At 46.1% G+C, this 69209-nt stretch overlaps 2 protein-coding genes across 11 annotated transcripts; both read left to right on the forward strand.

Moving 5' to 3' along the window:
* Positions 1 to 23628: 23628 nt before the first annotated feature.
* On the forward strand, positions 23629 to 41352 carry LOC144115165 (uncharacterized). Of its 6 annotated transcripts, none has more exons than XR_013311279.1 (6): positions 23629 to 24225; positions 24894 to 24984; positions 26565 to 26822; positions 34081 to 34148; positions 36011 to 36097; positions 36934 to 37194. XR_013311279.1 is itself a non-coding variant. In XM_077649364.1 (6 exons), exons 1-5 carry the CDS (start codon positions 24156 to 24158, stop codon positions 36026 to 36028), a joined length of 438 nt encoding a protein of 145 aa, XP_077505490.1. In that variant the 5' UTR covers positions 23675 to 24155; the 3' UTR covers positions 36029 to 36097; positions 40780 to 41352. The 6 variants fall into 6 exon arrangements, 2 of the variants coding, with proteins under 2 accessions (XP_077505490.1, XP_077505491.1); XM_077649364.1 differs by lacking the exons at positions 24894 to 24984; positions 36934 to 37194 and adding exons at positions 34673 to 34696; positions 40780 to 41352 and having other exon boundaries at positions 23675 to 24225; XM_077649365.1 differs by lacking the exon at positions 24894 to 24984 and adding an exon at positions 34673 to 34696 and having other exon boundaries at positions 23675 to 24225.
* On the forward strand, positions 40805 to 60610 carry LOC144115162 (uncharacterized). 5 transcript variants are annotated; one of them, XM_077649343.1, is made up of 6 exons: positions 40805 to 40975; positions 44369 to 44565; positions 53540 to 53771; positions 55729 to 55843; positions 57271 to 57408; positions 60337 to 60607. In XM_077649343.1, the coding sequence occupies exons 3-6, from the start codon at positions 53549 to 53551 to the stop codon at positions 60404 to 60406; spliced, it is 546 nt and encodes a 181-aa protein (XP_077505469.1). In that variant the 5' UTR covers positions 40805 to 40975; positions 44369 to 44565; positions 53540 to 53548; the 3' UTR covers positions 60407 to 60607. The 5 variants fall into 5 exon arrangements, with proteins under 5 accessions (XP_077505469.1, XP_077505470.1, XP_077505471.1 ...); XM_077649344.1 differs by having other exon boundaries at positions 44372 to 44565; XM_077649345.1 differs by lacking the exon at positions 40805 to 40975 and adding an exon at positions 42583 to 42620 and having other exon boundaries at positions 43453 to 44565.
* The last annotated feature ends 8599 nt before the right edge of the window (positions 60611 to 69209 follow it).

Genomic DNA, 69209 nt, shown 5'->3' on the forward strand with positions numbered 1-69209 from the left:
TTCACCTCTTAAGTGCACTTGGCTGTGACGGTTAGGGGCCTTCTCATCTGTGCATAATTTTGACCGAGAGCTTTTGCTCATGTTGATTCGTATCTGCTGAGCTCCTGTTTTTTTTTTTGTAAATAGTCCCTGACTCCTACGTGTTTTATGGAAAAGCATCTGATCTATACGGCAGTCTTGCAATAAAGGAAGTTGGCGCTGCTTGTGTGTTGTCTATAGTCTCCACTGAAGCATGTCTCTCTACGGTGACGAAGCTATAGCACGCGAAGATAAAAATCTAGCATGTGTTCTAGAACTCTTCGAGGACAAGTGGTAATTCAGGAAGAGTTCTGTTGGGGTTCAAGTCACAGATTTAAAACTTGGACCTAAGTCTTACTTGGTTGTCTGGGCTAGTTTAGTGAACTCACAAAAAAAATTATTCGGTGATCCTAAACATCTTCCTGGAAATCAGCGTCGAAGGCGCAGCTATATGGTGTCTGCATCGGTAGAAGGGAGGCAATTTTCTAATCTTTTTTTCCATTCTAAGAAAATAAGAATGGTTGGCTGGGGCGCACGAACATGTGCATAGAACTATACTGAGAGAAGTGTTAACAACTTATAAAACCACGCTATCATGGCCGAGAGGTGAGATCCCATCTCTTTGTTTCCCTGCGCTGACTGCGTCCCCGAGCCGACTTCTCGTGGAGGCAGGAAGCGTTTGGGACGCGTGAACAACGTACCCTCGAGATTGCTGGAATTCTTGCTCTGTGAATTCCGCATAGCAAAAGAAGAAAGGCTCCATTGCATAACGCGGTACCTTTAAAAGGGAGAACAGAGGTGGTGGGGGACTGTTTCCTAACCGGCTCCGTGGAGAAAGCACTTTTGCACATTCAGTTGCAATCCCTTGACGTCGCGTTGTTTTGACCGGTGGAAGGTCTTCCTGAAAGCACATATGCACTCGGAACCACGCTGAGCAATGTTAGAACAAGGATACAGACGTGTTATCTTGTTAGGTTAGGATTTATGCAAGAAAATGCAGGGTTTTAAAAAAAAAATAAAGGAAAAGATTTCACACGTACGTGTGTGTACACAGGTTGACTCATTCTCATGTGCAGGTGTGTAAAAGAGTGGCTTCCTAGCTGGCTAACAAAATTGGAAGTGTGTCGCCGTGCATGGAAGCGTGACTTTCTTGAAGACAACCGATTCATCAAGCATAAAATGTCTCTTTTTTTTATGAGGGCATGACCTAATGTCGGATCGAGATGGTCGTGTTTCCTCGAGGTGTCGGCGTCGGAAGGAAACCGCGTCCCTGGTGGTGTTTGCGGCTGGGCGGGCAACCCAATTTAGGCCGGCCTCGGTCAATCAAACACGCTAATTCTTTTAGATAACCATGCTCGCATCTATACAGTTAGTGCAGCGGCGCCGAAATCAACTTTTGCCACTTTACCAGAAGGACCACCGTCGCTGCTTTGGCAGGCCTTCTCGCTTAGCAGTCCTTGCCCCTCGTTGATGACATTTAGCTTTAGCATTGAGCGATACCGCACATCCCTTTTTTGCTTTATGTATCTCCAGCTGAGCGTCAACGCGTCGCGGCGCTCTCAGCCCTCGCAAATTTTGTCGAAAAAAGCGTCCCAGTCTTACAGCGTCCCGATCTTTCATTGTTTTTTTAACAATGACCGTAATGAGCTTCCGAATACAAATTTAGCGCAGAAAATCATCTAGCTCCTACATTCAGCAGACTGAAGCGAAACCTTCCGAAATTCATTTGACAGTACTAAAAAAAAGTAAAATTTGCAACCAAGAGCGCAGAGAGGGATTGTGACCGACGCTGCCAAAAATAGGCATTCTTTGTTTCCGTACGCTTCATACCACTGAGCCACAGCCGTGGCATCCCGCGCTATGATAAGTGCTTGTTGGTAGGAGTTACCTATATCGTCGTCATCGTCATCTTTCATCGCTTCGTTCTCTAGTTCGCAGGGATCGTACAGTGAAAGCGTACGAGTGATTAACGATAAATTAAGACTCATTTTTGTCACCCACAGCAGCTTTTATGTAGCCGTAAAAAAAAGGCGAGAAGCAGACCGTTTCTTGTGTGACGTGCATACTTGCAGTAGATTTAAGAGCGTTAGCTCCTACTCATCGCGTTTCTCGATTTCTTGGGAATTTCTTTGGAAGTCCGAAGAATTCAAGATGTCAGCCTCCTTAGTGAATCGATTTTGCAACTCATTTCGTGATTGACTGGCAACATCATGAATATATCGAATTGGTGGTTGATTGGTTTTATCAATTATAAATGCAAGATGTCAAATTTGTATTTCCATAGGTGTCCCCTCACTTTAATCTCATTCATCTCAATTCTAGTAAACCACACAGCTAAAGCGCCAACTCCAAGCGCCCTTCCTTGGGGTACGCACTCAGCGTCGGCGCTCTTGGCGTACGCCCAAACCGGTCTGCACATGCGCACTGCAGAAGACGGCAGCGAGCCTCGGCGAGGCGCCGATATCTGTCCGTGCTAGATATCGGCATCAGCGCACGGACGCTCGCAAGAGAGGTCAGGTTTATAACAATGGGAGGATCGCGGGGACCTCGGTGACTTTTTTCTTCATGGCTTGAAGCTCTTCCAGGTTCCCCGAAGTTTTATTCGCGTTTTTAGTTGTCCTTTCATCGCCCCACAACCCCTTCTCTTCACGGCTTGAAATTCTCTCCCTGGGCTCGAAAGGGGAAGCGAGCCAGCGCCAGGAACATGGAGATGCATGCCCCTTTTCGACGCGCGTTCCCGCGTGCACCAAGAGCGCCTACGTTGGACGCGTACGCCCAGGAAGGGCCCTTGGAGTTGCCACTTAGCGCTCGTTACCTCGACGTCTTCCAGACAGTGACGGGCCGGCATCTTTTTTGACAGATGACAGCTCAACGAGCGACAAAAACGGCGCGGGTACGCCGCGTTAGCCGCGACCAGACTTTTTTCCTTTTCTTGCAACCCAGACAAGGAAATGAGTAGGGGAGCCACACAGTCTGTCTCCCTTGAACACGCTGGGTGAGACAAGAAAAAAGAAACAGAAATGCAAAGCCCCCCCCCCCCCCCCTCCCCGAGACGCTGGGCATGAGGGGAGGACACACGAAGTGGGCAGTGCGCGAAGCTTATCGGCGTCTCTCTCCCAAGCCAAGGATGGAGAATGTAAGAGATGGAGGAGGCGCTCAACTTCATGCGGCGCGTGGTGGCGGCTTTGTGAACTAGCGGAGCATGAACCAGAATCCTGGCCATGAGGGCTAAGAAATTTGAGTAAGGCAAAGGAGGAAACCCAAAAGATCCTGGAGACAGATGCGGCAAAACCAAGAGCATATGACGGTTGATCTATGGCGCCAGTAAGGTGTTTTCTCTGCGGCAAGGTGGGACACCGTGCAGCTGACTGTCAGACTAGTAGCGCTGCCCAAAAAACACAGGTTGTGTGTCAAGGGTGGAAGAGGAGGGGTCATACTCTGGATGAGTGCCGATACAGAACGCAGGACCGAGCAGCAATGCCGGTGGTGGTTGGGCAAATAGGGGACCATCCTATAATGGTGCTTAGAGAAAGCGGAGCCAACACAGTTTTGGTTCGGAGAAGCCTGGTGAAAGACAAGGATCTTACAGGGGAAGCGTCGGTCGTCACTCTTGTAGATAGCACAGTGAGGTACCTTCCTGAAATCAGGATTCTAGTTTCCACGCCATATTATACTGGGCAGGTAGTGGTAAAATGCGTAGACCAACCCGTCTACGATCTCATCTTGGGAAACATTTACGGGTGCAAGAAGTGTCGAAGACCCTGATCCCGAGTGGAGGATGCTCGACGTTGAAGAACATTCAAAGGAGGAAAGGCCCGCGACAGTTCAGACGGGGGCAGTCAGTTTCTCGTCGGCAGTGGAGACAAGAGCTCAAGCGACAGCCCGAGCAACGCAGCGTCCGCTCTCTACTCCCGTTACGATGTGCCTTACCGTAACACCGGGAGAAATTGCAATTAGGCAAAAAGGAGACCCGAGCCTGAAGGCCTGCTTCGAAAGAGTCGGGGAAAAAGTGAAAAGAAAGAAGAGTCGTACGTCATTCGAATATCAATCGGTAAATGGTATTCTGCACAGGAAGTGCATATTTAGTTCAGGAAGGCGGGTCCAACAGCTGGTGTTACCGAGAGATATGCGAGAGACCGTGCTACGCTTAGGACATGACGCCATTATGGCCGGACACCAGGGTGTCCAAAAAACGGTATCTATGATCGCCGAGGAGTTCTTTTGGCCGGGTGTTCAGAGTGACGCTAAGCGCTTTGTTCGCTCATGTGACGTATGCCAGCGCACAGTTCCGAGGGAAAGAGTTGGTCCCGTACCTCTGGGCAAGATGCCAGCCATCGACCTACCGTTTCAGCGAGTGGCTGTTGACATTGTGGGGCCAATCTCTCCAGTATCCGCCAAAGGCAATAGATACGTGCTTACTCTGGTTGACGTGGCCACTCGTTATCCTGACGCTATTCCAGTGAGAACTATTGACAGTATCCAAGTGGCGGAGGGTCTTGTGGAAATGTTTTCGCGTTATGGGTTCCCGAGGGAAGTTTTGAGTGACCGGGGCTCGAACTTCACATCGGAACTAATGAAGGAGGTTAACCGCCTTTTGTCAGTAAGGCAGTTACTGACGACACCTTACCATCCCATGTGTAATGGGCTTGTAGAGCAGTTCAACGGCACCCTAAAAATATGATAAAGAAAATGTTCCAGGAGAGACCCACTGATTGGGATAGATATCTTCCAGCTCTTTTGTTCGCTTACCGCGAAGTACCACAAACGAGTCTTGGTTTCTCGCCCTTCGAGATGTTGTATGGGAGAACCGTTAGAGGTCCACTTATAATACTCAAGGAGCTGTGGGCTAATAAGGAGGTTGCATCAGATATCAAGACAACATACGCATACGTGCTTGAGTTGCGGGACAAGTTGGAAGAAACATGCAGGCTTCCACATCAAGGCCTGGAAAGGGCGCGCGAACGCTATAAGGGCTACTATGACAAGAAAGCATGCACTCACATGAATCTGAATCCGGACGACAAGGTTCTCATCTTGCTACCCAGGATCATAATGAGTTACTGATGCAGGGGAAGGGCCCGTATCTTGTGACGCGGAAGAAAAAGGACTTGGATTGTGAGTTATTGATAGATGACACTAAGAACGTTTTCCATGCAAATATGTTGAAGAAATACGAAGAAAGAGGTACCGTACGGTACGCCCCCAAGGTAGCATGTGTGGTGGTGGCCGAGGAGACAGGTGATGCTGCCGAGGTTACTACGTGCAGTGGGAAGAAAAATGCAGGAGGGGATGAGGTACTAATGAAGCCCAATGTGAATGAAGACATACGATCACAGCTCTACTCCAAATCAAGGGGGAGACGTTTTCGGATGGGCCAGGCAAAACGGAGGTCAGGTGTTACAAATTAGACTTGTATACAGATAGTGCTAACTGAACAGGTTTATTTACATCTGGGATGTATCTTGCTGTTGCTGGTGTGCTAATGTATCTCTGGTTTTTATCTTGTTGTTGTGGTAGCGGTTGTTGGTGTTATGTGATTATACGAGGGAGTGTGTTGTGGACACCAGCATGTTTATTAAGTACTCTGTACGGACAACGGCAGTGGTGTGTTAGTGTTCTGAAAACGCAGTTTGGTGTGCTATGTTAGTGGCGTGCTCATGGTGTGTGCTGGATATCTGCGGTGTGGTGTGTGCTGGACATCTGCGGTCACGGTGTTGTGTGCTGGGTCCAGAATCGCCACAGAAGATAGTCGGTTGGCTGGAGGGCTTGAAGATGAGGATGACGTAAGCAGTTTTTCATGGAAAAATTCTTGAGAGAGGCGGCCTTTGTCACATATATTAGGGAGCCTAAATTAAATTTTAAAGGAAAGAGGTGTGAAGAAGGCGACCTGGGTTAACCGAAGAATAAAGAAGAGGAAGAAGAAGCATTCGGTGAGGTGGAGAGAGATGATTGGTGGAGAAGCATTCGGTGAGGTGGAGAAAGATGATTGGTGGAGAAGAGAAGAAGACGACGACAAGGCTTACGTGGACTAACGCCAAGGCTATAAAAGGGCGAGGGAGAGCGAGGCACGGGGAGGGACGGCAGAGAAGTGGAGGCTCTGGCGCGTCAGGGACGCATCGGCTGGAATTGAGCGACGCCGGCTACTGCTCCGGTGAGCTCGCGTTCTACGGCTTCGTATCGTGGACATCCTGCCGTGCCTGAGCCCGTTCCGGGGAGTCAACGGAGGACGCTATCACCTGCTACGGCCACGGGTGTCTCCAGAGCTGTTGCCATCCATCCGGGTGGTGCCCCCAACGTCAACAACACCGGCATCACCTCCACGCGCGCTTGGACCTGGAGCTTGTACGACGCAGCCAGCGACGCCGCCACCGACGCCAGCCCAAGCATATCGAACGCCGCCTCGACGCCGGCTACTGGATCCATACAACGCCGCAGCCGCACCGAACCAACCGCGAGCACGAACGCCGACCACTAACAGTAGAACGCTAGTAGTAGACGCTGGTAGCAGTGTTACCGGGTCGTGTGTATTTATAGTCTTTGTGTTTTGTGTTAGTGTTAGTTTTGTGTTCTAGTGTGTGTGTCACGTAGGGTGTAATTAATGTGCGTTTGTGTGGGTACACCTGTCGCCTATAGTCCATTCTTTCGGTCCGAGTGTTCTCCGGGGAGATCCGTGACACACCACTTCATCCTCATGTGCCCAGTTGCCTTGGCGTAACCTGTCAGCATAGCTCATAACACAATTGTCTACTGTGTGCCCAAAGCGTCGGCACTGGGTGCATCGAGGCGTACGTACTACACTGACGCCATAGTTGGTCCACATGGTTACAACGAAGACACAGCGGAGGCCTGCCTGGGATAACAACTAAAGCTTGTACCCCGAAAACGTTGAGCGTGCGAGGAACGGCACTTGCTGACTCTCCGTCCTTGAGCGTGAGCGAGAATCCCGGTTCGCTGTTTCCATGTGCTCCATTCCGGGGCACCGCCACTTCTCACGCTCGATAGTTTGTACAGTTCCAAAAGGCTCCAAAGCTTCCACAATTCTCCGGTGCTGCATATAGCGCGGTATCCAAAGAAGCCTATAAGCTTCACATTTTTGGTGTACGGGTCAAACACGTTACATTTTAGACTTTTGACGTGGAACTCTGCTTTGTCAATAAGTTTCTGTTTTGAGGAACTGCTCTCGCACGTCACCATCCAAACGCGACTCATTTGGTACTGGCCAATACAGAGAATCTCACGGAGGTCCACAATCTGCGCAGGCGCGTCTCGGAAGTCGGGAACACGGTATGGGCGACCCTTGAGGTGAGCATGCAGAAAGACGGTGTTGAGGACAACATTACCGGTAGGTAGTTGAGGGAGGACAACGTTATACGAGACCGTGGCAACTTCAGATGTCGGGAGACCTCGGCCAACGGCCGATGCGCTGTTTCCAGCTAGAAGGAAGGAAGGCCTCAGCTAGAAGCTAGAAGTTAGTTAGTCCTCAGACGTTGCTGGCACATACCCACTGCGGGGGAGTGGCCAAGACACAGGCGGTTAATTGCTGGAGACAGGAAAGTTTTGACGGGAAAAGGAGTGGTAATATAGTATGTAGGCTGATAGATTGGAAGATGCAAGGGCAGGGGTCCTGTTAACTTGGAGATTGAAGACGGGACAATGGCTTAATGTGCATAACATTATGCAATGCCTGTAATGTTTCAATGTCGTACTGACTGAGAGGGGGAAAAGAAATTAGAATGGGAGTCGCTGCGTTTCTTGAAGGAAATTTTGCTCAGCAGAGCGCGCACTCCTGTCGCTTCGTCCAAGCAAAGAAGCGCCAATGGAAAGAACAACCACGGAAGACACAGGCTAACCCAGTTGATGAAATGGAATTTGCAAAAGACGCTTCCTCAAATGAGATAAGCGGCGGCAGAACAGCTGGAAGTCATCTATTGTCTCAGGTTCAGCACAAAAAGGGCACAATGGGGAAGCCGTCAGGCCAGATTTGTGAAGGTAGAAATTTAGAAGGGGAACCCGGCAACGCAAACGCGTCAAAGAGACCTCTAGTCTGCGCGAGCGCCAGTCTTTGCTACTCCAAGGATGCAGAAGATGCTGATATTCTGGAGATGATGTAAGAGCCGAGGCAGCAAATTCCTGAAATATTGCGTAGCTGCGAAACCTCACCGAAGCAGTATATGCACAGGTTGACAGGACAGCAACAATTGGGCCGCAGAGAGGCTCCTGCTAAGGAATCTGAAACCTCATCTAAATGAAAGCCCAAGTGAACTGGTACCCAAAGCAACCTTACCGAATTTAGATGGAGCGGAATCAGGAACTTAAAGAGGCGTAATGCCCGAGACTCAGTTGGTGAGGATAATGAAGAGCAAATGGACAGAGTCCGTCATAACCACGACCTGGGAAACGGTAGTTTATAATTTTCGTGAGGCTAAGATTATTGCTAATAATTCAACCAGATAAATTGGAGTGAAGTCAGTATAACCTCAAAGATCCGTCTATACGCCGATGATTGTGTATTGTACCACACCATTAACTCTGTCAGTGATCACTTCCTTCTGAATGAGTCTTTTGGTATATTCTGTGATTGGTGCAATACGTGGCAGATGAAAATCAACTTCAGCAAAACAGTTGTCATGTCTTTCACCAACCGCCTATGCCCTTCTAATTACAATTATTCATGCCCTTCTAATTACGATTATTCATCCCTGCAAAGGGTACATGAATATAAATATCTTGGCGTTATTTTTTCACACAATATGTCATGGTCAAAACACATCGATCATATCACAGCTAAAGCTCTTAAAAAGGTAGGTTACTTGAGGCGCACAGTACGGGATGCTCCTAAAGAGACGAAACTGGTCATGTATAAAACTCTAATTCGCCCTATTCTTGAATACGCTTCCAATGTTTGGAATCCATATAAGCAATGTGAAATTGATCAAATAGAATCTGTACAACGAAAAGCTGTAAGATTTATTTTTCGCCGCTACGACTTTCATTTTTCACCCTCAACTGCGATATCTTCCTTAAACTTAAGTCCGCTCGCATCCCGCCGGAAAACTGAGTCCTTAAAACTTCTTCACTCAATAGTGCATTCTGCTAATTGCCTCTCAGAGAGTAAGCATATCACGTTTTCAAAACCATCTCTAACCAGGAGCCATCACGATCTTAATATCCAACCCTTTTTTGCCCGTACTAACGCTTTCAAATACAGTTTTTTCCGCGTACCGTGGAGAGTTGGAACTCTTTAAATGGAAATATACGTGCCTTTTCTGTGTCTGATTTTGCCTCCGAAATTGAGACGTAGCATTATATGATGTTGTATGCAGCGTTTGTTTCACATTTTGCCATGTACCCCTTTATGCGCGCAACTGTACCGCATGATATATGTAACCACTCCTGCTATAGCCCCTGGAATGGGGCTGCAGTATTTTCAAATAAATAAAAAGACGGAGAGAAAAAGACCAACCCAGTGAAGGCGAAAAAATACCCACACTTGCCTTTTCGCGATCCTGCGAGGTATCGGTATCAATAAGAACATGAGAGGGGAAGGACCTTAGGTGGTCCTGCAACAGACCCTGAAGAAGCGGGAAGGGCAGCAGCTTTGCATTCGATGGAAAAATGTCATCGAATTCAATTTGGAGAGAAGATGAGTTGTTATACATTTGGCGGACATCTGTGAAATGAATGTTTGTATGATCAAGGAGGGACTGCACGTAATATATCTGCGGGAAATGAAAACGAGACCAGGCGGCACTAAAAAAAGGGTGGGGGGGAAGGTTTACTAAGAAATATACTGGAGGCGTGAAGAGGCGAGTCGCAGAATTTAAAAAATTTTTGAACTGTTAAAAGGCGAAACCTAGCTGATAACGATGGGATTCGCGCCTCAATATGCACAACAGCATTGGCGACATATTTTGGAAGCCCCAGACAGAGGCGCAACGCCTCACGCTCCAAGAGCACAAGAGGGCGAAGTTTATAGGCAGGAGCTCCTGAGAATAAAACACAGCCGAACTCCAAAACTGAGCGGACGTACATTTTATAAATCATCAGAAGTGTATGCCTTCTCATGACTGACCAAGCACTACAAAGCCTGCGTAGGATGCCAATCGCCCGAACTCCTTTTGCAGAAACTTCCTCAGTGTGTGGCCGCCAGGATAGAGTAGAGTCGTATATTACTCCGAGATACTTCACCGTCTGAACTTTATGAATTATGTTATTTCTATAGACCAGGCAGATATTTACAGGAACAGAAACCGGAAATACTACCAATGCGCATTTCTTCACATTGAGGGACAGATGAATTCTTCCTAACCAGTTGTCAAGAACATTGAGGTAATTTTGCAGGGAGCGATAAAGAGTGTGAATGTCACCTGCTGATGCAAAAAATGCAATATCATCGGCGTACACATAAGTTTTCACGTATTGAATGCATGAAATTGAGCTTAGAAGAATGTTAAAAAGAAGAGGTGAGAGAACTGATCCTTGCGGTACACCTCTTGTCTTTGAAATCTCCTTGAGGAAACACCATTCTGGCAGCAATAAAATTCTCTATTTTCAAAAAGAAAACACAAATCCAGGCTACAAAATAGCTTGGGAAGTTCAGTTCCAGTAATCTGAGTAACAGAGTCGAGTGCTCAACGCTGTCGTATGATTTACTGACATCCAAGGTGACAAGCGCAGCAAACTGTTTTCTATTGCGAGCTAATTTAATACGACTCTCTAGGTCAGTATGAGCACACCAAATTGAAAAAACCGGCCTGAAACCAATTTGACACGGATTCAAGAGAGAATTTTTTGAAATGAATGACATGGCACGGCTGCAAAGGACCCTTTCCACCAATTTCACTAGGTTCGATGTTACTGAAATAGGGCGTATGTTGTCTGAAGTTAAGCCCTCCCCTTGCTTTTTAATCAATGGAACTATTTCCGCAAGACGCCACTCATGAGGAATACAAGGACATTTAATAGAATTTTTAACTAGAGCCAACAGGTCTTCAGGAGATTCATTGAACAAAATTTTGATCATAGATGAAGTGATTTTATCGGGGCCACGAGCCGCTGGGGATAAGCGCAGAACAATTTGCGACAGCTCAGGCCTAGAGACCTCAGTGAAATCACTTGAGGTGAATGTGAATATAGCAGGAGAAGGTAGAGCAGATGTAAAGCGAAGCTCTAGGCCACATGCAATATCCTATAAGGCCTTTGCGACGTCAGCAGGGGACTGAACGAGGGGTTCAGTGTTGACAGCCGGTGAAATCACCTTGTTGCGCCTCATGAAATTAAACAAAGCTCGTTTATTTCCTGATTGCGAAAGGAAATCATAATGGTTTGTATTATACTCCTCCTTTGCACGGGCGACAGTGCGCTTAAATGTTGCTGCAACATACTTATAATCCAACCAATTTTGGAGGATTGATTGAGAGAAGTTTCTTGCAATCTGCTTTCTGTCGTCTATTTGCACGCGTGCACTTAGCATTCCACCAATTGTCCACGATTGCACCCTTCGTTCTCTTAACCAAAAATTCAGACTTTTGCCTTGCATGATCCAGTACTGAACATAGATGTTTAGCCTTGCTTTCGGCATTTGTCTCAGCGCAAGGATCTGAAGTGATTTGGAGAGCTAACTTTAGCGTGTCTTTAAAGCAACTGTAATTTATTAACGTGCGCTGATGTCGCTCAGGAAGAGTTAATTTACACGCAAACTTGAAAGTAATCGGAAGATGATCACTGTTTGTTGCACAGTCAACAGGCGCCCAAGACATAACAGAGATTTCTGTGGAGGAAAAAGTTAAATCCAAGGTAGAGCGGCATTGACTCCGAACAAACGTAGGCAATCCGGAATTGTTGCAGATCAAGTTATTGTCAGAAGCCCAATCAAATAGTCTAGAACCAAAGCTGTCTGTTTTAAACCCCCATGTCACATGGTGCGTATTGAAGTCTCCAAGTAATAAAACCTGAGAACGGCTACTAGACATGAGTGAGCCAAAGGGCCGAATTTCATGCACACCAGACGGGAAATATGCATTAGCTACCGTAAAGGGCTGTTGACCTGGGACACCGAGGTCAACCGCAAGGATTTCACATTAATTGTCCGCATACTGGAAAGAAAAGCAAGCCCTGTGGCAAAACTTTGTAGAGATGAGCACTAACAACCCTCCCCCTCGTGATGACCGGTCAAGCCGGAACGGACGGTTATTATTGAGATGATAATTGAAATTTGTAGTTAACCATGTTTCCTGTAATGAAACTAAATCTGGTAGAAGCTGATTGCATAGGCAATTTAAATCTGTTGAAGCTGAGAATATAGATCGGCAATTTCACAGGAGTACACTTAAGAACCAATCTTGGCGGGAGTGCCGCAGCCGCGACTACCTTTTCTAGAATCCTGGTCTTAGGATTTTAACCTGCGTTATATTTCTTTGTCTTTGACTGTGGGCTAGATGGACCTGCAATATTCAAAGGAGACCCACTTCGTTTCTGGGCGCGGAGATCAGACTCCATATCCACACAGTCCATAGAGGATGCGTCCATAACGCTGTTCGGAGGAGAGACCTGAGAGGTATTTTGTTGCTCATATTGTTTTTGGCCATGTGGAGAGGAATTGATTACCACAGAAGGAGGAGCAGCTTCCGAAGCCAAAGAAAGCAAGAGCGGAGCGGTGGGCATCTGCAGCATATTGGTCATCTGCATAACTATTACCTGCGAAATGCACGTGGAAACGGTTTTCATAATGCGATCCATTGCATTTGCCACAGCTTTCTCAACTGCCGCTGTAATACCCTGGGACAAACTGGCATCCATTATTCGTGGGCATTTGGCGGCCACACTAGAGTAGCCTGAAACTCTCTCCTTGACTGTGGCAAAAGCCTCTCTCCGCGTGCATCTGCTCTTGTCTATAAGCTCGAGCACCTGAACTTCTTGTGCTCGTGCAGGACAGTCAGGCGAATCAACAGGGTGAGCACCACTACACAAAAAAATTTCTGTTGCTGGTCGGGACATTCCTTTCTGCAATGACGTTCCCCACAAGCACAGCAGCGTAAGGCCAATTTGCAGGCTTTGCCGCTGTGGCCAAATCGCCAGCAGTTTTGACACTGAATGGGCCGAGAGTTGAAGGCATCTACACGAAATATCAATGGCCACACCTTAATCTCTGACGGCCAGAATGTTCCTGCAAATGTGGCAATGACGGACACCGTAGAAATTTTTACTCCGTCAATCATCCTGCTGCATCGATGGACAGCAATCACTCCTGCAGGCGAGAGGTTCTCAAGTGTTTCCAGAGGTCTCAAACGAGAGTCGACCCCTCGGACCATGCCCTTGGAACACGCAAGATGAGGCGGAATGAATGCGCTCACCGGGTGGTTGGCGAAGGACGTACACTTCAGCAGGTCTTCAATACAGTCCTTATCCGGTGACCTGCACAAAATACCACCTCTTCCGAACTGCCGGACATCGGTAATGCGCATGAAGTGCTTCGATGTGGACTGAAGAGCCGCCTGTACTGCCTCCGGGTTGTTCAGTCGGATCGCGCCTCCATCAGAAGGCACTGAAGCGACCGGAATGCTCTAAACTCCACTGCGGAAAAACAGATCAATTGGGAGCTGGTCTTGATGAAGAGATGCCGATCAAGGGGAAAACCCCTGGCCGGGAGAAGTAGACATTAAGCTCTCGTTCCGCGCCCAATCACCCTAGAACAGGAGCAAGTAGGCACAGACAAAAAGTAGAAATTTAGCAAGCCAGCGCAACCCCGCCAGGTACTTAGCCGCTACCCCGCAGCCTGGCCTGCTTCCAGAGATGTTGTTGTTGTTAGCCTATCAAAAGATGGCACATACCCACACTGTGGGATCGGCCAAGAGTCGGGTGGCTATTCACCTGAACGCAGTTAATAAAAAGGAAAAGCACGTGGGAGCGCAACACCGTTGAATTCTTCCTCATGAACAGTAAAGGGATGAGAGTTTTGATTTCAAAATTATATGAATAATAATAAAGAGAGGGATTAAATAATAATGATTAAGTCAAAATGTAATAATTGATAGAAAAGAAAAATTTTGGAACACTTAGCAAGGCAGTCGGTGAGATTCTATCAGGAAATTTAGAACAGCGGTACAAACAGATCTGTGGCTGAACCCAGATATGGTGGCGCCAAATGATAGCAAGAGTGGGCTGCTCAAACTAAGGCCAAGATGCTGCAAGGGCTCCTCCAGCAACGTTTTTCTCAGAGAGTTGAATCGGCGACAATACAGCCAAAAATGTTCTATAGATTCAGGGTCACGGCAAGATGCACAAAGGGGAGAGAGCGCCAAACCCGACTTGTGTAAATAGAAATTTAGAGGGGGGATGCGGCAGAGCAGCCTACTTCTTCTTCTTAGTAAGCATGACGCCTTTCTGCGTCTTCTTCTTCTTCTTCTCCTTTGTAAGCATGGCACGTACATGCCCACGCGAGGGATTGGCCAAGGTTCAGTGGATAAACCCAATGAGGTATTTGCGCGGGGGAAAATAGGAGTGAGAATATTGAATCAAGATAAAAATGTGAAAAGTCGAATGAATTAAAGAAATATGAATTACCAGGAATATAATCGAGCATTTTTGCACATGCGACAAAATTTTGTATACAGCTAACAAGGTAATCGATCAGTTGCACTTATGTAATCATGAAGGTAGCCGCAAACACTGCTTAACGGAAATCCCTTTGCGCTCGCATCGAACGAAAGAACTGGGAGATACAGAGGGAGTCCTAACCTCGAAAAAAGGACCTCCAAATACTGTTTTCTCTGAACGGCGAACCGCCGGCAAGAGAGGAGAAAATTGTCTATTGTTTAAACTTGCCCACATCATACACAAAGTTTGTCGCAGCGAACCCACATCTGAATGAGTGCAAATTTGAGGGATTCTGCATCGCAGAAGCGTCATTGACACCTCACAAAGCCTTGATTTACACCACCGGATATTCCATGGGTACTTTAAGTGGTGAAAATCCACGGTATTGAGCAATGGATCACTCAAGTTGGCTGAAATATGTTGGAAGCGCTGGAAACGTGAAGTTGCTAACAGAATGAGGTGATGGACGGGATAGATTACAGGAGCGCTGAGAGCATACCTTGCCAATAAATCAGCCACCTCGTTAAAATAGACGCCCGAATGTCCAGGTGCCCAGACAAAGCGGATCTCACGCACTGTGCGCGGAACAAAAAACCCAAGCGGACGATTCAATAAAGATTTTCGCGAATTTTGGAGAGAGACCAGAACTGAAAGGCAGTCTGCAAGAATAAGAACCCGTGCTACATGCCTCGGAAGTTTGAGAAGAGCCAAACCAATGGCAAGAAACTCTGCGAACAATATAGGAGTATAATCTGGGATACGAACGGAATAGCTCCAAGCCAACTCCTGTGAATATATTCCAATCGCCGCCTTCTCACAGCTGCCGGAGGCATCAGTGGAGATAACAGTATGAAGAGGAAAATTCTGTAGGTGTTCAGAAAGGAGACCATTCAGGATATTTGCGAGCATATGTTTCGCATGGGACGGGAAAATACGGTCGTAATAGAAGACGGGGTCAGCCTGCGTATCTGCAACTTGTTGGAAGGAGATCAGATCAACCTGAAGCGGGGCTAACACATTCTGCGTGAACCTAACTTGCGGAAACTGATAGCGTGGCCAATGATTAGTGACAAACATGTGTGGTTGGGATAGAAAAATGGGACTAATAATGCCGGGGGCCGGGTCAAAGTACCTGAGTAAAGTACGCACTGTTAGAAGTTTGAAGCGGGAAAAGAGATCGGGGATACGGGCTTCCAGATAAAGGACAGCGCTTGAAGCTGAATTTGGGAGGCCGAGGCATAGCCGTAGGGCACGCCTTTCCAGAAAAGCTAATGGCTGCAGCTTCTAGTTGGCGCTACCAGAGAATAAGACGCAACCTAATTCCAGAATCGGTCTCATATAAGCCTTATACAGCAACAGTAACGTGTCACGACGCATGCCAAACTTTTTATTACCAACTCGTGTCAACCGGCTTAGATCACGTTTCCCTTTAATAACATTGTTCTTAATATGGTGTAACCAGTCCAAACTTTCATCATAAGTAACGCCTAGGTATTTAACCGACTCCACCTGCGGAATTGGAGTGGAGCGGTAGACTAGCGAGATGTACAAAGGAGTGGCGAGCGGAAATACCAGCGCGCCACATTTGCTGACATTAAGTGATAAATTAATTTGGTTCAACCAGAATTCAATAGCATTCAGGTATGCCTGCAAACATTCGTAGAGTGCATGAATATCCTTTGCTGATGCGAAAAAACTATATCACCTGCGCATACATAAACTGTAATGTTTGGATTAATGGGTATGTCCCGAACCAATATGTTGAAAAGCAGTGGAGACAAAATAGAACTTTGCGGCACACCTCTTGATTGAACATAGGTATTAGAACAGAAAGATCCGTCTGTACAGAAGAAATATTTCTTTCTTTTAAAAATTTACAAATCCAAGCATAGATGTAGTGCGGCGGATGTAGCCGAGCAAGGTTGTTAATAAGGACCGTGTGCTCAACGCTGTCATATATGCCTTAGCAACATCGTGTCACCAAGGCCGCAACTTCTCTCTTGCGCATTGAGAGTCGCATTCGGCTCTCGAGATCCGCATGCGCGGACCATATGGAACAACCGCGACGAAAGCCAATCTCTGCGGAGCTGAGGCCGTTAACGTGATGAACATGCTCTGTGAGTCGACTGTGTACTACTCTTTCTATTAGCTTTACTAAATTTGAGGTTTAAAGCAATCGGCCGAATATTGTCTAAAGGAAATCCATTCTCTGCAGTTTTCAAAAGTAAATTTATTTTCGCAATTTTCCAACTGTAAGGAATCCAAGAGTTTTCCAATGACGCATTTACAATATCCAGAAGGTGAGTTGGAAAGTCTTGCGCTAAAATGTTTAACATGCCCACAGTAACCACATCAGATCCCGGAGCAGCAGACTGCATCGAGGAAACAACTGGGAGGAGTTCCGACACGTCCACCTCAGGATAGTCCGAGCTGGGGGCGAGAGTGTGCAAAGGTTTCGTTTTCTGCACATGGAAACGCTAAGCCAGCCCCTGAGCTATACGTTCAAGGTGTTGCTTAGCTTCCTGCGGAGACAATACCATTGACATTATGCGGTCGGAGGCCGGAGAGTTGTTAATTCTGCGCCATGAATCTATATAGAACCTTCTTATTCTGGGTTTAGAGAGATAATTGTTTAAATTTTGATTATAATACAGATTACAGCCGTTCAGATCGGCTTCCTCTTCCTCTTCACGCTACATAGCACGCGGACTCTGCCGCCTCTAAAGGCACCTACGGAAGGATAACGTTCGCAGCACTCCAAGCGGAAATTGCCCTTTTTTGCCTCAATTTTGACACACGCAGCTCCGCTCGGGTGTATATTACCTCTCCTATCCTCTCTCCCTGTCCCTCACCTCTTTCATTTCATTTCTCCATCCTGCCTGCTATCCTTTGCTTCCGCTGACCCAACTCAGGTGCTTCAGTATCGATGGCAGATTCCGGGGATAGCAAAAAGCTTTTCCTTCCTTTTTATTATTATTTAATAAAACAACTACTAGCTCCGCTCGCTCCCGGCAAGGTGGCTCAGGGGTTAGGGCGCTCGGCCTATCGATGGCTCGCTGTTGCGACATAAAATTTCGGTGCAACTACTCGCAATACATGACCGATGACAGCTGCTGCTGCTCAGTACACTGGAATGAAGGACAGCGTCATCGAGATTTTTCCCTGGTCGTTGCATATGTAGAAAAATGCAAAGGTTCTTGAACGACAAACATTCATTAAAATCTTTGTCCTCTACTTGCTACTTTCATGGCCTTTACGTTTTTCATATCAGCGGCATACACTGATTTGCTGGTCCCGGACCGATATAGTTCTAGACTTCGTGTGATATTTTCTTTACTTAATAAATACGCAAAAACATGGAAGCATTGATATCAATTATGGCTGCCACGAGTGAACGATAAGGGGATAGTTGGTATGACATGATTACAAGAAATAAAACTGAGCATGGAACCAGACACACAAGATAAGCAAACAGAGCTCGTCCTGTTTCCTTCTATGCTGTGTCTTGTCCCCTGCCCAGTTCTATGTTTTCTAATCATGTCTGCCACGATTTTTAAGACATACGAATACATTCCTTTATTTAAAAAAATACATATTTCACTTGTCTAGACAGTGCTTAGCGTTATCTAATACACATTGGCATTGTCAATGGCAATGCAGTTATTATTGATCCTTCCACAAATTTTATGAGGAGGCCGGGCTGCGACAAAAGCCCCCCCCCCCCCCCCCCGCAAAAAAATTTCTGGCTATGCCACTGCTTACGCCACCTCGATAATCTGATTGTTTCTTTTTTCTCTCAAGTTGCTTCGGTTTAGTTTCAACAGCCGAACAAGCAGACGACTTGAGGTCACGTGGGTCATGCAAAAGCTGCGATATAATCGCTGCTTATTCATTTTGTGGGATTCCAACTCTTGAGCAGGCTTGCGTAAAAGTTTATGTGAATTAATAGACGAAGGTAACAACCAATGTGCAGTTTTTCTTTGTCTGGACCTCAACGCGTCGGTTTCGTCACAGCCGCCATTCGGCTGTTGAAGACGAAAGCCGAAACCAACGTTTCTAGATTACAAAGGTAAATCTAGTAACGTTGGCCGAAACAGCATCTCTGCTGCGCAATTCATGCGGCTATCCATGTTTTCTAATGTGCAGCATATGCAGCGCATCATACCAAACAAGTAAACTCACGAATAAAATTTGGTGTCACTGCTCTTTTAAATTAATGAGATGAAAATCTGTATGTGCGACTTATTTCTTCAGCTATACTTCCAGGCTGGAGGCTATAACATTGACTTCAGTCACTATCAATTGCTCTTCGAGACGGAGAGGAATAAACACCTAAAGGTCTTCTCTAAACTGGCGGCAGCTCATGTGCAAAGGACGAACCTGCAGAGAATGAACATGTGGCTTGCTGTGTAGGTACACTATTTCTTCTCAAGGGTTTGACTCAGTAATCATTGTATTCTTCGGGCAGGTCATCAAGGACTTCCTCCATCTACTTGATGAAGCAGAGCACAACCACCAACATCGAAACATGCTCCTATTTGCTTCAGAGCAAACGACAGAATCTGTACGAGTCCTTTTGCTGTCGGCTTTAGACATAACTGATGAGCTGCACAAAGCAGGTGTGCCTTATTGCTGATGGCCAAGCTGAACCAAGATCCGTTGGAGGTAACACGTGTGCATAATGATGGTGAACATAGCTCAATTTTCTTGAAGTAACAGAGTATAACCCAATGGGCACTGGAACTCCCTTCGACATTCTGCGGATGATCTGAACGTCCGTAAGACGTCCATAGGAGTGTTAATGTTCACTGGGTAAGCGTCAGCCTGTTGTAAAGAGCGCAATTTTCTTGAAGTAGCTGCGTATAAGTGGCAGCCTGTTCTAAAGAAATAAATTTGGTTATAAACGGGTGCTATTACTAAGAAATTTTTCGCCTGCTTTCTTCTTTTTTTTCAGAGATTCTTCGGAATTGTCCGCTCTTTTCACGTCGATGATGACCATCCCACGATTATACAGTTCAGCCAGATTTATAGGCTTTTGTCCCTGTTCCCCCCCCCCCCCCCCCCCGTGAATAATGCAGTTGAAGGGAACTGTTCTGGAGCCGCTGAAAGTGTCCTCGTGTCGCTGCATGACAGCCTCGAAGAAAAGGCAAAGGCTGCTGCGAAGCTCAGGAATGCTCTGTAAGAAAAGCTGTGCAAGAAGCTTCTTAGCATCAGCTATCTTTCGGGTGAAAGTGTTGACCTGGGCGACCATGGATATGAAAGAGCCGGCCCAAAAGAAATGGTTGCCTATTACTTAGCAGGATATGTGCATAAGAAGATAACTAAGGCAGTGCATTGTAGGATTGCCAGGTCACGCTGGCGGCTGCTCCTGAACACGCCAGCCCAAGTGTTGTTGTCCAGGATCATTTGACTGACCTGAAGTCGTTCAAGCCAGGATGCCTTCGCGAGCCACCGCTATGCTGTACACAGTCATTAATAAGATGGACAGCATTGTTCACAAAGCCCTTGAGAAACGCGTTGTATTTGGTGACCTGCTCAAGGAGGTACTAGATAGGCTAGAGGAGTCCTCTGTGCCTGCAGTCGGTTGTGATGTTCACTGCAGAGAAGTCACTGCTAAGAAGCGTAAAGGATTGGGCAAGTTGGTCAGACATGCTTAACGGAATAATGGCGCAGATTAAGTGACAGGACAGCAGGAGAGTACAAACACGCACAAGCGCCACTCAGTAACCTTGCTTTTCTTGAGCTCCTCCTTTTTCTTGGCCTTGAGTCGATTCTTTTCTTCATCACTCAGACGGGCCTCTACTTTTTGTTTCCTGTGCAGGCCTTCAGCGACCGATACCAACAAGGGATCCGGATAGCGCACTGTCTTTAGGCGCGTGACCTGCATACTGAAGCTTCTGTCCATTGCATGATGACACGACTTTCTGAGAGCATCGGTGAAACAGTGTTGCACAATGGCTCTCTTTACTAGTTTGGAGTGGGCTGACTAGTATGGCAGGAGGCCTTTCTTCGCACTGGGTTCATAGCACCAACAGATGTGGTTGTCCTTGAAGGTCAGACGAAGGTCCAAAAACCTTATAGAGCCTTCACTTGGAAGCTCATGAGTTAGTAGCAGAGGCTGTAAGCCTGTCGTGAACTTCATCAGCGTTCTATCAATGAGATCCTGTATCATATCTTCATGCCGTTTCACACAACCTCAAAAAGATCGGAGCTCGTGCGAAAGTCAGAATGGTATGTTCCGCTCCTGTCAAACTTTCTGCCCTTTGTAAGAAATCCTGCCATGTCAAGAAAGGGAAGCCGGACTGCATAATCAACCATGAGAACAAATTCGTAGCCTGTTCTGAAGGAGTCGTTTACAAGATCCCTCTACCATGTGGTGCCAGTTACATAGGCCAAACAGGAAGGTGCCTCAACGAGCGTCTGAAAGAACATCGCAGGAAGTTAAGTCAATTGGCAATTGAAGGCCATTTAGCCGAACACTGCAGGTCCTGCAAGTGCAGGGTGCTACTCAAGAAATGCTCTGTTATTTACAAGCACAAAGATCAACTCACCCGGGAAATTGTAGAAGCGCAAGAAATAGCATGGTAAAAGAATGCAGCGCGAAAAAAACAAGGACGAACAGAAGTGTACAGGACAGGGCGCTGACTACCAACACATTTATTCAGAAAGATGAGCAGCTTATATAACGCAGTCCAACACCCACATGACCAAGAAAATAGCAAACGCGTTCAACTATCTAATACAAAAAAACTAAACGAAGTACACAAAATCAAAGTGATACATATCTATAGGTAACGCAAAGTCAGCCAAGAACCGATAAAACCGAGAGGACCACGACGAACCGTAAGGTGCACGCATGGAAAATGATCAGTCAGCGACCTTTGCCGCCAATGCAGCACGAGGCAAAACGAAAACGAAAATAACAATATAGTCACCGAACACTACGTAAAAGTCGAAGCTAAAAGCAGGGTCGGGGCCAAACGCATAACAAAACAATACAAAACGCAACGCAAAAGCTGATTCAACCGTTCACAGTCAAACTGAGTCAAAAAAAGTTGAAAGTTCTCTAGAACAAGAATTAAAAGCAGACGTGATTAAAAAAGACGTGTTTATAGTGGGCCTAGAAAACTGGACTCCTTGTCTGTAAGTAAAATTGAAGGCGTGCTGACGCACTTGTCTCCAGCTTTGGCTGTCATCCTTGCCTCAATGATAACCCTTTCAAATTTCTTTCCGCGCCCGTGCTCTGACTACCGTGCGCGTGTAAAATGGTTCGCACCCTTTGCAAGACTTGCAATGGTCGTCCAGGTGCCCGCCGCTTTTGTTACGGACCCTCCGGCGGTGTTCAAACAATCTCTCGTTGAGACACCTGCCGGTTTGCCCAATATACACGCGTCCACACTTCAAGGGAATCTCGTAAATGACACATGTAGCACAATGTGTGAGTGGTTCTACATGTCTAATAGGGCAAACCTTGTTCTTTTGCTTTGTCAGCAGTGTACACACTCGTGAAAATTTGCACGGGGCTGAGAAGACAAGGTTTACGTTGTTTCTTTTTACAACCTTCTTTAAATTGTGAGACAGCTTGTGAAGATACGGGATGACGGCCAAGGGAGGTCGTTTGGCCTGTTCTAGCTTGCCTGCGTCTTTGCCTTGCACTTTCAATTTCTGGAGAAGAGTCTCTAAAACGCTACTCTACGACCAACGTCACCGTTCTCGGAGGTGCATATCTGGCGGGGCCAGATCGGAGGCGGCGGGCGTTTTGCGAAAATCGCCCAAAAAACGCTCCATGTATCCCGGGCTTAAGGCGAAATGTTCGCGGTCGGCTGGGTCGGGAGAAGTACCCGCGTTTTGTAGACTTTTTCCATATGTTTATGTCTCCGAGGGGCGCGCTTACCCGCTTTTATTATACCAACGAGCTTAAAGCGCCACCCTTTCCCAACGACAACGCTCAAACTCGCTGAATGCAACGACGCAGCAACGCAGACGGCCGGCATTTCCCCTCCAGTATTCGGCGGCAGCGCCGCGCGCAGCCAACCGCTTTTTTTTTTTTTTTTGCTTCTGCACCTCCCATCCAAACCCGCTTCGCTCTTTCCACTACAACTCCTTCTGGAATACTACAAGCATGGAGGAAAAAAGTTTTTTTTTTTCCTCCATGCACGCCAGCAAGCGGCGAGTATAACGAGCTGCGGAACTGAAACACAGGCGGCATAGGCGTTTGACACATTCTCACTACTAGTTCACGGTGGATGAAGGGCTCTTCCATGGCTCTTTCAGAAACTGGCATAGACGGTGGCGCCAGTTTTATCTCTAGGCAATTTTTAGAAACTCTACGACGACGTAGGCTACAGTTTTTTAAATATTCCGCAGCCATTAAAATACAACCGCCGGAGTGAAAGTTAAAAAAAATAGTAAAGGGTTTAATTTACAGAAACTTTTTTATTCGGATCATATGTTTCATCACTTTGCATTCTCTATTACTGGCAACTGTTGGCAGTCGCTATGTATGGTGCTGCGATGCGGCAAATCACCGCGCTGCAAATACATTCCAGCTTCCGTACGCAATGTAAAAAGAGCAATAAAATGATTTTAAGTTTTTTTACCCGCCGCGGTGGCTCAGTGGTTAGGGCGCTCGACTACTGATCCGGAGTTCCCGGGTTCGAACCCGACCGCGGCGGCTGCGTTTTTAAGGAGGAAAAACGCTAAGGCGCCCGTGTGCTGTGCGATGTCAGTGCACGTTAAAGATCCCCAGGTTGTCGAAATTATTCCGGAGCCCTCCACTACGGCACCTCCTTCTTCCTTTCCTCTTTCACTCCCTCCCTTATCCCTTCCCTTACGGCGCGGTTCAGGTGTCCAACGATATATGAGACAGATACTGCGCCATTTCCTTACCCCAAAAACCAATTTAAAAAAAACTGATTTTTAAACAAAAACCGAAAGTACATTTCTGCCGCTAGGCGGCCACTGGTACCTTTGGCCGTTTGATTTTTCCCGCCTGCAGTGTGTGTGCGTGCTTCGGAGGCTGACGTGAACTGCCTTTTCGTCCACGTATTTCGAGGTAGGGTGTTGAAGGGAGTGGGCATATATGACTGGAGAGGTGCGTAGGTTCGTTCACTGCTGTCCGAGTACCGTATCTGACGCATAGGGACAGAAACTGCCTTCGGAGCAAAACTTGTTGTTGGGCTAGTTGGTAAGCCATGATCTCGGAAGAACCAGTGCAAAAAAGGACAAGGAAGAAGGAGGACGACACGGAGAGAGCGCACCTCTGTCCTTCATCCTTCGTTCTTGTCTGTTGTCCTTGTTTACGCAGGTTCTTCTGAGATCACTGCCTTCGGACGCTCTGCCGAATGCGCTTCATTGTTCTAGATTTGGAGAAAGTCTGGCGCTCACTCACATTTTAAACCAGGTCGTGTTTTAAACCACTTTATACAGTAGGTCATGTTTTAAACGTTTGAAGTCAGAAAGCATGGCGGAAGTTATGTGCGCGTGTTCATGCGCCAGAATGCATTTGTGAAGTAGCAATCGTTGTCCTGAAGTCATCGTTAATGAAAAATACCAGCGCTGCCGTGATGTGGAGACGGGGAGCTTCTCGGCACTACTCACCTGCCTCGAAAGGTACGCAATCCTAGCTATGTCTCGATACGTGCTGGTGTGCATTTTTCAAAGTATATTTTGCGGAAATAGCAGCCTCCGGGCTTGCCGGCTCTACCTAAGTGCCATGACCAGCAGAGCGACAGGCTCCTCTTTCCGTAAAGTATCCAAGGAAGAGACGCAGCACCGAACAGAGTTCGCCGAGTATCATTCGTCTCGCAGCTGTTATTGTTTTGACGAAATGAATGTGGCAGAGTACTGGCGCATGCCGCTTAGGAGCTCAAGTATGTGTTCTGCCAAATTTAAAGTCTTTTAACGCTATTTTGTCAAATTCCTTGCCGCATGGATTATTCACACGCGGTAATTTTTCCGGCCGTGCACAGCGACTGTGTTTTCTGCATAAAATGCATTCCGTATGCCTGACGCCTGAGTTCAACTCTAAGTTTTTCTGCTGCTCAGGCGCTGACCGCTGGTCGTTTTGTGCGTCAGGCCGCTTTGCAGTTGACGCTACCATCTGTTTTAGGTTTTGTGTTTTACAACGGCACCCAGATTAAGAGATCCTGTGCTGTTGAAGCTAGGTATCTTTAGAATGCTTATTCAAGGTTTCAAAAGCTTCATTGTTTGGCTAGAGTGCCCTAATTTCTGAATTTTGGTGTTCTGTAATCGTGATGGTATCAAATGATTGCCTGCAGGGGGAAACAACTACTTCCACATAGGTGCCCACAGCCATAGCTTTCACCTTGCTGCCTCTAGGAAATATTCATGAGCAGTATGGAAGCAAAGGTGTGTTTTAGTTCTTGCTGCGAGCTTCTTTTTAGATTGTATGTTAGGTTCTCTTCGGACCATTTTTCCTTGTTTTCTTCATCGAGGTGCTTCATGAAACAGGGTAGATAGCCTAACAATGCCCACATTTATTTCTACAGCCCCGGTCAAAGTATACAGCCCAACGTGGTTTCCTTCTGAGCTGTTTAGCATGGCTCCCTAGCACATCATGCAGTCCAAAGTTTGGGAGGATTGAGGACGCAAAGCCATTTTTCTTTCGAGAGATTATGGTTGCTGAGGATGCATACATAACGAGGCATGCTGCAGACCTCGCAGCGAAACCCTTTGAGCTGTATACTTTTGACAGGGACTGTACATTCCTGCTAGTTCGTTGTCAGCATAGGGTTATCGCAAAACAGTGAGTATTGTTGAACATTGTTTTCTGAAATGCTGCATTAAATGAGTGAAGTGCCAAATGTGTGCATGGGTTTGTTTTGTATGATGTGAGTAGGCCAAAAAATGTAGCTTCTCGCGCATCTTCTTTTGGTGTGTCGTGAAGTTGGGAATTTCTAAACATGGGCAGCATCATTTGTTAATAATGGAAAATGGGTTGTTACAAAAAGTAATGCAAAATAAAATCCTTTACTAAATCAACACCCCAACTCACTTGGTGCTCGTTTTAAGACCTGCTTTCATAATTAAATATATTTGTACAGATGTTCGGGCCTCTGTATGACAAACATAACGCAGGTTCACCCATTTACGTAAGCCAGTCACAAAGTCCTAATGCATCAGTAAGTATGAATACTTAGACAATCAAGTGTAAAACATGAAAAAAAAAATGTAGACTCTGACTGTAGCATCAGCATTGAAGCTGGCAGCTGCAGCTAGGATCTAGTAAAAGGCATTGATAAAGATGGCATAGAAAGCCTGGAGGGCTAGTTTGTGAGACATCTGGCGCCAAGAGCACACATACAGATGTAGGCAAGTGCAGGTTGAGTAGCTTTTTGGTTTTAATAAATCTTCCATTTCCTCTACATTAGAAAGGCCTGTACATTCTCTTATGCCAGTGCAGACTGTATTAAGCAGAATATCCAGATGTGTGGTTCGTAACCCTACTGATCCTTTCTTTTTTCGAAGATGTAAGTGTTCATTCGCCTTTTTCTAACAATAGCTGGCGTCCAAATTATTTAAAGCATTGGCCACAGTGTAATCAGTAGCATTTACCTGCTGCTCCTAATCCGTATGTCTGTCACTTGCAAGCAGAGGAGGATATTCCACCTCACCGCTTCTTGCATTGCATTAGAAACTATGAGCGAAAGGCAACGGCTTCCAGAAGTGTGCACATGCCCACGGGCCAGTCATGGTTGTGGAAGCTGCCGCCTCACTAGCATAGGTTCGGCTCCACTCTACGAAGTTGTGAGATGGAGCGTACTAGCAGTGTAGGTAAAGTGCCAGACTGGGTGTTTAAAGTGTTTTTTTTTCTGGTATAAGCATGCATTGAGGTACCTGCCTAATTTTTAAAAATCTTTTATTATTTTTGGAGCAATCGATGAAGCCGCAACATTGAGCAGCGATTAATCCCCGCTCTTTCCATGCAGCCCATCGACGACGAACAAGTGCTCTTGGACTAAACCATTGTAACCGCTTCGAGAGCATACATCACTGTGCTGCTGCAAGGGTGATACACGTGTCGGCGCAAGTTGTTCCTCCTGCACCTCCCCCTGCGCATGCATGGCCTGGACTGACGTCACCATTCAGCCAGAAAAGGCTGCGTTGGTTGACAGGGGTCGTCATTTTGGAGCAATCCAGACAGCCGCAGCATTTAGCAGCGGTTAATCCCTGTTTCTTCCATGCAGGTACGTGCTGGCTGTTTTCTTGCCTGTTAAAGAAAACAACGTATTTCTTGTTGCTGTATTGCTGCATATTTGACGAAAGGGATGTCATAAACCACCGTCAACAATTAAGGAAGTGGAAAAGGCACTGTATGAGATGTCTGCTCATTTTGATGCCAAGCATGATGAACTGAAAGGTACACTGAAAACAGTGATTGAAACAGAGTTGCAATCAGTAAAAGAATCTATGAGCTTGAGCGGTGAAAAGTTTGAGGCTTTCAAATCTGAAATCATGGAGACGAGGAAGGAACTTGCTGCTACTAGAACAGAAAATGAGGAAATCGGAAATAACAACTGTTTGACATCATAATTAAAGAAAGTAACGAAGGAGTTCACTGATGTGCAACAATACAGTCGAAGAATTAACCTCCAGATAAAAGGTGTTCCTGTGGTGATGGGCGAGAACCTCATCTCCACCTTGAAAACAATATCGGAGTGCCTGAACTCGCAAGTCGATGAGTCTGACATTGAGGTCATTTACCGTGTGCCCACAAAGTAAACAGATGAACAAAACATAATTGCCAAATTTTTTTCTCTTACTGTGTGGGATAAACTTCTGGACAATGCTAAGAAACAAAGTCTGAATGTTCCTCACTTGGGGTTTGAGGGCGAGATGCCCATTTACGTGAATGAACACCTATGTCCTGCAAACTAAGTGCTCCTAGGAATGGCACTGAAAGCAAAGAAGTACAAAAAGTGGAAATTGACATGGGTATCAGATGGGAAAATTCTGATGCAAAAAGTTGAAAATTGAAATGTTATACTCGTGATAAGTGGAGAAGACTTGCGACAAATTCTTTAACACAATGGCTGTCGGTATTATGCAAATCGAGCGAATCTGGAGAGAAAGAGAAATCTTCAACCCCTATTGATCATATCTACTGTGACAACGAAATGACCGTGCGCATTGGCGTTTGTGAAATAACTATTGCTGATCACTGTCCAACTTTCATGTTTTTACCACACAGTTACATGCATCCATATTGCAAAATGTACTCTCGAGATATAAGAACTCGAGTGAATTATGCCAGTGCCCCAAACCTCTTGTAGGGCACTGAGTTTGAAAATTCCACGACAGTGGCGTCAACACAAAATGCGAGAAGTCGAGGGTGAACAAGATAGTGAACAAGGGAGCCGTAGTGCTCCCGAAACGTCTTTTCATCTTTTGACTTTGGCCAGTGACCAGCAATCTGCATTAGAATGCGAGAACTTCATCCATTCCATATCAAACACTATTATGAAATCCACACGCGAAGGCGCACTTCGCAACTACAAAGAAGCTGTGCACCCATGGATTAATGATTGTATACTTTGTGTTCTAAAGAAAAAGATTCCATTTATCACAAATGCAAGCAAAACAAAACAGTTATTATCGCGGAAAATTCAAGCATTATACCAACCTTGTCACGAAACTCAGCATTGATTCGAAACAAGTGTGGAAAATTGTAAAGGATGTCACAGGACTTGGACAAATAAAACGCATTACCCCTGATGGCTGTTCCATGCAAATTGTTAATGATTTTAATAGCTACTTTGCTAATATTGCTGAAACCCTTGCAAATCAGTTCTCGTCTTATTCCACTTATACATATTAACCCACCTAGGGCTGTCCACAACAACCTTAATCTAAGTACGATTACTGTCGAGGGCATTGTATCTGTTTTAGGAACACTGCCGGTTAATAAAGCAGTTGGACATAACAATATTCACACCGCAATATTAAAGTACAACAAACATGTGACTGAGTCTAGATGCTGTCCAAATATTCTCAAAGTAGCCAAAGTTGATCCTGTTTATAAAAGTGGGGCCCAAAACGATCCAAGCAGTTATCGATCGATATGAGCACTAAGTATTATCAATAATATTTTTGAGAAACAATTCGCTGCTGAGCTAAGAATATTTGTTAGAATAACATAATCTCTCTTCAGCAGCATGGCTTTGTCCCAAATAGGTCTACCTCTACAGTGGTTCTAACACTTTCCCATTTGATAAATTCTGCTCTCCATAATAACAAAATTGCAATCAGCATTTTTTTAGACCTGAAGAAGGCATTCAAAGTGTATCGCATTTGATACTATTAAAAAAAATTTTCCGCTTATGGGCTTTTTGATGATACGCTGAAATTTTTCACAAATTACTTATCATCTTGACAATAAAAAGTGGTAAATAAAAATTATGAGTCTAAATATGGGAACATAAAATGCCGAGTTCCCCAAGGATCTGTTCTGGGGCCTATACTGTTTTCCCTTTATATGAATGACCTTCCATGTGCAGTTTCATGCTCCAAGATTCTCAGTATGCAGACGACACTGCCCTCATGTTCACAGGTAATTCGTTGTCTGCAGTGCAAAATGGCATTATGAAAGATTTATTGGGCATTTCAAACTAGTTCTCTAACAATCAGTTGACTGAGCATCGGCTCTAGCTGCTATTCTTTTCAAGTTGTGAGACATAGGTGAGACAAGTTATGTCTCACAACTTGATAAGAGCAGGAGCTGGAGCTGGTGTGAGTAGTATTCCCTGCTGCAAACAAATTCCAAATCTCTGCAAGAGCATCAGTCGGGAAGGGCTGTCACCTGCATTCTACAGTGCCACAAACATATGGTGTACAGAATGGAGCTATCCTGTGGACTATGTTATATCGGCCAAAGAGGGAAATGCCTAACTGACTGTCAAAGAGAACACGAACGCTTCTTAAAGCCACCTCCCAAACGCATTGTGGTCATACATTGGCTGCCATGCAAAAGCTGCACCCCTGTTTTCAGCCGGACAACTTTAGTGTACATGCATAAGGACCACAGAATGTGGGAGATTGTTGCGGAGGCGATTGATTCATCACGAGCAATACAAGTGCTTTGGCAAACCTTCTGTTGCGCTCACACTAAGAGAACTAGACTACCTCAGCAGCTTAAATGACAGAGTGGTGGTTTTTGTACATTTTTGAACATTTTTCTGTTAGTTTTTATTTACCATTGTTTTTGCCCCATGCAGTCAATTTCTGATGCAGTGCCACATGTTTGTTCTGCTCGTTCTTCACTTACTTACTGCGTGACAGTGATAATGGTCATCAATCGGGACTCAGCACCGTGTCTATCTGCTTCGTACATCTTGTCGTAATCGTGCTGTGGCTTTACCTGATGAGCATCTACCGACTAGCTCGAGAAAGTAGCCTTTTACATTGTGAAGCCATTTTGCAGGCTACATGCAAGAGCAGGAGTGTGGTCAGTGGTATGAAGCCTCATAGAAAAGGAACTTGCATTCATACTTCCAATATTCACAAAAATAAACAGTTTCTTGGCATGACTTTTTCTCCAAAACAGTGTAATGTACTAAACATGCGTCATGAAATGAGGAGCTCATGATTTTTAGATTGAGCATTTCAAGTTCACTGAGAGCAGTTTTTTGAAGCAGTTTGGAGCCTTTGCTTTAAGAATGCATTAAATTACTAGTGCAGTGCAAGTGTTTCCCATCTCGCATGTTGCTGAAAATTGTTGGTTTTCTAGCCTCAGCTGCGTCCAGAACATATGAACACACTTAAGCAGTGCCAGAGTGTACTACAATCAAGATCCCATTTATGGAATGGGGTTATGCTGCCGCTGTTTTTTCTCTTTTCTACTGATTCAGTGAGCCTGGTACTAATGGCATACAGGTTAATTTTTAATTACAATATACGAGCAGTGTTTGTTGACTTGTAAGTGAACAAAAAGTGCAGCAGTAAGGGTACAGTACTGCATGTAAAAGTGCTTATTCTTGCATGTAAAGGATTGTTTTTAGCTATGAATTGCTTTCTCGAAAGTGATCAGAGCCACATTGGCTCTACTGGCATGAGAGCCTGTGGGACCACTGCTGTTCTTTGAAGAGCCTCACTTGTTGTCACTAGATGCTAGATTGGAAACAGTAGGTGCATTAGTAGCATCTCTGTTTACGAATAATTAATTATACTAGTTGAAGCCTTCTTTATTTATATGGGAGCCCTGGTTTTTCTTTCTTGCTGTAACTGCATCTCGGCCTACTAGTTAGTAATGGATACCCCTCGAGAATGAAGTGCATAGGCCCCCATACGAGGCCCTCTAGCCAACAGTGCCAACATATTGCAATGACAGCAGTCAACAGCCTTGTACATATTCGCATAGCAATGTAGATGACTAGCACATACAATGTCAACATTTAAAGTGCACTGTCATGAGAGAAGGTCATACTTGACCTCCTGCTTTCCGGTCATGCAACTGAAGGCCGTGGGGGCATATTCATGTGCAAGCATGCCCTCTTCATTATGCTGCTGGGGAGTCAGTTTTCTCTTGTCAGCTTCTTGTGGTGCTACAGGTGTTTGTTCTGATTTGATTGGTCATGTGTTCAAGGTGGTGGAAGTTATATCACTTTATGTCATGGCGGCCTTTTTTTTCTATTTGTTCCTATATAATTTAGGGAAGTGGCTATTTATATTATTTAACTATGTGTAGCGTATTTTCCTTTCCAAATGAGCACACTTGTAGGAATTTTGTTCTGCAATCAGCTGCAAATTTTTTTGAACCGGCAGGATCTCGCATGGTTTGAATTAATGACTATTCAAATCAAAGTAGGCATATTTTTGGAACTGAACAAGCTTAAATTTTGTAGGCTTACGAAACTGTTAGGAAGGTGCTTACGTCTGTACCTTAGCATCATGAAGTCTCCTTTGCTGCTCAAGTCTACAGTGGCACAATGCTCGAGATCTATGATAATGCAGGGCGTATATCTGAAGTACTGGCAGGAACGATTACACTGTCCAAATGCACAGGGGAGTCCGAGTGCTCAGTGTCATGGTTAAACATCTGTACAATGTAAAGACTCAAGTTGATGTCCTCTTTGTAACTTGCTGTCCAATTAGCACTTAGGTAGGTTTGACCAATTGTTCAGAATAAAAATCGCATTTCAGGTCGTTGTAAAGCAGTAGAGTGAAGCACTTAAAAACTGCTCTGGGAATGTATTTAGCAAAGTAGAATTTTGCACAAGTTGATGAAACACGGAGGAAACAATGCCGAGAAGGTAGGACCTGTCAAGTGCTGAAAAAACAATGTCTTTTGCGTACGTCCTTCTCAGAAAATGACTGCATCTGCTTACAAGCTGCAATAGTAGGAATGTGATAGAACACGTACTTGCATATTGCAGAGCAAATTTCCTAGTAGAAAACAAAACCTACAGAAGGGTAAAAAATAGCCAAGGAAAGCTCAAAGTAACAGGATACCCACCTTGCAAACAACCAGCACGAAGCATTTTTCGTTACCATTTGGAAGCATTCTTTTGACACGAGAGGATGAAATGAATGACACGCGAAACAATTTATATTAAAGGCCAGCTCGGGGGGTTTTTTGACATGTTTTGGTGGTAGTCACATCACATTCTATAGTCTCCTCACTCTGGTTTAAAAAGCCGTTTTTCAAAATACCAAGTAGAAGTATTTCAAAGGATGAAAACCCAGGAAACCTAAATCGTGTTTCGACCAAACAATGACTCCACGGGAGACCGCCACCCTATGACATCACAGATATTTACACAAAGTCTATCTTGTGCTCATTGATTGGCTGAGCTGGTGAGTGCAAGTGCGAGCTTGGGCCATTATTTGTCTGAAATGACCAGAAACCAGCTCTACACTTTTGTCGTTCAGCAGAGCAAATATCGATGGTCGTGCATCCATTGGCATCACACACGCATTGTTGCCCTCTGCCAGATATTGCCATGATGTGGGAAATGTGAAAGTTCTTTGCACTGCAATAGAACACCTGCCCACTGCGAAACTTGGCACAAAGGATCAAAAAACTGTCGAGAACATACTGTGAAAGTTTTAGTATAAACAGGCTAGGTAGAAAAAAACGCGAGTTGGGGGGGAGGGCGTGATTAAAGAGGATTTTTAACATTGAGTTTTAAGGGAAACCAACCAAATGGTCTTGCTTTGTTCTTCCTATCTTAGAATTCATCATAACTGAGTTCGTATTAATGGAAGTCTATTGTAGTTACTGCAGTGCTGTGTGAAGGGAGCACGCTGTGTGTTCCCGTTCGAGCCATAATACACATGCGTGAGCCCACTGCAAAGCATGCTGTCACTGTCTGCAGTTCAGAGACACTGCAGTCCTTAAGGGCAACTCCGGGAATTTTTTGAGAGTCATGTATTGTGGTGAAACATTGGCTCCGAGTTTTCCTCCCAATCCTGATTATTTCTTGCAAGTATGGCAGCCTGTGCGGAATTCGTTCCTTTGCCTATCCATTTTCAAGTTTGCTGTTTCCTTAGCCTCAGTTCCTGTGATTTCTGTGGGCAACAATACATTCGCAACCATCACAAACATTAGGCACACGTTATTACTCTGCCCACATGAAGAATCAATTTTCGTACTTGTATTAGGTCGCCTAAGGCATGTTATGAATTGGGGTCATTGCCAGTCAGTATTTCTTCCATTGAATGCGCATACGAGTGTTCTCTGAACAATGTTCATGAGAGCATTGCTGCATTGACCGAAGCATCATCCTTGATTGTAAACTGATGTATGTTCGGTTTTCTGCTTTAGATTAGTTCCACTTGGGATTTTGAAAAATTGCTTCTTGTGCCAGAGATAGGAGAGTCCAAGGAATGGGATGCGCTTATTCAGTCAAGATATTGGAAAACTACCTGAAGTTGCCCCTTTGTTGGGTTTTCTCTCTTTAAACTGATCCGCAGCACATTAGAAAAAACACGGAGTGAGCCGCTCTTTTCGCACGCCTCACATTACCAGATTGCTTCTTGTACATTAAAGCTATTGTTTGCCTTTTGAGACCAAAACAGAAAAAAACATGCAAAAAAAATAATCAAATCATTCAGTTTCCGTAGGTGAATTCCACGTTGTGACTCTCATCACACCAAAGATAAAAAGCGCATTACACGAATGAAAAAAATAGATAAAAAAATTTGACACCTCTACTTTTAAAGAGACAAGGAAAGTTTCCAGGAAAAATTTTGACCGGGCACTAATGCATAAATTGGGAAGTGTCACACATGTCTGCATTGCATCTGTTGCCATTTAGGATGCTCATACTGCTTAACTTGTCACTATCTTTATTGGTTTTCACTGTTTTTTGTTTCAAGTCGTGCTTTCTGTGTATTACTCTTTCGAATGTTCGTCAGATGAAAGGCTATTTTTTTTGCTTCTCTCACATTTATCTTCTAATTTTGTGTGCCACTTGGTCTATAGATCTTGTTTATGTCATTTTTCAGGCATTACAGAAGTTTCTTACAGTCCGGCCAATATTTTGACCCATATAAGTGCTCCTATATACCTGGTGGTAAGTTGGCCGCGTATTTTGTTGTCTTATACTGAATGAGGTCATTCCGCGCCAAACGATCCAGACTTTGTGCTTGACTGAGTTTGATTTCTTAAAAAAAAACTCATGTCTTAGTATGTACTGTCGCAGATTTTCCCACCTTGTTTTTGCCAGAAAAAAAACATTTCATGGCAAGGCCGTCATTTTAAGTTTACAAGCGGAGCAGAGCCTAATCGTTCGAAATCTTGTAAAAATAAACGTTTTTACGCATGACTTAAAATTTTTCGTATAAATAAACGACATTGTGCTTTCGTATCCAAAAAATTAAACGAACATTTTTTCTTTCAGTCTTTATATAGAACAAGAAAGAAGGTACAAACATATGAAAATTTGTAATTCTTGTCCAATTTATGTTCTCTTAGTAGTCATTTCAGCTATTTCTCTGATTTTTTCAAAAGGCAAAGAAGCCGATAAAAATTTTTTGAGATGAAAAACATGATGCGTATCAGCAAAAAAGTTGTAAATTTGATAAATTTTTTTTTCAGGCATATGCAGCCGTCAATTGCACAGTGAGTAAAAGTTTAATTGGAACAATTATTGTTTTATGCGAGGAAATAAGTTTGCAAGTTGAGTCGCTGCGTTCAACCCCAGCATTGTTCGCTGCTTGCTTGTACCTGCAGTACACGCTATAGCTGGCATCAAGGACACACATGAGCTTTGCGGCATGGTGCTCCAAGTGGATGCTCCTCATGTTTTGCTTTTGAAAGGTCTGCTGGCATGTTCATTCACATTTTGTCGCTTTTAACTCTTAGGTTGTTGAGCATGACGTAAGTCCAGCATGCACCATTGAGAGACAGATGAAGGCTTGATGTGGTGAAACTTTTGTTTTCCTTTTAATGATAGCACTTTTGAAACTGCCTAGTGAGTCCACCTTCATTTTCTTGAAATATTTGTTGGGGCACTCGGAGCGCTACGACACGCTCGATAGTTTTCTCTACTCCACCCACGTAAACAGCTCATAGAAGGTCAGCATTTGTCCTTTGTACGGCCTCTGAATACTTTCTGTTGCTGGCAAGGGCCTCATAGTTCCACCAATGCCGTCGCAAACACGACTACAATGTGACGTGGCGAAAAATCCGTTCCGCTGAACATTTGAAATCATTTTCATGGTAGCAGAGATTTTAACTGATTGCTCAGACTGCAAAGTGTGCTCCGCAGCTCAGTACCGTTTGTGTTGAGGTACAATAGTCGTTCTGCCATGCGTCCACTTCATTTTTACTTTTTGTAAACGGGCCCTTCAGCAGATGTTTGTATTACCAAAGCTGGCTGTATGGAAGCTTAGCACTCCATTGTATTCGAGCAGTGGAGTGCTGGTTTTTGTATACTTGCAGCCGGAGGCAAAATGTGCTGCAGGAAGCACGGAGCAATGTCGATGTTGAGGGCAAAGGCTCAGTTTGCCAAATTGTTTTCTATATTAAAAGAAAATGTGCTCTGATTAAACTTCTAGCAATAGATGCCATTAAATGGTGCCATGCAACTTGCTATATTTCATAATTTCATTAAGATGACGTGATTTTGCAATTGAAAGCTGAATTTATCTCAAAACGGGAATTTTCTCAACTTTAGAATTTTTTTTGCTGACTTGTCTTATGCTTTTGCTCTCTGAAACATTTTTATCTCCTTCTTTGCCTTCTGGACACCTTAGAAAGTTGGAATAACGACTGTAATAGCAAAAAATTTGATAAAGGATTCAATGTTTAGCACCTTCTTTTATGTTTTGTTCAAAAGAAAGTATGTTCAATTTACTGCATATGAATGTGCAATGTTTTTTATATATATAAAGAAATTTTCGCAATCATGCATAAGAATGTTTATTTTTACAGATTTTTTCGCAAGCCTAGGTTTTGCTACCGCTTCCAAACGTGAGATGGTGTCCAGAACATGAGAAAATTTATTCCGACAAAATCAAGGTGGGATAATGTTTGTCATAGTAATGCAATAAGCCAGGATTTTTAAAAAGAAATCGAATATGTTCGATTGCTAAGCCTGGATCAGTTGGCGTGGAATGCCCAATGACATATAAATGTTAATTGTGTGCTGTTTTGAAGCAGTCTTTATATTTTCGTAGCTCGAGTAATATTCCAGTGTAGGTAGAATGCAATTTGTTCTGCTTTCATAATTGTAATGATTCCATATCGCGGCCTTTAGTTTTGCATCTTGTGTGGGAACTTGCATTGCTTTCTAACTAATTTTTGCTGCAGGCATTCATCCCATATGGATGCTGCTGCTCTTGAGCAGCATACTCAACTGGACCAGTGGAGTGGTATCGCTGTTTGTACCTTTGGTAAATTTCTGGGAAAAATTTATGCATTCATCTGGCTGCTTGTTATTTTCATGGTTCATGTGTAACGGCGGATGAAATGCTCATTGCTCCAAAGGATGATTGTGGCCATTTGTTAACACCATTTTATAATAGCAATATATGCAAAAAGATTCATTCTATTTATCTAGTTAGTACTTTTGCTCACTACGTTTTGCATGTATGCTTCAAAGGAAGCGATGCGCACCCCTTGCGTAGTAACAAATTCACCCGACTTGTTTGCTGTGGATATTGTGATGTCCCAGCTAGCATTTGTGACCTCCAAGTGCACACTTTTATCTGTATGTATTTTTGTGTATTATATGTATGTATACACTGGCTGTTGCCCTTGCACGAGCACTAGGCCAGCAGCCAATAAGTTATCTCTTGTCCATCATTCATCACGCCTGATTATCTGCCTGAGTGCCATGTAACATTTGGTGCAAGTGCTGGATATCGTCGGCATCCTGGTCCTGGAGCTTCGGCATCCTGCGTCAGCTGTCGTCGTTGGCCGTATAGTTCTTGGCCTGCATTTACTGACCGTGCCGCAGCCTATCAGACCTGAACCAACCTCGCCGTTCACCCTAGTCCCGTCCCCTGGTCCGACCAGAAGACATGATGAAATGAAGGCGCTGCTGCGACCAGATCCTATGACCCGCCTGGCTCGAGACGCGGCCCTCGCATGAAGACACCGTTCCCCTGCCCAGGCCATTTGTTGTGTCCTGGGCCCACTGCCGTCGGCTATGGCACCCTGTGGCCCGGAAGCTTTGTTGACCGGAACTCATTCTCTCATCTCATTGTGGGAGCCAGCACTTCACCAACTTGCCATTTCTGTTGTGCCGTTGCTGAAGCCGATCACCATCTCACGCATTCCTTCGTCGGTGTCTTCTTCTGTTTACCATAGGAATTGTTCGGTGGCCCAGAGTAGTGTCATGAAGAAGAAGCTGGCAGTGGTGTCAGACGGAGCACTCGCGCGAGGCTAGCAGCCATGAAATCATCTCTTGTTTATCATTCATCGCGCTCATTCCTTTGCTGGCTGCCATGTAACAATGTGGCATGACATCTACCTTTCATTCTTATTTCTCAGTCTTGTAGGTGTAGATAGGCAAATTTCTCTACCTTGAAGCCAAGGCTATAGATGAGGTCATCGGGGAAACCAGGTCACGTAACTGTGTCAGTTGGGCCTCGATGCTTACCAGCTTATGGTGAATACGCGATCTGTTTAGGGCACGTTTCAATGCAGCTCTAGGCACAGCCCTTATTACCAGCTTCGTGGCCGCTGATGAATATGTTTACATGTCTTTTTTCTACCGCGGGGCATAACACCCGCACATATGGGCCGCTCTGATGTACAGCCGTAGAAATTGAAGCAGTCCTCCAATGGCATTTCTTCGGTCAGCTCAAAGTCTGGAATAACTTCAGAGAAGATCTTAAAGATGTTTTCAATAGCTGCCTTCTGCTGACCCTGGTAAGGAAGCTTGTGGATCAGTAGGAAGTCCAGAAGTAGGAAAGTTATGATATTGCAGCCATGCAAAGCTTATTTTATCTGGTGGTCTCAAAAGGCTGGCAGAGGGTTACAGAGAATTGGTGAAACACAGGAACCGGTGCATACTCCTTGCCATTGAACGTAAAGATCGCCATTAAATTTTACAAAGGTAGAATGCAAAAAGTTTTCTAGCAACTCCAAGAATCTATCCATTTTAATTCCGCATTGGTTTGTGTAATCTTACTGCTCCCATGAAATCAATGCCTTCTCTTACAGTCTCAAAAAAGGCTGTATGTGGCAGTGTGTAATACAAGTCCTTCTTGCCAATGGAGAAGGTACTCTTTCTGTGCAGCGTTTCGATTGGAATATGGACATTTCTTCTGTCTTCTTTACCAGGATCTTCCATGGTGAGGAAGGAGAATGATTATTGCAGGTACCTTCCTAAGGGTTCCTGCCACAATCCTTGCTGAGACAATTACTCAGGCAGGCCACTTATCCTTGTGTGTTTTTGTTGTAAAAAAGGCATTCAAGCATAGTTCCTCGCTCTTCTTCATAGCCGGCCCTAGTTTGGTCAAGTTGTTTCTACACACAATATTTGGGCTTCGTTCTTCACTGCTTGAGCCTTGATCTTTTTTTGCAACTTACGGAAGTACTTGGCTATGGCTTGATTTGTTTTGTTTTTTTATGGCTGTACATCGGAGAGGCCCATATTTGCAGGTGTTATGCCCCACGGTCGAAAAAAGGGCTGTGGCTACTGGTGGATTGGAAAATGCCATAAACACATCGTGCATTCATCGTAAGCAGGAAAGCACCGAGGACCAATTGAAGGAATGAATGAACGAATGAAATTTTAATAAAACAGACAAGATACAAAGAAGTTGGTCTGTCTAGGAGGCTGACGAAAAGGCATGGATGCCTGACAAGTGTTAGTCCCCTTTTCTTAAACACACTGCACCCAAGCATTACATGAAGGTTACGTGAAGCTGGTTTCCACATGACATAATCTGCTGCCTTGGCTTCAAGGTAATGAAAGTACTGCAGATTGGGCTAGTTGGTGATGCATAGTGGTGGTTCAACAGAGCAACAGCACACACAGACCAACTAGGAGACGAGACACACAAAGCAGCGCTGAACTTACAACTGATTTTTTATTGGGAAGAAGCACGTCATATATACAGTCACGGAAAAAACAGCGCACATGCGCAATGTCAACAAGACACATAGTGATAGCACATGGTAAAATCCGCTTTAAAAGCACGTGTGCATCCGCTGGACCGCTCCCCACTATGTAGCATATTGATTTCTCGAGGCGATAATGAAACAGATGGCGTACTCACCCATCCTTCACTTTTTCTGATAATATGAAATGCCTCAGCTACTTCGCGAGTGTGCTGGTCAGGATGAGCGAACAGGACATCAGTGTCATCAAAAAACGGCGTGCATTTGCACGTGAAACAATGTTTAGCTAGGTTAGTTTCTTCGTTAAAGAATTAGCGTGCTCCATGAGCCGCACGTTAACGCAGCGGCAAGTCTGTCCTATGTATGTAAGGCTGCAGGACAGGGGAATTTGATACACTACGCCCGTCTTGCAGGGAACATATCTATTTTCATTGTTTATGCTGCAAGCATTTCTTCTGCGCCCTTCATGCCTTCTTTGAATTGCCGGCCCCACTCTTTCTAGTTTGTTATTTGCAGAGAACAGAACCTTTACACCATGCTTGCTCCCCACCCTTTTAATCCGGTGCGACAGCTTGTGGACATATGGCATAACCACTACCCTTGTCCCTTCTTCCGAACCCTTTTCCAGCCCCAAGGTACTTGCAGACGATTTCAGGGAACGGCGGACTTTGTCTGCACTCGAAACGAGAACTGAGTCCGGGAAACCAGCTTCCCTACATCTGTCTGCCTGGGCTAAGAGACTGGGCATCATTTTATGATAACAAGATTTCTTTACTGCCATGCCTACGTGGTCTGTGTGTGCTGTTGCGCTGTTGAACCACCACTAATGAAAGAAATTTTTCGATTTACTCCTACTAGGCTGCAGAAAGAAGAATAGAAGTTAGCTTTTAAACTGTATGGGCATGGTGTTAGCCACGTACTAACAAAAGAGGTCGGGCGGGCTGGTGTGAACTTAGTACGTAACGTGCCCACCAAATTATCTCGGTTGTGCAGAATGGTCAACCAAGGTGCCTCAAAAACTGCCCGCTGTAAGATGAAGCCCAGAAACAAATTCATAGCTTGTGACAGTGATGTAGTTTAGGAGATCATTCTGTAATGTAAAGCGTCATATGTTGGACAATCAGGTTTGTGTATCAACATTCTTCTAATGGGACATGTCTCCTACGTTGAGATAGGATATGTTAGCAGGCAAGCAAGACGCATGTCGGACTGTGAGTGCATTACACATTTCTGATGATGTAAAATTCTGAGGAAATATAATCGAAAGCTAATTTGGGAGTGTCACATGTAAAAGGCCAAAAAAGACGAAGTTTGAAGGAGAAAAGAAGACTACGAAGACGGTAAGGATGAAGTGTGCCAATTGAAGAACAAAGAAGATGAATTATTCGACGGGGGGCGTGGCAAGAGGTGGTTCACGGAGAAGAGAAGGAGATGAAAAGGATGACATGTATCAATGCCGAGGGTTTCAAAGCTCGAAGGGATGATAATACGCATGGGGGAAACAGAAGTGGAGGCTCCTGATGGTCAGGGACACTTTGGTTGGGACAGAGCAACGCCGGCTGCTGCCCCAGCAGTCCTGAGCCTATTCCGGGGATTCAGCGGCTGACGAAACCACCTCCTGTGCCCAGGGGTATCACAAACGATGCTGCCACGTGCCAGTTGCATCGCCCTGGTGGTCCCTCCAACGCCAACGTCAACGCCAATGTTGCTTCCACCAGTGCTTTGATCGGGTGTTCATCTGACACCAGCACTTCACACTTCGAAGGTCACCTCAGCGCCGACGCTACTGCCTGGACCCACGCAACACTTCCTCAGCACCGAACTGTGAGTATTGTGTGTACCAGTACCATCAGATTTTGTTTTTTGTTGGTGTTTTTAATTAGTTTTGTGTGCTAGTGCCTGTGTGGTGTAGGGTTTATTAAATGCGTGTGCGTTCAGCTGTTGTCCGGTCTATTCCTTCAGTCCCAGCGTTCTCCTGTGATCCATGACAGCGAGATATTTGAGGCGTACATCATGCATACGAATTGTTCAATCTGCGTAGGCACATCATCACTAACGTTAATGAAAAATGAAATTGACTATCTGGATGAATAATCACAACAGATGGGTCTGATGACGATTCCATGACTTTCCTTTGTATTTTAGATGGTGCTTCCTTTATTTATTACAAGCAAAGCAATAAATTTCTCAGTCATTTGTCAGCGCTGTGCCTGTGTCATCTTGTCTGTCTCCTGTTGCCCTGCGCCTTGTTTTGCAAAGAATCATGCACGGACTGGCCCGGGTGCTCTCCGTGAAGTATTTTAGTGACCTCGTGCAAATTTTACTTGATGGCTTTTTGAATTTAGTTGCTGCGGACACGGGAGATATGTAAACTTAGCACTGCTGCCTACCTTTCAAGATGTCATATGCGGGGTAGATAAATGCATACTTTGTGTTGTGTTGCGGTGGACCACTGTCATGGAAGGGGTTGCGTCGCTCACTTTGGCACAAATACTATGTTTTCTACTGTAGTAGCAAATGTTACTTCTGACTTGTTGTTGGTGTGATTGTAAACCATAATGAAGTGCGCTATTATTTTCGTCTTTGTTGTGGTGGTGTTTTCTTCCATGTATAGTCAACTTATGTTCCAGCCAGGCTGGTGGTTTTTGTGCTGGCCCTTTGCAGTTTGTGCAAAATTAATTGCATGGCCTGACCACCTTCATTCCATTTTCTAACAGGTAGCATTTTAACTCAAAATTGTTTTTATATTGCCACTTAGAGCTGTTTTCTCTGAAACCACAATCACTTCTTTGGAATGGTTCAGGGACTAACAGCTGGCGCTGGCTCGTCATATGGGCTGATTTTTGTTTTCTGTTGGCGTTAGCATGCGCAATATCACCCATCATTAAGGAGCAGTATGTTGGCATTTTGTAAGGATCATTGAGCAAAGAAAATTGATGTGAAATTTTTTTTTTTGTAAAGTGTAGACTCGCACTGTGCATGTTGTTCTTGGAAGAAAATGCTGAGATGGCTGAGAATCTGTTCGTGGGGGAGGATGACTGCTCGGCGCGCTCGCCATTGTAGTTGACTCCACAACTGTCATAGTGTCAGGATTATGGATGGTCAGCATAAGCTATTAAGTTTGTGTACAAGCTATTATATGTCTTTGAACACTTATTCCCTGAGAGTTACGTGTCAGTCGAAGCGTTCCTCAAGCTGGTTTATAATGGTGCACAAACATGAATTTTTTATTGTTTGCTCTGAAAATTTAGGTAGATATAAGTTCAGTTGTTTGAAATTTTTGAATTAGTGTTCATTGGGTGGCATTAAGGAATTCATTGGCGAATATCTTTGTGCTTTGTTTATGGGTGTGTTTTCTTATTATTAAAATGTTTCCATATTTCTGTACTGTTGTGGTTTGCCTGTAAATAAATGTTTTTCATAGGTGCACACAGCCTGTCTACTGCTATGAAGAGCTCGGGTAGTACCGGTATGTTGCATTATGTAGGCGTTATAATGGTAAATTTAAAGAATGCTGAAGAAAAGTACTAGATGTGGACACAAAGTATGAACCCATTGCATGCATTTTTTCTGATGGCTGTTGGGGTGTAAGAAGCGTTAAAATGCCATTGGCTTGGCGGTAATAGCATGTGATTCACGGCAACAACTTTTGGTCACTTATTTTTATTTTTTTCATTTTCGGGGCGGTTCTTTTGTGAAATACGCAGAGTAAAACCTGTATGAAAACACAAGGCACCCTTTTGGGCCTAATTATGAACACTTGAAACCGGCTTTAAATATGTTTTATTTTACAGCGAGAGCTCCGCTCCTCGGGCTACATTTTCTGATTTCGATGCAGATGACACAGTGGCCTACAATGCCTCACAAGGTCAAACCGTACTTAACTGCGTGGTGGTATGGCTTAAGCTATGTATCACCACATGATCATATGACAGGCCATTGGGTACCTGATTTTGACATTTGATTTGACAGTGGTGACCATGCTGAACAGAACTTTCGCTCGTGTAACTGGGATCAAGCCATGTTGAACCCTGGCCAATATTTTTTTTGACAGTGTAACTGCATGAGGTGTTTTGAAAGAGTTTATGATGCTGTTACACTGGAGCCCTTTTGACATTAGTCTTCCATTAATGATGCTATGAATTTGGATCCAACAGGCAGTATGCTGTCTTCTACCTTTTCTGAAATGACCTTATGTCTAAAATGATGACACTATTTTCTCCTCTAATCAGCATCACAATGCACAGATTAATTCCCTAAAGGTGCCCATTTCAGTAACCATTTTTTTTTGTACGTGCCAGAACGAGTAACTCGATGTCGCCAATCACGGACAGCATGATGTTTCAATTACTCAGAAGTGGAGTGCTGCTGTTTCTCCCGGCCAGCTCATGACAATGGGTCACGTCTTGTAACAGTCGAGAGGAAGTGTGCCACGCAGGTTTGGCAAACGACTCCTTTTGAGTGGATGGTGTTCAGTGCAGATTAACAGGTAATTTTATCGCGTCGCAGTGAGGGAACAGTATATATGGCATTTTACAACTTTAACTATTATTAGCGTATGCGGTGGCTTAATTGCATAGGTCATTCACAGATAAGAGACCGCCTCTACCAGCCCACAGGAACGAATCATTCATCGCGAGGGGAGGAGAGGGAGACGCCCCCCCTCGAAACCTTTGTTTCTGAAATTCCTTTCCTGCTCCAGCTTGCCCTGGTTGGTATTATGCACTCGTGACCCTAGGCTGAGGTTTTTTTTTTTTCTGACTGACTGATGTAATGCCTTTTCGGCCAGCAGTTTTCTGAAGAGTATTTTATTTATTTACACCAGTACCTGCAGCATCACAAGGGCATTATTAAAGGGGGGAGGGGGGGACAATTGGAGGAAAATGAACATATGTGACAAAATCTAATACAGCTAAGCACAGATGGTAAAAGCAAGAAAGCAACAAAATACGTAGCATCAGTAAGTTATCTCGACGGCAAACGGTCTTCAGTGTACCGCGGTGCAAAATTACGACACAGAAATGGAAAGGGTACACTATCGCATGAAGCGCAATGCCAGCCAAACGATATGGAGTAAACGGGATATTAATCTATGGCTTACTGCGTGACAATAAAGACAAGCTCTGAACACGTTTTACATTCATCAATGCTCATATCTTCGATACTAAATTTTTTTTTTAAATTAGCCATTGACATTTTTTATTGCTTGTGTTTCAGCAGTGATTTTATAACCCAGCACGTGACGAAAAAAAGACGACGCGCGCGTGACAGCGCGCGACTGTTCTCTCGGAACGGCAGACATCTTGACGTAGCGAGTGGATGAGGTCGTGGCCAGGGGCTGCTCTTGGACGGACGTTCGTGTTCTGCGCGATACGAAGGAACGGCTTTCAACCAGCTTGCTTGACAGCCTAGAGGTGAGCAGTGCTCGTCTATTTTATCGCATTCACCGTCAAAACTACCGCACAATGTATGTGGCCGTGACCACATTGTGCGTCCCTGGGGGACGCGGTGGTATTTTCTGTAATTGGCTATGCCTAGGTCTGATTCTGAAAAACTTTCCTGACGACACATCATCCCGCAGGAGCTACCGAATGAGCGTCATGTACTGTAGTGCGTTGTGGGCAGAAATTGATCGCTCACGTGGAGGCACTCTCTCATCGACGGGTTCGCAACCATTCCTAGGATTTCGAGTTCGGTCGTTGAACGCAAATGTTTCTACGTTGCTTTTCAATTAAAATGTTGCCGCCATGGCCAACACTGAAGCTGCAACTCCGTACTGTGGATCTAGACGCCATAGGCACTTAGGCCCGTTCCTCGTGCTGCGATTAGAACGAAAAAATTCAGGGGTGCACTTTGTTGACCTAAATTGCGGTGAGGCAGAAGCCTTTAGCGCGGTGTTGCTGGTTGTGTCGCTGATGTGTGGTGAAGATGTTTAAAGACTAACTACAAAGAGCATTTAGGCGGCATATCGTTCCATATCTGCGTTCAAGAGGCGTCTGGATTGGGATGCGATAGCGCGTTGCAGCACTGCCAAGGAGTCCACGGACCACCACCGCCCGTTCGGCGCGACGCCTTGCCCGTTGGACAATTTAAGGAAAAGAAATGACGCCTGTCTCACATCTCGGTGGACACCCTATCCGCGCTATAAGGGAAGGAAAAGGCTTTCGTTAGTTGCTGGACCCCGCCGCGGTTGCTCAGTGGTTAGAGCGCTCGGCTACTGATCCGGAGTTCCCGGGATCGAACCCGACCGCGAAGGCCGCGTTTCGATAGAGGCGAAACGCAAAAGGCGCCCGTGTGCTGTGCGATGTCAGTGCACGTTGAAGATCTGCAGGTGGTCGAAATTATTCCGGAGCCCTCGACTACGGCACCTCTTCCTTCTTTCACTCCCTCCTTTATCCCGAATTTCCTTATGGCGCGGTTCAGGGTTCCGCCTATATGTGAGACACACAATTGCGCCATTTCCTTTCCACAAAAACCAATTTTCAATTTCAGTTGCTGGATGTAACGGACACATCCATGGCCGCGATTATGAGCCATTAAAGGCTTAATTTCGCCTTTAAATGGTCGGCCTAGTCGGTGACGCCACAGCGCGATTTTCGGTCAGTGCTTTCACATGCAACGCGCGCCCAGCGAATTTGATCGGAGGGACAATTTTGCATATGCAAGCCATGAATAAACGTGACGGAAGCTTATGTTACTGATTATGTTACTGAGCTTAGGTTACTGATATTATTACCTGCGTATTTTTGCAAGGAAATATTTCGTATGTTTTGATTAGAAAAATGAGCTGCAGTTTAACTACTGCTGAACCTTGTAAGAGAGCGAAAGGTGTGGTGTATCGGGCAAGTAGACGCGGCTTGGCGTCTGTGCGTGCCGCACACCGGATAGGCAGCGTGCCCAGCCTGGTGGCAGTTAAATTAATGGCTGATCGCGAGAGGTTGGTCACCCAATTAATACTGCGGCCTATTGCTGCAGTGCCTCGTGTCTGTCACAACGTTGTCAGCGCTATTACATGTAGGCCACATGTCTCTCACACCATCGCCACGTGCCTCAAAGCGCGAATGAGGCGTCCACTGACCCAGGGATCCAGTTATATGCACCCTTCCTTTCCTCGAAATCATCGGAGTCCGACGCAAACAAACATGAACGCCGACGGCCTATAAGCGGTATTCACATGGGGACATCGGCATGGATGGATGTGGGAAGGAGTTGAGCGACGTCACCGATCCGCCCAAGTCCACCCCTGCTCTTGGATTCACGATTCAGTGGGCGCCTTAGCGTTTTTCCTCCATAAAAACGCAGCCGCCGCGGTTGGGTTCGAACCCGTAATTCCCGGGTTCGAACCCGACCGCGGCGGCTGCGTTTTTATGGAGGAAAAACGCTAAGGCACCCGTGTGCTGTGCGATTTCAGTGCACGTTAAAGTTCCCCAGGTGGTCGAAATTATTCCGGAGCCCTCCACTACGGCACCTATTTCTTCCTTTCTTCTTTCACTCCCTCCCTTATCCCTTCCCATACGGCGCGGTTCAGGTGTCCAAAGACATATGAGACAGATACTGCGCCATTTCCTTTCCCCAAAAACCAATTATTAATTATTCTTATTCAGTGGGGCAGCAGGGATCGAGACGCCGACATGGACGAGCGAAGCGCTGCCGGGCTGCGGAGACAGAGGGGCAGGGGTCGAAAAGGAAGTAAGGGGCCAAAACAATGCTCCCTTGTGGGGTTGTGGCGAAAAAAAGACAGAGGGTGAAAGAATAGATGCGCGATAGGAGGGGATATAAGAGAAAAGAAACGAGAGGGGGAACAGCCAAAAAAATTGTGGATTAGCCCAGATAATCCCGGATATACAATGCGAAAGTGAGATTGAGGTATCCACTGGCCCACAGAGCCGGTTGTGCGCCGTACGTTCCTTTGGTGAAAATGAACGGTCTTTGCAAGGTTGTCAACGCCAATGAACTCTATGAACGCTGTCGGCTCACTTGTTTTGTTTGGTTTTTGAGGAAAGCAAATGGCACAGTAACTGTCTCGCATATCTCGGTGGAATCCCGAACCCCCCCCCCCCCCCCCCCCCCCCGCCGTAAAGGAAGGGATAAAGGATCAAGGGATAAAGGATCGAGGGAGGCAAAAAAGAAGGAGACAACTGAAAATTGAAATTTGGATTTTAAGGAAAGGCGCGGCGCAGCACAACGGCGGAACACCTGTGGCTCGGTGGTACTAGTGGCGCCTGCGCAGTAGTGATAGGCAGCGAGAGAGGAACAGGCGACGGGGTCGGCGGCGGCCACCTGCGCCGTGCGTGACGTCACTCCTGCTCCGACATACGCCGGCTGGCGCGAAGCGCGGAGTTGACTGGCGTAGTGAAGCTTTTCACTTCAAAAAGACGGCAGCGGGCTGCACCCCACGCATCACCGAAGGCCACATCTCCCGGGGAGAAGGACTGAACGTGCCGGCCGAACGAACGGTCCCTTCCTCGATCGGCGGCGGCCGCCGGAGCAAAACCGGAAGCTGCGTCGCCACGAGCACTCTCGAAGGCTGGACGTGTGAATACGCTCGGTTTCGGCGGCGCCTGCTGAGTGACGTCATAGCTGTCACGTGGTTTGGTCTTCAAACTTGCGCACGGCGAAGAAGCTGCGCAGGGTTGGTGGTGGTGAAAGCCTTAATAGACAGAGGGGAGTTTAGGACACGCAGATGCTTGGGCCCGTGCACGGCCCCACTGCACTGAAACGTTCACGTCCCGGAGGGTCATGACGCTGCATGGTAGCCCGGCCTGTTTCGGTGGCTTGCTTAGCCGCGTGTCCTCGGAGCGCAGTAGGGTTTCCCAAGTCTCCAAAGTGGTAAGTGCTCCAGGCCCCGCGGGGGAGGATCCGCCGAGCAGAGGAAAAGGATATGATCGAGAGTGGCTTTGGGGTGGTGGCAGAGAGTACAGGAGGAGTTTGTGTGGACTTGGTGATAGCGCGAGCGTATATATACAAGGGGAGGGTATCGCGCATGTTTGGAGCCGCCTCCAGAGTGTCTGGTGATAATTTTCGAGGGAGGGATGGGGCGGGGGTAGAGCCGACACCCGGCTATGCAGGCCTGCATCTGTTCACTTAATGAATACATATGCGCTCCCGTGAGAACCCTAGATCGTAGGCCGCCGGTGCCCGGATGAGGAACCCCGGGCTAAGCGTTGGCAGCCTCGTTTCCAGGATTCCCGGAGTGGGCAGGCACCCATATGAGCTCCATGTGGCGGGGTGGGTGTGCGGCAAGCGACTTCAGTATGCGAAATGCAGGGGCGCGGACTCTCCCATGAGCAAAATTTAGTATGGCAGTCTTAGAGTCCGATAGCTATATACCGGGCCTCCGTGCGCGTGATGGCTAGGGCAATGGTGGCCTCTTCATCCTCCTCCGAAGTGGCAGTGGGGATATGTGAAGAATGCCAATCGGTTGTAGGTAGGGGTTCGTGATGGCCACAAACACGTCCACACCCGTGCATGAGGCATCCACCCGCATGGCATCCGGTTCCGTGCCATTGTGTTTGTGGAGTGCACGTGCGCGAGCTCTGCGGCGGAGTTCGTGGTTGGTGGAGTGCATATTTTTGGGGAGAGGTTTAATATAGCTCCCGGTGAATGTGGTGGCGGACCTGGAGCTGTATAGGATCCGTGGCTGGTGTCTTGATACTAAGGGTGTGTAGGATGTGTCGGCCGGTGGTGGTTCTCTTGAGGCGTATGTATTGTATCTGTCGGTGGGCCTCGATAAGCTCAGCTCTCGTGTTGTGTAGGCCTAGCTGGAGGAGTTTTTTGGATGAGGTATTTAGAGGTATGGGCAGTGCTGCCTTACATGCTGTTCGGATCATGGCATCCGGGTTGGAGATTTTTCTGCCCTGGAGTTTCAGGTAGGGGAGCATGAAGTGAAAGCGGCTGAGGACGGAGGGGAGTATAGTAAAGCTTTTGCTTAAATAAATAGTTTTGCTTCCATCGTGGCAACAGCTCCCACGTGACGCCATGTCGCAAAGCCGGCTGCAGCTAGACCGATGTCCCTCCCCAGTCTCAGACCGACAGAAAGCGCAGCACCACAGGTGAAAATCGCATGCTCGTGAAATGGGCCTCATTTAGCCGCCAAGGCACACCGTAAGGGCCTGCCTTTATGGTGTGCCTCAGCCTTCACTTGGATGAAGGCCTTCACGGTGATGCTTTCATTGTAAAGGTCTTTCACTTAAAAGCCTTATGCTAAAGGCGTTTAGGGTAGATGCACTCCAAGTAAAGACCTCAGGTAGACATTCTTTAGGCCGAAAGACTTTATGTTAAAGGCCTTTTATGTCAAATGGCTTTTGCACGTGAGGACCTTAACCCATAACTATATACTGCATGATATTGTCACAAATGGGTTTCAGAATGAAAAAGTTAGGCACAGGTCGCAAGGAATCAAGCAATGTTCCAGCTCCAAAGAGCACGCGCGTCTCACTTCTTTGTCCTCAAGGCACCGCCCTGGGACACCTGCCGGCATTATTCCCCCTCCGTATCCAAAAAAAGGAAGCAAAAACGTGGGCGCACTTGGGGCGACGTACCGGTGTCCATACCCTCACTTTGTCATCGGGATGGTACTCGACGAAGCGATGTTGTTGGTTGTAGCGTTCTGCATCCTGCTGCCGGTGGATGTGCATACGAGCCAGTTGGCGGGCTTCCTCTGTGTGCCGGGTAAATTCCCCGGCGTCTGGCGTGAGCGCCTGGTCGTGAGGGGGGCATGGAAGCATGGCATCGAGCATTGTTTGGAGATCACGCCCATAGACGAGGCGAAACGGCTTAAATCGAGTCGTTTTCTGAATCGCCGTGTTGTAGGCAAACGTCACATATGGGAGGATCTCGTCCCAAGTCTTCTGCTGCACATCGACGTACATTGCGAGCATGTCTGCTAAGGTTTTGTTGAGGTGCTCCGTGAGCCCGTTTGACTGCGGGTGGTATGCAGTAGTCTTGCGGTGGTTCGTGTGACTCAGCTGGAACACCTCGTGCATGAGCAGCGCTGTAAACGCAGTGCCCCTATCGGTGATGACGGAGGACAGAGCACCATTTCGTAAAGCAATGTGGTGTATGAAGAAGCGCGCAATTTCTGAGGATGTACTGCGCGGCACCGCCTTGGTTTCCGCATAGTGCATCAAATAATCAGTCGCAACTATAATCCACTTATTGCCAGAAGACGACACAGGGAATGGGCCCAGAGGATCAATGCCAACTTGGTCAAAAGGTGTGCGAGGTGGCGCAATTGGTTGGAGCTGCGGGCTTGAGCGGTGGTGACTTACGACGCTGGCACTCACGGCAACCTTTGACCTAGCGGTGGATGGTCTTTGCAAGTTTAGGCCAATAATAGCCCTGATGCACTTGAGCGAGCGTGCGTGCAAATCCCAAATGGCCAGAGGTGGGCTCATCATGACACGCCGAAAGGATGTCGCGGAGGTCTGATGGCAGGACTAGGAGGTAGGGACGGTGGCGGGAAAAGTGTAGAGTTACGTTAGAAGCATGGCCCTCCAGGTGATCCATGACAGACTGCAGGTCAGCGTCAGCACGCTGCTTTGCCACTAAGTCCGAACTGCTGATCACGCCTAGGAAATGATTGTCATCCTCTGCGCTGTCATCAGCTTGCTCGACGGCTGCGCATGAGAGCGTGTTGGCGTCTTCGTGTTTACGTCCGGGCTTATAGGCAATATTGTGTAATCAAATTCTTGAAGGCGAAGGCTCCAGCGTGCTAGGCGTCCTGATGGGTCCCGGAGATTGGTAAGCCAGCACAAGGAATGGTGGTCGGTGACCACTTTAAAATGACGACCATAGATATAAGGTCGAAGTTTCATCGTGGCCCAGATGACAGCGAGGCACTCCTTTTCCGAGGTGGAGTAGTTGATTTCGGTGCACGAGAGTGTGCGACTCGCATACGCGATCACACATTCCACGCCTTCTTGATGTTGAACGAGGACGGCACCAAGCCCGATGTTGCTAGCGTTGGTGTGTATCTTGGTAGCAGCCTCCTCATCGAAGTGAGCCAGCACAGGGGTAGTGTGCAGCTGTTGGTGCAGCTCTGTGAAAGTAGCCTGTTTCTCGGCAGTCCAGACGAACGGTGTATCGTCACGTGTTAAACGGGTGAGAGGTTCAGCAATCTTGGAGAAGTCGGCGATAAAACGACGGTAGTAGGCGCACAAACCCAAGAAGCGCTTGAGCGTTTTTTTTTTTTTTGTAGTAGGACGGGGAAACTTGGTTATGGCGGCAGTTTTCTCGGGATCGGGTCGTATGCCATCGGCGCACACAACATGGCCGAGATACTTGAGCTCTTTGTATCCAAAGTGGCATTTCTCGGGTTTAAGTGTCAAGTTGGCCATCCGCAGGGCATCCAACACGGCCCGCAGGCATTCAAGGTGCTGGTCGAAGGTTTCTGAGAACACCACCACGTCATCTAGATAAACTAAACATGTTTGCCATTTGAGGCCGCTGGATTCAGGGCACGGCGTTGTAGTGGGTCAGCGTAGGTCGGGTGGTAGTAGTCTGTCTGGTTGGGCGGTGGAAATTCCGGTGGATTTGGGGCAGGGCGTCGCAGAGCTTCAGCGTATGTCAGGCGGCAGTAGTCTGTCTGGGTAGGCTGTGGTTCGGCGTGTAGTGACGGAGGCCTGGTAGCTTGCTGCACCTCTTCGCGGATAACGCTCATTAGGGAGCTGGCCGCTGTTTCAACGTATCACAAATCTTCTCTAGCTCTTCACGGACAACAGCGCGGATCATGTCGCGGAGAAAGTCGGTATTGCTGTTGAAAACCGGGAGGGACTCCGTAACAGAAGCAGCAAGGGCTGGCCGGTCGTACGCGGTGGAACGCTGCCGGAGGACCTGCTCCATTGTGACTGCACGAGGCCAGCAAAAAGCTGTTCTTTAATACCGTGCATTAGGTGGCGCAGCTTTTTGGCTTCCGCCATGGCTGGGTCAGCCCATCGGAAGAGCCGCATCTTGTCTTCGACGTACATTGTAACCGTTTCGTTGGGTATTTGCATACGGGACTGCAAGGCTCGTTCTGCTCGCTCCCGACGATCAGCGCTGACATACGCGACGAGCAGTTGACGACGGAACTCAGGCCATGATAAAAGAGTGTCCTCACGGTTTTTGTACCACGTACGAGCACCGTCCTCCAAGCTGAAGACAATGTTTCTCAGCTTGGCGGCGTCATCCCATTGGTTAAATGCGGCGACACGTTCAAACTGAAGTAGCCAATCTTCCACACCCTCCAGTTGAGTCCCGTGAAAGGACTTTGGTAGCCGTGGGTTCTGGAGGGTGTAGTACGCGGTGCTTTGCATGACTCTTTGAGGGGTAGACGCCGAGGGGAAGTCGAATGGCCTGAGTACACGAGGCAGTCGGCCAGGCGGCGAGGTTGTCTCCAATAGCCCATGCTCAGGGGGCAGTCCAAGATTTCGGCTGCTGACCCAGTGCTCTGGCGTGTCGACAGGGAGAGGTCTGGGGTCCTCGGTGTTCGGAGGGGTGTGCGACATATTCCAGAGCGATTTTACCCAGCACCTCCACCACAAAATGTCACAAATGGGTTGCAGAATCAAAAAGCTAGGCACAGGCCGCAAGGAATCAAGCAATGTTCCAGCTCCAAAGAGCACGCGCGTCTCACTTCTTTGTCCTCAAGGCGCCGCGCGGGGACACCTGGCGGCATTATTTTACACGGAGTCATGCTAAACTGTCTGCTATTTTTAAGGCGTAAGCCTTTCTTGGCTCATGAGTGGCGTGGATAGAAGTCCGCACGAACTGTCAATCATAAGTTGTACAGTAATTAAAATAAAATGTAAAAGTTGATAAGCAACATTTGCTAAGAAACATATATGTAATCATAGTGGTGACCATAAATAGATTGTAAAAAATAGTGATAGCGATAATGACAAGTACTGATAGTGAGAGTGTTGGAAATATTGATGGTAATGATAGTGTTAATAGCTGTGGAGAGTGATAGTTCTAGAAATAATGATAGTGGTAGAGATAGTGATAATGATAGCTACTGATAGTGCTAGGGATAGTGATAGTGAAGATGACAGTGATGATGGTAGCGATAGTCAGTGATACCAATGGTGATGATAGTGGTGACCATAGTAATGAAGGTGATTGCAATAGAAAAAGTAAAATGGAGGGAGAAAAGTAAAAAATGAAATAAATAATAAGAAAAAAATAAAAACAATGAAAAAGGAAGGGAGTAGTAAAGGAAAGAAAGGCTTTCACATTTCTGCTATTAAGCAGACATAAGTGCAATCTTGTATTTTTTTACAGCAGCACTGTGTGCTACTACAGAATTTTTAGTGGGCAATACGTGATGTTATGCATGCACAACACGGCTTCTAATTCTAAAATTACTTATTTACTACGTAACATTTCCTATGGTATACCTGAATGCAGCACTCCAAGATGGCTACCTGCAAGCGGCATAAAGAACGCCTACATGGGAGTATCTCAAAGCCGCAACTTGGCTTAGCCCCAAGGCTGGCGCTGGTGCTGTTCCTCATGGGCAAGAAGCCGCGACTTCAGGAAGCCGTCATGCTGGCGCCCCGAGCGGACCCGGTGGTCGTGGTGCCCAAGTATCGGCTCAACCTGTCCGGCTTATTCACCCCCAACTGGAGCGACGCGCCAGGTGAGTGTCTACAAACGGCACCTGTTTGGAATAAACTTCGGGGCATTAAATATGTGTAATAATTTTTCAAAACATATCCTCATTTTAACTTAATATTTTTCTTTTATTATCACCAAAGGAGTATTTTTGAGCGTTTCTAACTAATACGCCGCAGCTACTGAGTTGCCATATAGTGTGCTGGGCCTTGAAGGTATATGCAAAAGCGTTATTCGATTCAATGCCTGGAGTGCACAAATATTCACTCATTTCTACAATGTGCTCTCAGCACAATTCTCAAGCAACATTACGTAGAAAAATAATAAAGTAATTATTTTAGAGCAAGCCCAGTAACCTCTTTAGGTTACTGCTATAAACATCCGTGGTTTCTCTGACTTATTTCAAATATCACATGCACTGCAAGATGAGATTGAAGGAAATAAACACGAGTAGCTACCCTTGGAAGTGACGCATGTTGAACACAGACCTCTGGAGTCATATGTCGAAACAAAATAAAATATTTTAAGGCGCTTTAACAGGCTGACTTGTGTTTGTCGAATGTGCCTTGGAGATGAAAAGTGGCTGGCATCGCTAATTTCACTGCCTTCACAATCGCTCAATTGGGCAATGCGCCAACTTTAGTGGCACATTTTTAGAGCAAGAAGGGAGTTTATTTTGTTCACAGTTTGGAGACATGTCACTGTAAGTATAGGCAGTATAAAAGGACACATACAGGAGCCAATTTAGACAGGAAAAGAGTTTCACGGGCTGCACTGATGTAGGTGCAACTGATGATTCTGCTTTTGCACAACTTTCATGAAATGCCACTGTGCATCTTGTAATGATGCCTTTGCAGTATTAAAGGAGGCCTAAACGTAGTGGTACAGATGCACAGAACTTGTGATTGTGTTTAAATCATCTTACTCACTAGCACTTTCAACCCCGGGAACTATTGCGTGAGGTAAACCAACTTTGCAAACACAGGAGAGAACAGTTGGTATGTGAGCAGTGAGCTGATGCCTGCCTTCTATTGCTGAAAGACAGAAAGAGAAAAAGTAGGGAATTCATCCAGCCATGTGTGGCTCGATTCTTTGCTGTTACAATTAACTTTATAGGGTTCACGTTTAGTTTACCTAGTATACTCTTCCTCACAGCGGGTTGGCACTGATGTGGAGGCTGCATGCCATTCTCACGTCTTAGAGTCTCTGCTCCAGGAGTGTTGTGCCGGAGTGGAAATCTCGTGTTTTCCATGCTTTTAGCTGCTCTATCGTTTGCACAAACGCTGTGGTCTTAGTCCCACATGTCGGGAAGGCTGGTTGGTATTCACAAATTTATTGCAGGCCTTTGTGGCTCTTGTGAAGATGATGACCCAGACAAAGCAGATAACTCGTGAAAACGAAGAAGATAGCCCTGCGCGTCAGCCGTATTGCTATCGCCATGTGTGTCTGTGCCCGACCTGGTTGCCCTCGGATTGTTCTCGCCGCTGCTCCCTTCCTCCCAGGTCTTTTAAATAAACCCCCGCCTTACAGCTCTATTTAGTTGACTTTAACAATATTGTGGACTCGAGGTGGTTTTCTACTGAATAGCATGTTGCTTAGCTGAAGCCACCAGATGCTTAAATTCCTTGGATAATATATAGCTTCATACGGAAAACACAGGACAGTGAAAAAAAGCTCTGGGAGAATAAATTTTCACACGTATTGCTGACACCTTTTCTTGAGAGTCCAAGTTAACTGCAAAACATGTATTAATTGTCCTTACGAAATATCCACTATGTTTGCAGAATCGTTTCCAATGAGAGTTTGTTTTATATATCCTCTACCGGTTATTGCTCGGAGCAGGTTAATTTGTGTTTGTACTGTAATTATTTTATTTAGTTGTTGGAATCATTTGTGCACTTTTTGTCCCCTAACATGTTGACTGCAGTCATCTTCGCGTTTCCTAAAATTTATATGCTTGGCACGCAACGTGGCTTTGCTAGACCAGGGACAAGGCAGCCATGGCTGCTGGTGTGCGTATCGTCCTTTGGCGGCCACCCAAGCTCCCTGGAGCCGCAGGAGTGCGACCCTGGAGCCACATCGCATGGCCATCAATTGGTGAGTCCGAAGTCCTGCTGGGTGCAACACCGCTTCCGGAGGCTAATGCTTAAGAGGGGCTCGGGGCTGCAGCCTTTCAAGCATGATGCCACTAAAATGCTAGAGCAGCTCGGCGCCGTCGTGGGACTCGCATGCAGGCCCAGTGTGGCAGTGAGCGACGTCGCATTGAGCATTCAGGTTGTGGCGGTATCATATATTAGATCAGAATAAAGCACACTAGCATACGCTAGTGTACACATATTTGTCTTAGCGTGCACTGAGCATCCAAGAAGCATGCAAAACATTCAGGACCTGTTATACAGTAAGAAGTCTGTCAAAATTCATTATTTCGTGACAAATGAAAATTCAAACATAATGCTGCAAATCTCCCTGTGTTTTTAATGCGAAAGCAGTTCTTGTCTCATGGGTGGCGGTCACAGGAGCTGTCAGCAGAGGTTGTCATCAGAGCATGTCCTCAAGAAAATTACCATTAGAAAAAAGAAATGCTCCAGCATTTCGGGTTCTAACCCTGGACTTAAGTGTGCCAGGCGGGCACGCAATTCATATGCCATGAAGGGTCTTCTGTTCTAGTGTGTTAGAGGGGCAAGAAGTCAACACGTTTTGGTGTGTGCAACAGTAAAGTGTGTTCCCAATATGTTCTGATGTCAGACAACGATGACTTGCAAGAAAAGTTGCCGACATCATCCAAGGGTCACTCTATAGGTGTCATATGACAACGATGACTTGCAAAAGTGTTCCTGAGGTTCAAATGACTTTGCATTTCTCTAACATAGCAGACTGCAGTGCTCTCCAACTTTTTTACATTCTCCTCATCCTTGTTCTCCTCAGTACTAGAGATAATAAATTCTTGCGTACAAATGAAGATCTAAAGGGCGAAAGCGGATGTTAATGTTCACTGCCATCTGGCTGCATTTCTCGTCATCAGAAGGCGTTAAGGATAATTTTATACACAAACCAAATGGCAAAACAAGCCTGAAGGGTGCTGAAAAAAGGGAAGAAAGCATACTTATTAGTACGGTATTAACAGCACTTGTTGCATTGGCGAACAAACGACTGTGACGACTTGTAATGCAGAGAGGGGGACTCTGAATTTTTTATTTTCCTTTTGATTGTGCTGCTTTATTTTCATAAGGGAAATAACACGAAGGTAGCATGTCATCATAAGCAATGCATAAAGTGAGAAAGATATGAAAGGGAAAAAAGGAATCAGAGGAATGGGCTGACAAGGCTTTTTGAAACCCCTTTAAGCCTTGTTGTTCTTAGGCATAATACAGATTACAAGTGCATAGTTACTCTTAATTTTGTTTTGATTCTTACGCCAATTGCATTATATACTTTTACTCTCCTTTGACTTTCAGTTTGCTTCATAGTGCACCGTGAAGAATGAAAAGATGCAAGATAATGCAAGTGAATTTGATTTACTGCAGGAAAAAAGGAATGGCCTGCGAGTGTAGTCTGTGGGCGCACTCCTGCAGCTCGAAGCGTGCATCTGCGGTGCATTCGAGCCACGCTTCACGTCTGCCTGCCTGCAGTGGGAAGGGGCCTACAACTTCTGACGAAAACTGGTAACGTTTAAGTCATTAATGGCTCTTCCTGAGGTGTTATATGGAATGTGCTTTTTGTGCACTTATCCATCCTCAATGCCAGTATCGTTGTGGCATTACAGAAAAAAGTGAAAATAGCCGCACTCAGAACTAGGAAAGTTCCCATTTGAGGCAGTGTGGAAAGTGCGACAAGAGGAGGTTGTGGAATATTTTTGCAGAATATTGATAAAGGCACAAATTTATGTCCCCTAGCCTATGCTATTAACTGCATCAAGCTTACTTATTGAAAAAAAAAAAAAAGAAAATGAAACAGTGACACAGGAAATAATGTCGCAGGATTGTTTAAAAATAATCTAAGTGAACAAATGGAAACGTAGCATTCAGCTGCATTACCTACTTGCTACTTTTAGAAGTGTTTTCTTTTTGTGTTCTTGTCTGACGCTTCTAATATAATTGTTTTTTTTTAATGCTGGAGGTCTTCTGTGATTCTATTGGGTGCTTTTAGGGTGTGCAGTCTTCTTGTTGCATCTGGTGACAAGTTTTCTGTTCTGTACAGTTGGCTGGCAGTTTCAATAAGAAAAAAAGATTACTTGATGATCAGACAAATGAGGCAACAATTCTGCGAAAGCATTTATTTACCCTAGATTATTACTTTGATGTTTTCATTTTATTGAATGGTTTTGCTCTAAGCCGAGAATTTTTCTGACGGGTGAATAAGGGTGGAGGTGAGTGGGTAGCGGTGGGTGGTTGAGTGGAAGGTGCAGGTGGGGTTGAGAGGTGGGTGAAGGTTGGCTTCTGGGGGGGGCAGTCCCCTAGATAAGGGGAGGTGGCTGTTGAATGGGGCTTCTGGAGGGCAACTGATTTACTCACTGCTTCTATGAATTCAATTTTCCTATTGCATATTTGTTCACCTGCTGCCTAGGCTTCCAGTGGGCTGAGGCCTTGTGGAAGGGGGAGGTAGGAGGGCTGGTGGTGTACAGTGCATCTGGAAAGTAGAGTTCCCTGGTGAATGAGGCCTCTGAAGGGTGGCGGTGGGCGGGGATGGGAAGGATGACCAATGGTGGTGGTGCATACATGGGCTGCACCCTATCTACTGGGATGAGGTGGGGCAGGGTGCTGGTGGGTGTGCTGCCGCCCCCTAGGGTTCTGCCAACCAGATCGGCGTTTTGGTGATGGACAGTAGCACTGCTTCTGCAGTAAAAAGAAAGCTTTATGTCTTCTGTGCGCATTCGATTTGTTGTATTTGGTAATCTTGTAACGGTTACATCATTAATGTCTCATTTGGTCTTTGACAACAAATACGAATCGGTTTATGGGTTTTAACGCCCCAAAGCGGCTCGGGCTATGAGGAACACCATTTTGAAGGGCTCTGAAAATTTCGGCCACCTTGGGAAGAACCCCAGGTGGTCGTCCCTCATAGCCCTCAGAGCCTTAGCGTTCCTCATGGCCCGAGTTACTTTGGGACATTAAATGCCATAACTCGATTAGTATCTTTTGCTAATTTTATTCTGGTGCTGTTTCCTATGGTCAGTATGCATATTTATGTAGGCCCAGCGTAACTGTTAGCACAGAACACAGGACAAGAACGACTTGGACGCAGACACCACTGCGCTTGTGTCCGCGTTTACTTTGCGTCATGTCTCAGCATTTGCACTGAACCCATTATAGATACATGCAACTATTTATAGATATGTGCCACTGTTGTTAAAAGAAACCTGGAGGGGACACTTAACCTCCACCTTAAGGGTATCATGTGATAGTGTTAATCAGGTAATGCCTGTATCCGTGGAATTTGTCATCCTCAACTTTACGTTCATTGATCTCTGGGAGCCCTCATGCAACCCCTGGCGCAGTAGTGCAGCAGTTAAGCTATGCGCAACTGCCCAGCGATGCAAGTGCTGCTACGAGTGGGGCTCGAGATCCAGCTTGCTCTTCCCGAGCATTGTCTTGCGACCAATTAATAATTGAACTGCCATCTGCCACGCTGGGCAATTTTCTCACAGTCCGGTGGGGACGCTGTGATGACACCACTAGGTCACTTGACCTAGGTGGCTCATTTAGGCTGCTTCTCCGAGGAATTTTCACTTACTACGCCACCGCCGCCGCCAGATTTTTTGCAGAATGAAAGCTTAATGTTATTGCTTTAATATACAGCCAAAAGGGTTTCTTTTTAAGCCATGCAGTGTGGCTCTTGTTTAACTTCTTGAAGATCTGTGCTCCGGACCACTTATATCAAGACCTGCGGTCACCTTGGAAAGATTCGCAACGCCCATGAGGCAAAACAAGCTGCGGGCATGGACCAGAAACAAGCCAAGTAGTCTGTATATTTTGTACAAATTGTGTAGCAAGTAGCTCAGCCTCAACCTCAGTCATGGTTCTAATACTGTGGGGAGGTTTTGTGTGGCATTGGGTTTTGTGAGGTTTTTCAAAGGAAGGTTGTGCTCCAACCGATATGTTTTTCATACTGTGGTTCACGACACCTTGTAACCCTTCGCCCTGAACCTCGCCACGACATTCAGGCAAGAGGTATAAAAATCTTGCTGGCTGCCTCTCTATTCAGTGGCTTCTTCAGCTCAAGTTAGTACAGCTAAGCTGGTCATCTTGCATCTCTTGTGCAAGAAACAGCACGAAAAATAATTACAGAAATGGGATGTTCTGGATATGTAGGACCCGCCTCGGTGATGGCCTTGTAGTATCGCCAGTAGCATGCAGAACCTAGCGGTGTTACTGAGTAAGCCAGCGCGGCCTGGCCCGGATCGAACGCTTGGCCTAGATTCCCAGATGTTCCACTGGTGCTTTAAGCTGTGTGCTGGTAAGCGTGTGGAAGGTAAACCGAGTGCTGCTTCGCACATCACAATTTATCGGACCAAAGCAAGTGTTGTGTGGAGACCCCATGACAAATCTTGTTTGTGAATTTGTGTTGCTATGTGTTGGACCCTTGCCGCGCAGGGGCCTCCCACGCTGGACACGGCTGTTGCGTGGCTTCCGTACAGGGACCAGAGGGGAGCCGCCATCGTAGCCGCAAACTTCAGCCCGCAGCAGCGATGGTTTTCCGAGACTTAGGAGCCATGTCGCGCAATTTTCGACCCGGAATCGCTTAATTGCGATGGCGTATTGTGCTGCCATGCACGTTACTATTGCACGTCTTGGCATATTTTGTACTTCTTTGTAGTTTGTTTAGCGTAACATTGATTGCGTGCTAAAAAATTGTGTTTTGTGTGTGATTATTACTTAGCCGTGCACTAAAGCCTGTGGTGTGCAGGCACGATGCAAAATAGTTTTTGTGCAGTTGGCCAAAACCTTAATGAACAGCATTGAATCCCAAGAGGACACACGTGCTGCATCCACTGGTGAAATAAGAGCTGATTGACTGGTGAGGCAATGCAGAAATTTTTTTTCCCGCTAATCGACATATATCTGGAACTTTTGTCTATAACTTTATATTGGGAAATTAGCCACCCAAACCTTGTATTCAGTTCCTCGTACGCAGTTTGTAGTGCCTGATGTATTTGAATGCGTGTTCGGCATTGTACGGCGGCATTGTGTTTTGTACACTTGACTCTCGCGACCTGGCTGGTGGAAAGAGCCACATGTCACTAGCTTCCACCTGCCGTGGTTGTCGTGGCAAAATGGGCAAGGAAAAGGAACCCTCTGCACTTGTAAGTTAGAAGTGAGTCCAGAAGGTGGCTACCATGGGAAGGACAAAAAAAATTGATTGTAAAATTGATAAGAACTAGTAATGACTCTAAACGGTCAGCAAGATTAAAAATGACAAACCACTGAGCAAGGAGTGCGGCGAAGTTGCTCAGCAGTTTGAAAGCAAAGTATTTAAGAAAATATAGAAAAACATAGTAGGATTGAAGAAAAGCAAGGCGCGTACCCAATGCTAGCGCACTGCCACCGCGTAATGATGAATAAGCGCGTTCATAATTCAGTATAAGTCAGTATGAGGACACCAAATTGAAAAACCCGGCCTGAAACCAATTTGACACGGATTCAAGAGAGAATTTTTTTAAATGAATGACATGGCACGGCTGCAAAGGACCCTTTCTACCAATTTCACTTGGTTCGATGTTAATGCAATAGGGCGTATGTTGTCTGAAGTTAAGCCCTCCCCTTGCTTTCTAATCAGTGGAACTATTTCCGCAAGACGCCACTCATGAGGAATACAAGGACCTTTAATAGAATTGTTAACTAGAGCCAACAGGTCTTCAGGAGATTCATTGAACAAAATTTTGATCATAGATGAAGTGATTTTACCGGGCCACGAGCCGCTGGGGATAAGCGCAGAACAATTGGCGACAGCTCGGGCCTAGAGACATCAGTGAAATCACTTGAGGTGAATGTGAATATAGCAGGAGAAGGTAGAGCAAATGTAAAGCGAAGCTCTAGGCCACACGCAATATCCTCTAAGGCCTTGGCGATGTCAGCAGGGGACTGAACGAGGGGTTCAGTGTTGACAGCCGGTGAAATCGCCTTGTTGCGCCTCATGAAATTAAACAAAGCTCGTTTATTTCCTGATTGCGAAAGGATTTCATAATGGTTTGTATTATACTCCTCCTTTGCACGGGCGACAGTGCGCTTAAATGTTGCTGCAACATACTTATAATCCAACCAATTTTGGGGGATTGATTCAGAGAAGTTTCTTCCAATCTGCTTTCTGTCGTCTATATGCACGCGTGCACTTAGCATTCCACCAATTTTCCGCGATTGCACCCTTCGTTCTCTTATCCAAAAATTCAGACTTTTGCCTTGCATGATCCAGTATTGAACATAGATGTTTAGCCTTGCTTTCGGCATTTGTCTCAGCGCAAGGATCTGAAGTGATTTGGAGAGCTAACTTTAGCGTGTCTTTAAAGCAACTGTAATATATTAACGTGCGCTGATGTCGCTCAGGAAGAGTTAATTTACACGCAAACTTGAAACTAATCGGAAGATGATCACTGTTTGTTGCACAGTCAACAGGCGCCCAAGACATAACAGACATTTCTGTGGAGGAAAAAGTTAAATCCAAGGTAGAGCGGCATTGACTCCGAACAAATGTAGGCAATCCGAAATTGTTGCAGATCAAGTTATTGTCAGAGGCCCAATCAAATAGTCTAGAATCAAAGCTGTCTGTTTTAAACCCCCATGTCACATGGTGCGTATTGAAGTCTCCAAGTGATGAAACCTGAGAACGGCTACTAGACATGAGTGAGTCAAAGGGCCGAGTTTCATGCACACCAGACGGGAAATATGCATTAGCTACCGTAAAGGGCTGTTGACCTCGGACACCGAGGTCAACCGCAAGAATTTCACAATAATTGTCCGCATACTGGAAAGAAATGCAAGCCCTGTGGCAAAACGTTGCAGAGATGAGCACTAACAACCCTCCCCCTCGTGATGACCGGTCAAGCCGTAACGGACGGTTATTATTGAGATGATAATTGAAATTATAGTTAGCCATGTTTCCTGTAATGAAACTAAATCTGGTAGAAGCTGATTGCATAGGCAATTTAAATCTGTTGAAGCTGAGAATATAGATCGGCAATTTCACTGGAGTACACTTAAGAACCATCTTGGCGGGAGTGCCGCAGCCGCGACTACCTTTTCTAGAATCCTGGTCTTAGGATTTTAACCTGCGTTACATTTCTTTGTCTTTGACTGTGGGGAAGATGGACCTGCAATATTCTAAGGAGACCCACTTCGTTTCTGGGCGCGGAGATCAGACTCCATATCCACACAGTCCATAGAGGATGCGTCCATAACGCTGTTCGAAGGAGAGGCCTGAGAGGTATTTTGTTGCTCATATTGTTTTTGGCCCTGTGGAGCGGAATTGATTACCACAGAGGGAGGAGCAGCTTCCGAAGCCAAAGAAGGCAAGAGCGGAGCGGTGGGCGTCTGCAGCATATTGGTCATCTGCATAACTATTACCTGCGAAATGCACGTGGAAACGGTTTTCATAATGCGATCCATTGAATTTGCCACACCTTTCTCAACTGCCGCTGTAATAGCCTGGGACAAACTGGCATCCATTATTGGTGGGCATTTGGCGGCCACACTAGAGTAGCCTGAAACTCCCTCCTTGACTGTGGCAAAAGCCTCTCTCCGCGTGCATCTGCTTTTGTTTATAAGCTCGAGCACCTGAACTTTTTGTGCTCGTGCAGGACAGTCAGGCGAATCAACAGGGTGAGCACCACTACACAAAAACATTTCTGTTGCTGGTCGGGACATTCCTCTCTGCAATGACGTTCCCCACAAGCACAGCAGCGTAAGGCCAATTTGCAGGCTTTGCCGCTGTGGCCAAATCGCCAGCAGTTTTGACACTGAAGGGGTCGAGAGTTGAAGGCATCTACTCGAAAAACCAATGGCCACACCTTAATCTCTGACGGCCAGAATGTTCCTGCAAATGTGGCAATGACGGACTCCGTAGGAATTTTTACTCCGTCAATGATCCTGCTGCATCGATGGACAGCAATCACTCCTGCAGGCGAGAGGTTCTCAAGTGTTTCCAGAGGTCTCCACCGAGAGTCGACCCCTCGGACCATGCCCTTGGAACACGTTAGATGAGGCGGAATGAATGCGCTCACCGGGTGGTTGGCGAAGGACGTACACTTCAGCAGGTCTTCAATACAGTCCTTATCCGGTGACCTGCACAAAATACCACCTCTTCCGAACTGCCGGACATCGGTAATGCGCATGAAGTGCTTCGATGTGGACTGAAGAGCCGCCTGTACTGCCTCCGGGTTGTTCAGTCGGATCGCGCCTCCATCAGAAGGCACTGAAGCGACCGGAATGCTCTAAACTCCACTGCGGAAAAACAGATCAATTGGGAGCTGGTCTTGAGGAAGAGATGCCGATCAAGGGGAAAACCCCTGGCCGGGAGAAGTAGACATTAAGCTCTCGTCCCGCGCCCAATCACCCTAGAACAGGAGCAAGTAGGCACAGACAAGAAGGAGAAATTTAGCAAGCCAGCGCAACACCGCCAGGTACTTAGCCGCTACCCCGCAGCCTGGCCTGCTTCCAGAGATGTTGTTGCTAGCCTATCAAAAGATGGTACATACCCACACTGTGGGATCGGCCAAGAATCGGGTGGCTATTCACCTGAACGCAGTTAATAAAAAGGAAAAGCACGTGGGAGAGCAACACCGTTGAATTCTTCCTCATGAACAGTAAAGGGATGAGAGTTTTGATTTCAAAATTATATGAATAATAATAAAGAGAGGGATTAACTAATAATGATTAAGTCAAAATGTAATAATTGATAGAAAAGAAAAATTTTGGAACACTTAGCAAGGCAGTCGGTGAGATTCTATCAAGAAATTTAGAACAGCGGTACAAACAGATCTGTGGCTGAACCCAAATGTGGTGGTGCCAAATGATAGCAAGAGCGGGCTGCTCAAACTAAGGCCAAGATGCTGCAAGGGCTCCTCCAGCAACCTTTTTTTTAGAGAGTTGAATCGGCGACAATACAGCCAAAAATGTTCTATAGATTCAGGCTCACGGCAAAATGCACAAAGGGGAGAGAGCGCCAAACCCGACTTGTGTAAATAGAAATTTAGAGGGGGGAGGCGGCAGCGCAGCCTTGTTCTTCTTCTTAGTAAGCATGACGCCTTTCTGTGTCTTCTTCTTCTTCTTCTCCTTAGTAAGCATGGCACGTACATACCCTGAAAGGCAGTCTGCAAGAATAAGAACCCGTGCTACATGCCTGGGAAGTTTTAGAAAAGCCAAACCAATGGCCAGAAACTCTGCGAACAATATAGGAGTATAATCTGGGGTACGCACAGAATAGCTCCAAGCCAGCTCCTGCGAATATGTCCCAACCGCAGCCTTGTCACAGCTGCTGGAAGCATGAGTGGAGATAACAGTATGAAGAGGAAAATTCTGTAGGTGTTCAGAAAGGAGACCATTTAGGATATTTGCGAGCATATGTTTCGCATGGGACGGGAAAATACGGTCGTAATAGAAGACGGGGTCAGCCTGCGTATCTGCAACTTGTTGGTAGGAGATCAGATCAACCTGAAGCGGGGCTAACAGATTCTGCGTGAACCTAACTTGCGGAAGCTGATAGCGTGGCCAATGATTAGTGAGAAACAGGTGTGGTTGGGATAGAAAAATTGGACTAATAATGCCGGGTGCCGGGTAAAAGTACCTGAGGAAAGTACGCACTGTTAGAAGTTGGAAGCGGGAAAAGAGATCGGGGATACGGGCTTCCAGATAAAGGAGAGCGTTTGAAGCTGAATTTGGGAGGCCGAGGCATAGCCGTAGGGCACGCCTTTCCAGAAAAGCTAATGGCTGCAGCTTCTAGTTGGCGCTACCAGAGAATAAGACGCAACCAAATTCCAACATCGGTCTCATATAAGCCTTATACAGCAACAGTAACGTGTCACGACGCATGCCAAACTTTTTATTGCCAACTCGTGTCAACCGGCTTAGATCACGTTTCCCTTTAATAACATTGTTCTTAATATGGTGTCGCCAGTCCAAACTTTCATCATAGTAACGCCTAGGTATTTAACCGACTCCACCTGCGGAATTGGAGTGGAGCGGTAGACTAGCGAGATGCACAAAGGAGTGGCGAGCGGAAATACCAGCGCGCCACATTTGCTGACATTAAGTGATAAATTAATTTGGTTCAACCAGAATTCAATAGCATTCAGGTATGCCTGCAAACACTCGTAGAGTGCATGAATATCATTTGCTGATGCGAAAAAACTATATCACCTGCGCATACATAAACTGTAATGTTTGGATGAATGCGTATGTCCCGAACCAATATGTTGAAAAGCAGTGGAGACAAAATAGATCTTTGCGGCACACCTCTTGATTGAACATAGGTATTAGAACAGAAAGATCCGTCTGTAAGAAGAAATATTTCTTTTAAAAATTCACAAATCCAAGCATAGATTTAGTGCGGCGGATGTCGCCGAGCAAGGTTGTTAATAAGGACCGTGTGCTCAACGCTGTCATAGGCCTTAGCAACATCAAGTGTCACCAAGGCCGCAACTTCTCTCTTGCGCATTGAGAGTCGCATTCGGCTCTCGAGATCCGCATGCGCGGACCTTATGGAACAACCGCGACGAAAGCCAATCTGTGCGGAGCTGAGGCCGTTAACGTGATGAACATGCTCTGTGAGTCGACTGTGTACTACTCTTTCTATTAGCTTTGCTAAATTTGAGGTTAAAGTAATCGGCCGAATATTGTCTAAAGGAAATCCATTCTCTGCAGTTTTCAAAAGTAAAATTTTCGCAATTTTCCAACTGTAAGGAGTCCAAGAGATTTCCAATGACGCATTTACAATATCCAGAAGGTGAGTTGGAAAGTCTTGCACTAAAATGTTTAACATGCCCACAGTAACCACATCAGATCCCGGAGCAGCAGACTGCATCGAGGAAACAATTGGGAGGAGTTCCGACACATCTACTTGACCCTACAGGTAGCAGAACCACCCAGAGGCAGAACCTGCAGAAGCTTGTGCATGAGTATGCAGGCCCACCAGAGGACCTTTTCCTTGAACTTAAAGATAGATATATTGGCAATGCTCCTATCCAAGCCTTCCCAGATTATGCTGGTCCGGAAAACACGCAGCTCGACTCCCCCATTACTGTGGATGAGGTTAGGGCAGAGATTGCCAGGCTAAACTGCAAATCCGCCACTGGCCCAGATGCAGTATCGAACAAGATCCTCCGCAACCTGGATGAAGTGTCGCTACAATTACTAACTGAGTATATGCAGAAATGCTGGTCGGAGGGCTCCATCCCACAAATATGGAAAACGGCAGAGATCATTCTCATCCCAAAGCCAGGGAAGGCACTCAGCCTTGAGAACCTCAGCCCGATTTCGCTCACGTCTTGTGTAGGTAAGCTCATGGAGCACGTAGTTCATACCCGCCTCAACCGGTTTATGGAGGAGAACGAGATGTACCCTCCAACCATGATTGGATTTCGACCAAAACTTTCTACGCAGGATGTAATGCTTCAGCTCAAACATCAGATTATTGAGGCAAAAACGCGGGACACCAGAATAATTCTTGGACTTGACCTGGAAAAGGCCTTCGACAATGTCAGACATGATGCGATCTTGGAGAACCTGCATGAACTCGGGGTGGGAGCCCGCACCTTCAACTATATCCGCGACTTTCTCTCAGGTAGAAAGGCGCATTTTCAAGTAGGAGGTCTCCACTCGCATGACTTCCCCCTCGGCAACAAGGGCACCCCGCAGGGATCGGTCCTATCACCATTTCTCTTCAACATTGCAATGTTGAAACTTCCACACCAATTAGCGCAGGTTCCGCAACTCCACCACAGCCTCTATGCTGACGATATCACCTTGTGGACCGCCGTGGGCAATGATGCCGAAATCGAGGAGAGACTACAGCATGCAATAGATATCGTGGGGAACTATGTAGACCCTAGGGGGCTGCGGTGCTCTCCAGCCAAATCTGAATTTCTCGTATTCCGCAACATCAGATCCCTTGCGCAAACCCCACCGGCCATCGAACTCAGTATTCGCTGTGTCCCCATTCCTCGAGTGCCCAAAATTAAAATCTTGGGCCTAATTCTACAAGAACACGGCTTCAATGGTGACGTAATTCGGAAGCTTCAGGGAACCTCGCAGCAAATTATGCGACTCATTCGCCGCATTAGTAACCGCCACTCGGGCTTGAAGGAAAGCAATACTCTCCGTTTAGTACAAGCCTTTGTGATAAGCCGCATAGCTTACGTATGCCCTTACCTACATCTCAAGTCAGCTGAAAAAGAAAAAGTGGAGGCTATAATCAGAAAATGCGTCAAACAGGCAGTTGGGCTACCCATGCACACAGCGACTGAGAAAGTGTTAGGTCTCGGTCTTCATAACACCCTAAGCGAGATTATTGAAGCGGTAACCGTCTCGCAGTACGAACGACTATCGGCCACACCAACTGGCAGACACATTCTGTCCACACTAGGCATAACATACGAACGACAAGGCGGACCCACAACTGACCTTCCCAAACATATACGCCAGCTTCTGGTCATTCCTCCACTACCTCGGAACATGCACCCAGATTTCCACGCTGAATGTCGTACAGAGAGAGCCAAATCATTAGGCAAACGCTTTATTAATGATACCTCTGTGGTATATGTAGATGCGGCAGATTCTTCGGCTGACCAGATGGTAGCTGTGGTCACCACGGAACGTGGTACACTCATAACTGGGGGCACTGTACGCACTCAGCACACACATGTTGGAGAAGAAACAGCCATCGCTCTAGCCATTGTGGGATCCTCGGCAGAAACCATTGTCAGCGACTCAAAATTGGCTATACGTAACTACACGTTTGGAAGAATCTCCCCACAAGCAGCACGGATTCTGCTAAAGTATCAGCCCATGCGGCGCATTCGCCTAATCTGGACGCCTGCTCATGCTTCCCTTGCTGGTAATGAGGCGGCTCATAACCTAGCTCGAGAACTGTCCCGCCGAGCTGGGTCGTGCAGCCCACCCGCCCTATACTCTGGCAAGGACAGGTTGTTTTCTTACAGAGAAATCCTGCAGCACTACAGGCTTGCAAGACTCAGATTCCCCCCAGAAGATAAAACGCTCTCCAAGCAACAGGCCAAAGCCTGGCGTAAACTTCAAACTAACACCTATCCAAATCCCCAATTGTGTAGCTTCTATTCGGAAGGACTCTACTCAAACAAATGCAAAAATTGTGATGCGAAAGCCGATCTAAATCATATGATCTGGAACTGCCCGCAGTCCTTACCCGCGAGTCACTTCATTACCGACTCTGCTCATTGGGAGGCTCTATTGCTCAGCCCCGACCCGGGGATACAGATCAAGCTCCTCCAGCTGGCTGAAGA

The sequence above is a fragment of the Amblyomma americanum genome, chromosome 1 (genome assembly GCF_052857255.1).
Source record: "Amblyomma americanum isolate KBUSLIRL-KWMA chromosome 1, ASM5285725v1, whole genome shotgun sequence".
Classification (NCBI taxonomy): domain Eukaryota; kingdom Metazoa; phylum Arthropoda; class Arachnida; order Ixodida; family Ixodidae; genus Amblyomma; species Amblyomma americanum.

Excerpts from the sequence above, each read along its gene's own strand:
- LOC144115165 (XM_077649364.1), top strand. The coding sequence starts at position 24,156 with ATGAAAAATACCAGCGCTGCCGTGATGTGGAGACGGGGAGCTTCTCGG. Across the intron at positions 26,823-34,080 it reads TCCCTGTTTCTTCCATGCAG|GCATTACAGAAGTTTCTTAC; the intron begins GTACGTGCTGGC and ends GTCATTTTTCAG. Across the intron at positions 34,149-34,672 it reads GTGCTCCTATATACCTGGTG|GCATATGCAGCCGTCAATTG; the intron begins GTAAGTTGGCCG and ends TTTTTTTTTCAG.
- LOC144115162 (XM_077649342.1), top strand. The coding sequence starts at position 47,891 with ATGACGCTGCATGGTAGCCCGGCCTGTTTCGGTGGCTTGCTTAGCCGC. Across the intron at positions 53,772-55,728 it reads CAACTGGAGCGACGCGCCAG|ACCAGGGACAAGGCAGCCAT; the intron begins GTGAGTGTCTAC and ends TGGCTTTGCTAG. Across the intron at positions 55,844-57,270 it reads CATCGCATGGCCATCAATTG|GAAAAAAGGAATGGCCTGCG; the intron begins GTGAGTCCGAAG and ends GATTTACTGCAG.